General features: G+C 33.8%; 3 protein-coding genes across 3 annotated transcripts; 2 read left to right on the top strand and 1 right to left on the bottom strand.

The window, feature by feature from the left end:
* Positions 1-1,556: 1,556 nt before the first annotated feature.
* Positions 1,557-7,658, top strand: LOC107623466 (transmembrane emp24 domain-containing protein p24delta7). The gene is made up of 4 exons (XM_016325734.3): positions 1,557-2,018; positions 2,303-2,512; positions 4,002-4,078; positions 7,271-7,658. Exons 1-4 carry the CDS (start codon positions 1,812-1,814, stop codon positions 7,413-7,415), a joined length of 639 nt encoding a protein of 212 aa, XP_016181220.1. The 5' UTR covers positions 1,557-1,811; the 3' UTR covers positions 7,416-7,658.
* A 6,855-nt stretch (positions 7,659-14,513) lies between these two features.
* On the top strand, positions 14,514-16,456 carry LOC107621866 (mogroside I-E synthase). Its single transcript, XM_016323849.3, has 3 exons — positions 14,514-14,779; positions 15,155-15,579; positions 15,642-16,456. The coding sequence occupies exons 1-3, from the start codon at positions 14,557-14,559 to the stop codon at positions 16,377-16,379; spliced, it is 1,386 nt and encodes a 461-aa protein (XP_016179335.1). The 5' UTR covers positions 14,514-14,556; the 3' UTR covers positions 16,380-16,456.
* A 1,069-nt stretch (positions 16,457-17,525) lies between these two features.
* SPX4 (SPX domain-containing protein 4) lies at positions 17,526-19,699 on the bottom strand. The gene is made up of 3 exons (XM_016326554.3): positions 19,247-19,699; positions 18,380-18,551; positions 17,526-18,227 (listed from the first exon to the last, which is right to left on the bottom strand). The coding sequence occupies exons 1-3, from the start codon at positions 19,499-19,501 to the stop codon at positions 17,746-17,748; spliced, it is 909 nt and encodes a 302-aa protein (XP_016182040.2). The 5' UTR covers positions 19,502-19,699; the 3' UTR covers positions 17,526-17,745.
* Between the last annotated feature and the right edge of the window lie 41,249 nt (positions 19,700-60,948).

Raw genomic sequence — 60,948 nt, 5'->3', positions numbered from 1 at the left:
TATTTGAATTAAGAGATTTTAGGTTTTAATATTACAAAGAGAAAAATGTTTTTTTCTTTTTCTTTTACACATAACGAAGAATAGTTTAGAAATAAAACTTTGTACACCAATTTTTTTTTCAATTCCTATTAATATAATTGATAAATAAATATAGTAGATATATATTTTAAAGCCCATTATTTTAAAAATTTTCGACATTGGAACTATTTTTTTTAAAGAATTAAAAGTATGATTTACAATATTTGTAAGAAAAAATATAAGCAAATTTAGTATTATAAACTCTAATGATAACTGATAATTTTAAAATTTATGTTTTATTTAATAAAAAATATTAAGAGGTTAATATTTTTAATAAAAAATATGAAATTTGCTAATATTGACTCTGATATAAGACAAACTATAAAAAGAGTGACAAAGTGTTAATGGGCTTGTTTGGGTGAACTTTAAAAAAAAGATCTTTTTTCGAGTTATCTTTTTTTAAAAGATCTTATAGAGAAGTAAAAGTAATTTTATGTTTGGATATCTCATGTAAAAAGGTCTTTTTATCTATCAATTATGTTTGGGTATAATAATATAAAAGTACTTTTTTGTTTATTTATTACATGAAAAACATCTTTTTTTAAGGAAAAAAGATCTTTTAAAAAAAGATGTAAATTACAGCTTCTCAAAAAAGATCTTTTTTTTATTTTACTAGTGCTTTTACTTTTACTATTAGAAATTTGCCAAACACATTAAAAAATAAAAAAAGATCTTTTTTCATTAAAAAAAGATCTTTTTTTAACAAAATAATGACGCCCAATATCCTGTGATAATATCTAATATTTCTCACTCAACCGCTTTAATAAATATCGGGGTTCGAATTTTATTTTGTGTATATAATAATTTATTGGTCAGTAACAGACCTTTAAATAAAACTTAAATCTACGACGGATTAGTTATTAGCCTATCGGACTAGAGGATACCGTAGATTATATATATATATATATACATTTAGACAATGAATACTAGAGATAAGTAATTTTATTGATATAATAATTTTGATGTATTAATAATTTTAAATATTTTATATAATCATATAATTACATCTATTTTTTTAGATGATTATTTACGTAATTAATGTAAAAAATAATTGTTTTTACTGATATAGTATTACATAATTAAATATATAAAAATTATTTTATAATAATAATACATTAAAATTAAATTTTATAATAATATATAATTAAATATTTACGTAAATTAGTCTCTTTTTGTCCAAACTCTAACTAAGTCTAATTTTAATAAAAATGATATTTGTACTGATAAAATCAACTACTATATATTTATACATTAAATATATATAATTTAATTTATTTTTAATATATATTTTATATTAATAATTAATTTTAATAACTTATTTTAACGTATCCCTAATAGCAAAATAGAAGTTGAATTTTGAACTACCATTCAAATATTTACTATAAGATTTGTGGTAAACAATTCTAAACGATTTTATGTTGTTGAACTGTATTCAACATTAAATTAAATTATAACTAACTGAGATCAAGATCAAGCACGGAAAAGAGAATAAATAAATAATAAATTAATAAAATAAACTCAACTGCAGGAGAAGAATCCCCTCTTAGCTGGTAATACTGTCTGTAGTAGCAGTAGGCCAGAAATTATGAACCAAACCAAAGCTCCGTTCGTCTGAATTTCAGTTTCTCTCTCCGCTGTCGTTTTGGTTCTCCCTTTCTCCGTTCCCATACAAAACCCTAATTCGTCTTTCGGATCCCCAAGTTCAGACAAATTGGGAACACCACATTGCCGCAATGTCCGATTCCACTCCCCTCCTTGCATTCATCACACTCGCATTGATGTGTGGCATCACCAATTCGATGAGGTTCGAGCTTCGATCAGGTCAGACTAAGTGCATTGCCGAGGAGATTAAGAGCAACGCTATGACCGTAGGCAAGTACAGCGTCGTTAATCCCAGTGAAGGTTATCCAATTCCTGATACCTACAAGCTCGTAGTCAAAGTAAGTTCATGATTAAATCCACAAACCCTAGTTTTTTGTATATACCCCAAATTTGTGCTTTTTATCTTCTTTATTTGACTAAGTATTAACAAGTGGAAAAAAATTTATTCTTTAAAGTCCTCTTTGAATCTTAAAAGTGACAGCTATGCGCTAAGTGCCTTAATTGTTTATGATCTATTTCAAGTTAAGGTTTCTGAATTTACAATGTCTGAATTGTTGGGGGGTGATGGGATATTATCTCTTGTTTTGGGGATTGACTTGCTTTCTTAATGTGTGAATGTAAGGTGAGCTCGCCTAGTGGGAACAGTTATCACTATGGGGATCACGTGGAATCCGGTAATTTTGCGTTTAGTGCGTCTGAATCCGGTGACTATACGACTTGTTTTTGGATACCTGATAGCAAGGAAAGCCCAACTGTGACCATTGATTTTGAATGGAGAACTGGAGTTGCTGCCAAGGAATGGTCCAAGGTTGCAAAGAAAGGACAAGTTGAAGTAAGTCAAAGAAGTATTCATTCGTATGTGAACTGACTAGCCTTTTGTGATCGGTAATTTGTTATTGTTTTAGCATTGTTATAACTCAATCTATATCCAACATAAAAATTTGTTGATTCGCTATTACTTTGATCACCATTAGAGTTGACCTAAACTTCAGGAGAGACCATTTAAATGACCTTGCTCTAAATGGATTTATCGAACAATGGACATGCTGGTTATCGATAGATCCAAATGACTTTGTCTTTGTTTGAAATTGGAATCAGGTAGCCGAGTCTGCCTAATGAATCTGTTTGCTAGTCCTTTTGAAAATACATCCTTGATGATATTCCTTTCTGGTATAACTTCATATAGTGCCATCAACTCATTGGGTGTACCTTCTAACCGGTTCTTGAAACTGCTGGGTTATTAGCCAATCCAGAGATTATGTCCTCCCTTTCTGTGTTATACACCACTAAAAGGAGATTTGTGTTGGCTTTATTGGCTATTTCTTGTAATTAATGTGGGAACAATAAATGTTCATGGTTTCTGTTATTTTCTTTTTTATCTTATTGCCTTTGTTTAGCCATTTTTTGTAACAATATTAGACAAAGACAGTTTCAGACTATTATTTGTAAAGTAGTCAGTCAATGGAGCTTCTGAAAACCTATGGGGTGTTCGGATATGGTATTCAAAATAAGGAAGTCTTTTTTCTTCTAAACTTTTTAATAGAGCTTTGGATTTGAGTATACATTTTTAGAAGTACTTTTGTTTTGATAAGCTTCTAAAAAAGGGACTTAACTCTTTTTTCTTATAAATTTTTTAGTACAACTTTAATTTTCAGGGAAAAAAAAAGTTATTTTGCATTTGGATATAATTTTTGTGAAGTACTTGTAATTATTGAAAATCACTTTAGCTCTTGCTTTTGTTTAGAAGCAGGGTAATGGGTATTACTATAAAAGGATGGTGAAGGCGTGAAGTTGTTTTTATTATTACTATTAGTTGCTGTATGCATTTTTTTTTAAGTTGCATTCAAACACACTTAAAAGCTTTTAAAAGTGGTTGGTTCTGTTTTTGTTGTTTTTTTTAAATTAAAACAATGGCCTTGTCTTTCCATCAAAAAGAGCCAATCCAAACTGCCAACAAGGAACAGGCTAAACCTACATGAGAGAGAACGTACTTAATATCCCATATTTTATGTCATTATAGTGGTGAACCCTATTTTACTCTAGCTTATCCATTTTTGGTTTCTGGATTTGTTTTTTCTCCTAGTAGTTTGAGTATGGTGGCAGATTCCACAAGTTCGAACATTTGTAATATCATTATTCATCTTAGTTTTTCACTCCTAAAGTTCCATATTGGTACCTCCTAGATTGCGTGAATAAGACAAAAATAACTAGTGAACTGAGTTGAAATACTGTTCTAATTTTGTTCATCTTTTAAGAATTTATGATTAGAAGCTTTTCAATTTGTATGCAATGTGATGTGATGTTTCTTTCTAATCTTCCAGGTAATGGAATTTGAGTTGAAGAAGCTGTATGATACTGTCCAATCTATCCACGATGAGATGTTTTATCTACGTGAAAGGTAAACATCATCAATTCTGCCATAAGTCTTTCGTTTTGTGCATAATGGTTGTTTATGTAACCTTTTGATGGAAGAAAGTTTTGCTAAGTTCACTTAACTCATTCTTCCTCTTTTTATGGAAAAGATTTAAACATGTTTGTTACTAAATGGGTCAGAAGATATTGGAATCTTCTAGAGGGATCTCTATTTTTGTAACGTGCATATTGCTCCGAACTTTTGCACATGCACACTGAACTAAATGGTTAACTATTGATTTTCTTTGCTCCCATAGACCATGGTATGATGGAAATAATTCTGTTTTTTCTCCATGCACTTTTATAATCATGTGATGGCTTCAGAATAGATCAGAAATTTTCGAGAGATAAGATTTTCTTAGGAGGAGATTAAAATGGCTATGTTGGAAGAGAAGTGGCTGGGTATGGAAGTATTCACGGAAGTCATGGTTTCGGGGTGGTCAATACCGATGGTAAAACTATTTTGGACTTTTCCTCAACTTTTGACCTTCTCATCGCAAATACATGTTTTAAAAAGAGAGGCGAACATTTTATAACCTATAGGAGTGGCATGACAAGCTCTCAAATCGACTTCTTCTTGTTGAGTAGAGTTGATTGGAAATTTTGCATTAATTGTAAAATTATTCTTGGAGAGAATTTAATAACACAACATAAGATGCTCGTGATGGATTTTTGCGTTGAGCGAAAATTGAGGAAAATACATCATACGAAAAACCCAAGGACGAGGTGGTGACGGATGAAGGTGAGGAACAAAGAAGCTTCCTAAGACGGATAGGGAAAGAGGCAAAGTGGGAAGAGGATGGAAACGCAGAGGAAATTTGGAGGGAGATGTCAGAAGTTATTAGAAGAACAACAAAAAAAAAGTTTTGGTGAATTTAAAAGGATAGGACTAAAAGACAAGGAGTCCTGATGGTGGAATACGAGTGCACAAAAAAAGATAAAAGCAAAAAATGAATGCTTTAAAGAGACAAAAGTGGCTATAAGTGAAGCAAGAATAAGAGCATATGAAAGTCTCTACTAGTCCTTAGGCATGAAGGAAGAAGAGAAAGATATATATAGAATCGCAAAGAGCTGTACAAGAAGAACAAGAGACTTGGATCAGGTTTAGTGCATAAAGGATAAAGACGGAAAAGTTTTGACTCAAGATGAGAAGATCAATGAAAGGTGAAAGAGCTACTTCTACGAGTTATTTAATGAATGATAGAAGACTCTTTCGAGTCTTTGTCGGTTATGCACAAGGAAAGAATATTAAAATTTCAACTACTATCGAAAGATTTGAGACTTCAAGATAAAAGAGGCTGTAAAGCGGATGAAAAATGACAGGGCAGTAGGACTCGATAATATTCCGATTGAAGTTTGGAAGGGCCTTGAAGAGAAAGACATTAGTTGGTTAACCAAACTTTTTAATGAAATTTAAAGGTCAAAGAAGATGCTAGATGAGTAGAAAAAGAGTACTTTGGTATCTATCTACAAGAATAAGGGGGATATACAAAGTTGTAGAAACTATAGAGATATCAAGCTCATGACTCATACCATGAAGTTATGGGAAAGGGTGATAGAATGGAGGTTAAGATAAGAGACACAAATAACAGAGAACCAATTTGGTTTTATGCTAGATAGATCCACCACTGAAGCTACATACCTGTTAAGAAGGATGATGAAAAGGTATCGTGGTAATAAAAAGAATCTACATATGATGTTTATTGATTTGGAAAAAGCGTACGATAGGGTGCCAAAGGAGGTCTTTTGGAAGGTTTTTGGAAAGGAAGAGAGTAAGGATTGCATATATTCGTGCAATTAAAGACATGTATGATGGGACTACAACTAGTGTAAAGACTCAAGATGGTGTGACAGAAGAATTTTCTATTGGTATAAGATTACACCAGGGATTATCCTTAAATCCATACATTTTCACATTAGTCTTGAAACTACTCACAGAGCATATCTAAGAGCATGTGCCATGATGTATGTTTTTTGCCGATGATATTGTCCTTATGAGAGAGTCAAGGGAAGACTTAAATAAGAAGTTGGATTTATGGAAAGAAGCTGTGGAAGACCTAAATAAGCCGTAGCAAGACGGAATATATGAAATGTAAGTTCGGTTGCCGAAGGAAAAACTCTAATACAGAGGTGAAGATTGAAGAAAACATCCTACGAAAAGTTAAAAGTTTTAAGTATTTTGGGTGCATCATACAAGATAATGGAGAGATTGAATATGATGTAAATCATAGGATCCAAGTAGGTTGGTCAAAATGGCAGAATACGTCTGATTTCTATGTGACAAAAAAATGTCTTTAAAACTTAAAGATAAATTCTATTGCACTGCTATCAAACCGGTAATGTTTTATGGTACAGAGTGTTGGGCGGCCAAAGGAGAGCACGAACATAAGTTAAGTGTGGCAGAGATTAAGATGTTGAGATAGATGAATGGTCATATGCTATTGGAGAGAGAGAGTTGGACTAGCACCTATTGTGAAAAAAATGGTAGAATTTCGTCTCAGGTAGTTTGGACATGTGAGAAGAAAACTGACAGAGCACCCAATCAGGAGAGTGAATGAGATGAAAGATGGATAAGGGGTGAGAGACAGAGGAAGACCTAGAAAGACCATCCATGAGGTGGTTAAACGAGATCTACATGTAAACGGTCTCTCTGTAGACATGATACATGATAGACCCTAATGACGTCGTTTGATCCATGTAGTCGACCCCACCTAGTAGGACAAGGCTTTGTTGTCGTTGTTATTGTTGTTCCACCAACATTCTTCTTGTTTCCTACCTTATGAATGTCTTTTCCTTATATTTTACCTTGTAGTGGTTATAAGAGTGATGATAAGCACATGCCCGTAATTTTTTTTAAAAAATACAACAACAATAACAATAACAGCAAAGCCTTATCTCGCTAGGTGAAACCGGCTACATAGATTAGATGATGTCATTGCAATAACGTGTTTGGTCCACGTCATCAAATTTCGACAAGGCTTTTATTTTGGCTATCGAGTGCCTAACACCCCTCCTCTTTTATTAGGGCTTGGGACTAACTATGTAGCATTTAAGTTTTGGTGTCTATAGTTTTTTAAGTTAGGTTTAACATGTTCATGCACATTATTATTGTCATTATTCTAGAGGAAGGATTTTTAACTAAATTTTGATGACCTTTTCTACCACGTGCCTGAAATAGGGAGGAACAAATGCAAGAACTTAACAAAGAGACTAGCAGCAAGATGTTTACCTTCAGTTTCCTTTCAATTGTGGTTTGCTTGTCTGTGGCTAGTTTTCAACTATGGCACTTGAAGACATTCTTTGAGAGGAAGAAGTTCCTCTAAGTCCCCTCCCCTCCCCTCCCGTCCCCTCTCCCTCCCCCCTTTTTCTATTTTCTACCCACATGTATCCAAATGTATGATTAGTTTATTTTTGGCTTTTATAATTGATTGATATTAATATGCTGTTGCTGCCTATCATAAATCATGTTCAGCATATGTAACACCGAATTGGTATATTTTAGAAACAAATTTGATAGAATCTCGAGTTCCCTTGATTAATATAATTTGAACGGTTATTGTTTTCCATTGGATCTGAAAACTTGGTATTATGACTTAAATGGCAGTTGTTATTGTTTGTATCTTGTCATCTTATAAGTTAGCATTTGGTCATCGTCCTGTGATAGAAGAGATATAAGATTTTTTTTTTTCTCTAAGATAGCGAAATTTCATTAAAAGAGAAATGAAATTACAAGGGGGTCCATTTGGACAAGGATCACTTAAGTTGGGATACCCACAAACTAAAAAGAATAAGCCACCTCTGTGTCTAGAAAGCTATCCTCTTCTTCCTCGTTGAAACTCAGCGGAAAGATTCATGGCAGCCTCCAAGACTACCGCCGGCGGTGAGTCTTTGTTCCCAAAAATCTTCAAATTTATTGCATGGCATATCTTCCAGAAGCTCCTAATTCTGATTTTTCCCAAACTTGGGTTGCTTGTGGACAGTCAATTATCTCCCATTATTCCACATCTAGGGCATTCATTCACTATTGCCGCGATACGGGTGTGAAGTCGGCATCGCACTGAGAGACCTTCATGACAAGCCTTCCAGAGAAAAACCTTCACTTTGGGTGGGCATTGGAGTTCCCACACCGAATCCCAAAGCTTTTCCTCTCTGCACTGCTCTGAAAGTTGTTCTACCGGCGGGTGGATCATCTTGAAGGCAATTCTATACCTAGAAGCAACAGAATAGAGCCCATTGCGTTCCTCTGTTTGATCTTCATTTTCGTGTATCGCAGTCTTTAGTATAGTTGTGGCAATGTCTAGTCTGAACGTATTTCTGATAAGTTCCTCCCTCCCTTGGTGGTGGTTGTTGAATATTTGATTTACCCACATAATACCTGAGTTAGGGTCTTGTTATTGATAATTAGACACGGGTTTAAAATTTTGAACCCACGAGTCATCATAAATTCTGATCTGAGAGTCCCTTGACTCCCTTCCCACTCTCCATTGTATTCCTGCTTCTATGACTTTTCTACCTTCTATCAGACTTCATTGTATTCCTGCCCTTGTAGATTCTTCCAATTAGAGAATTTGGCTTCATAAGAATTCTCCAGCTCTGTTTAGCAAGCATTCTAAATTGAAAGCCTTGAGATTCTTAAAGCCAATGTCGCCACACTTTTTCTCCCTTCAAATAACCTCCCAGCTTATCCAATGAAGTTTTCTTTCTGATCCAAAAAATTCGTAATTTTAGTAACAATTTTATTTTTATTTTTTAAATTAAAAAATACTATTAAATAATAAAAATATTATTTTAATTTTAGCTAAAATTATATAGCTACAGTAACCATAGATATCAGAGTATGCACTTTATTATTATAATAAAGAATTGAACAACATACCTTCCTAAAGAATATGAAGGACGGACTTGCTGACAAATTCAAAGGACTCAACACCAAAGAATCCATTTAATAAGAGAGCTATAAACAAAGGGTGACCAAATATATTTCAGCTCCACATAATCAATGATGGCTGGTGGTGGAAGCAATAATATTTCTTTTGGTGGCGGTGGAGGGGTGCATCTTTGAACTAAGAAATTGCAAAAGCACAAATTATTACACAAAATTAGCACAACAAAATATATAATAGAAAAAAGAAGAACGGGTAAAATGTAATTTACCTATATATGATGTTTTCCCCATGTATAGTTTGTCACCCTAATAATATCTTAGAAGTTGTAATTTCACTCCTAAATTAAAGTTATCATAATAAATGCAAAAACGATTTTTATTAACTTTTCTTTTAAAATTCCTTTTACACTTAATGTGTTTTATTCACAAATGAAAATGTAAACAAAATAAAAGGGTAATGATATTTCTACACCTGACTTTTAATATTTATTTAAAAGACAAAAATATGAAATAAAAAGGTAAGTAAAAATTCAGTCTAATTTATAATGTAGAATAAGTAAAGTAAAACACCAATTGAGATGTACATTATCTCATTTCTAACTGTTAAATTATGTATACTCACATGTGTTGATGATCATGTTTCTTACTTCATTGCAATTTCTCCCTTGAATGCAACTCTACTAGTGTTTGACTTTGACCATTATTCACAAAGAGGAAAGTAGGTGATAAGGGCTCTTCGGAAAAGTTTAACCAACGAAGTAGCAATTGTAGATAGAGTTCGATTATTGGATAAAGTGTAACCCTTGATTAATATTAAATGAAAAAGTATAATATGATGAATTGTTTTAACAGGTAAAGTGTTATTTTTGTCTCAAGGGTTAGGTAAATAACTAAATATTAATGTTATAATGTTATCTTAATGTTTTTTCGTTCTATTTGTCTTCCAAATATTTCAAAAATACTGATTTCATAAAAAATTACTATTGGACTTAGTATATATATAAACTATATGTTACTTATGGCAAATTTTTATAATATTACCACTGTGACTAAATTTAAAAAAAATATATATATATACATCTACTGTATAAATTAAATTATCTATTTTTAAATAATCAAACATTAAACTCAAAATTATAAAAGATTTGGGATATTATGATCTGCATTCTCCATTATTCATCATATTCTTATATTTATACAAGATATAATGTTTCTCAAATATTGAAGGAAAGTAGGAATCAAATCATGCCAATGAGTAGGAATCATTGGTAAAAAAGTAGGAATCAAATCATGCGAGTCATATGTAAATAAAAATAAAATATTCATGTGAGAAGACCATCCAAATTTTAAATTTATGAAAGAGAAGTTTTTTGAGAAATAATAATAGCTCTCGCGATCGTTTTCTTAGATTTTGAGAGATAATATTATGCTGGTCGTTAACTAGTTGTATTGTTTATATGAAAATGGTATTTGATATAATCAATGTTGGTCAACGTGTGAACGATATTTGCAAGAAATCAATATTGTTGTTACGCTCCAACAAGCTCTATCGTCTTTATTTACCCTTTTCTTCTTAGGGTGCTTCGCATCTTGCTTTACACTGAAAAATAAAGTATATATTGTGGATGGCTATGCCTATATTATACTCAAATTAAATATTCAATAATACCATGCATGTTTCAAATTTTGAGTTGAACATGTTGAATCAAGAATTGATTTGCTATTTTATGATTAGAAACATAATTAACTATTCCCTGTTATAACTAACTATTATGATGAGCAATGTAGGAATCAATCATATTTTATCAAGGAAGTAAGTATAATGCATATTAATAAAGATTTCATTAAGAAAGAATCAAGTTATAATTGGAAGGATTTTGCACCATCATCAAACATTCAAAGTCCCAAAATCAGAATCAAATCAAGGGAAGCTGTTGCACTTCCTTCGTGTATGATGAAACAAAGAAGGAAAATTTTGTTCATATAGATCATGCAACGGCTAGCTTGTGTCATGGAGATTTGGTACCATACTATTTATGAAGAAGAACAAGTCCTATATTTGCAGAGTTTATCAAGGACGGAAGCAACCTTTTCGTGCAGATCATATTAAGAAAAAATAGATTTTAGTCGGTATGTTTTGAGTATGTTCTTCATTTCTTATATCTAGACTTGAGAGTTTATTGAAAGAAACAAAAGTTAAAGAGAGTGTTCACACAAAAAGCATATATTTTATCGTGTTTGAGAGTTGTATTCCAAAGTGTACTTAATTGGGCACATTTAGTTTCCCTTAACTAGGTTGGGTTAACACCTAGGTGTTGAACTAGGTTTGAGTTAGTTTAGGGTATTACAAAATTGAGTCTCTTAGAATTGGAAATCGTAATCCGTTTTGATTATAGTGAAAATTCTATCATTATTGTGGTAGAGACTGAACGTAGGTCATATTACATGTTGTGATTGAACTAGAATATACCGTGGTGTTATTTTTTTCTTTCCTAAAATCTGCAAGTTCCAGTTTCGTTTTGTCTCCTACCGCGAGACGAGACAAAAACAATAATAATCTCCTAAAACCTATTTTCAGCACAAATTATTCTTTAACTTAAAAAGTGGTTAATTACTTGATTCAACCTTTTTCTTAACTCACTTCAAAATTTACTAAAGGTACTTTTTACGTTTATCTTCTTTGCATATTAGTTAATTTTGCTGAAATATATATTATCAAAGTATTTATTTTAAGATTTGCGTATTAAATAAATTAATTTATTTACTATCAAAAATATTTTATTGGAGTTGCTTTTACTCTAAAACCACGATTTTTGCCACTTTGTATAAAAATTTAAAATTGAGTGAAACCAAATATTATTAGAGCGATAAATTTTAAATTAAGTTTTAAAATAGTCTCTGACCGCTTATATTAAAAAAAATCTCTCATATCCTAATTTTACTATAAACGTGCTTGAAATTAAAATATTATATCATATTAATTCTTCACTCTTTTTTGGTCTAATTACTCTTCATGTGGTGAGTGACATGACATATTTCTCCCACATTAGACTAGATAAATGACATCCTTTTAATTTTTGTATTAAATACTTGATAAAATAATGGACAATTCACTCAAATAAAATATTTGGATTTAAAAATTATAGAATACAACTTTGTGAAATCCAAGACGCAATTACAATTTTTATTACTCTATATACTAACAGCAGCGGATTAAGGATAGCAACCATAGTTTACGTTGTTTAGCATGCAAGCAGAAATCGCTATAGGCACCAGCAGTTTCTGAAGGAGTGTATTTGGTCATAAACCACTCTAGACAGTAGCGGTTTATGCGAGACATTGCATGGTTATAAACCGCTGAAGACAATCGCAGTTTACATAAATATGTGAAAGTTGCAATGCACTAGAGATAGGAAACTCTCTTTGCGATCCATATGTGAATTGTTTAAACATTTTATTGTATATATAAAAAGTTGAGTGTGTAAAACTTCATCTTTTGAGGCGATTGCTAATAATCTTATATGGTGTTTTATTTGTATTTCTTGCTTATGAATTGGAGTTTTGGCTTTATTTTGTTTGGTTAGGGAGAATGGCTTTGATTTGGTTTAGTGTGGACCGGAATATGATTTTAAAAAATCTCTTATATGTTTAGATGTTATTTTGTACTTATTTTGTTTTGTTAAGTTCTGCGTTTGTAATTGAATAACTCAACTAAAGATTAAAAAAAATTATAGACATTTTTGACAAAAAATACTACCCACAATTTTTTTCACAAAACGTCCAATGAATTTGCTTTTAACAACATAGCTTACATTCCTAAAAATAAGAAGATTCTTATTTTACTTACAATTTTTACTTCCTAATGTCAGTTTCTATTTTATTCTTAGGTTTTTTTTTCCATCCCAAAAAGTACTATTCCTTGTACTCTTATATTGTGAAATTTGAAATTTTTTTTTATATTTTGAATTCCAAGTTCTATTTTTAATGAAATAAAATATATTTCGCTTTTAAAAAATATTACAAAAAACATGGAACACAAAATTCATTATCAACGTAATGGTTCAATATTCTAACCATATAATATATTTGATTTAACCTCATTAATGCAATTGCACGAGTGCTACTGATTTTGTCTCATATAAAAAGTAAAGTAAGAGACAACATATAATATAATGATATAAAGGTTGCCTTCACCAGTCAATATATTATACAATTTTTCAAACTCTACTAAAAAAAATATATCATATTATATAAAAAAATAACATATAAATAAAGGTTTTAGATAAGTGATAGATATTTAATAAAAAGTTTTGTATAAATCTCACAGAAATCGTTACTGTTTTTTTTTAGAAACTGCTATTACCTATAGCGATTTCTGTATTATATTCCTCCTTTAGAAACTATTGTCTATAGCAGTTTCTGTTTATACGCGGCTATCAATAGCGGTTTATATATATTCCTAATTCGTTGTTGACAGTAACGATTTTGATAGAGTAGTAAAAGTTACAATTGCGTCTTCAATTTTATAAAGTCGTATTTTGATTAAAAAAAAAGGTCTCCAAAAATTTTATTTGAGTAAATTATCCTAAAATAATGTTATATTATATTATATTAGATAAATGAACTGAAATTGAATATTCAAAATGTTCTAATATTCTTTGACTGGATTTTTTTTTAAGTGTAGAAATTTTTGGACTTACTTTACGTTGAAGATATAAAAGTATTTAGGATACGTGGAATATGCTAAAGTGTAGAATTTAATTTGTTGGGACATTTAAGTTTCGTTAGGATATGACAAGATTCTAAGCTCATTATGTTTTTTGTTTGATATATCTGGTAAGGATTTCAATACATCACAGTTTTGTAGTGTGCACAAAAATCAATTTGGGTTGATTTAGTAGTTAACTCATTAATTAGTTCAAATAAATGTTGGAGTTCGAATTCGGTTTTAATGTGAAAAATTTTGTCCCTTTTTATACGTATTTGTTTCTAAAAAAATATATTATATCTCCCCACAATATCTTTTATATTCTTTTCTTCATTACTTACAATTTTGGAAAATTTAAGCTTGTGATTTTCCAAACTATGTGAATCATTGGAAGAAAAAAAAAAAGGCAAAGAAAATGAAAATATTAATCTTAGCTTATAAATGTTTAAATGGAATAACTTATATTTTTTTGTTAACAAAGAATTTAAGGTTAATACTGTTTACCCTACTATAATAATGTAACAAAAATTTTAGCCGTCGGGACTTATTTAAAATTATTGTAGTGAATTAAGATACGGCTATGAGTTTAGACTCTATCTGTATTAATGAAATAGAATATCTTAAATCGGATGATAACATAAATAATAAATTAGTATAGTTCTGTTTTACATTCTCAATCAATTAAAATTTACTTTTTCAGTGGAAGATGATGAATACATGTTTTATTGTATTATATACATGTACATATCCTCAATTTGCCGCCCATAATTTGTCCCTATTATTTGCCTTTGTCCTTTATAACTAACAAATGTCCACACACACACATATACATATAACAAACACAAGTAGTGTTTAATTCATTATCATAGAAATGGAGAACAATAATAATAGCAGAAAGGTGCATTGTCTAATTCTATCTTTACCAGCTCAAGGTCATATCAACCCCATGATTCAATTCTCCAAACTCTTGGAACACCAAGGAATCAAAGTCACCTTTGTTTCAACCGTTTATTACTGCAAGAACTTGCATCAAGTGCCTCCAACAATTTCACTTGAGACCATTTCTGATGGCTTTGACCACACTGGCCCTTCAGGTTCTGTATATACTATATACCATCGTTCAATTAAATTTATGTATTTAAAAAATAATTATTTTTACTTCAATAATATTACATAGATATTTGTGCAAAAATTTTAGACTAAAGTTCATAAAAAAATTCTATTTTGTAGATTGTATAAAAACAGTGTGTAAACAACTAGATTTATCAAATTTATGGGACAACATACTCAAAATCTGCATTTTTTTGTTCGTGTTTAATATTAAAAATACTATATGTATATAAAAAATTAATCATGTATTATAAGTAAATATATATATTTTATATATATAACTGAATTATTAACATTTTTAGTGTATAGGTCGATTAATTTATTCAATATTCGTATTTATACTTTTACAATACATACAGGTGCTAAGAACTACGGGGTTTATATGGATCACTTTTGGAGAGTTGGGCCAGAGAATCTAGCAAATCTTGTGGAGAATCTTGGTCGGAAAGGGTATCCAGTTGATTGCATAGTGTATGACGCATTCTTCCCATGGGCACTAGAAACTGCCAAGAGATTTGGGATTGTTGGTGCTGCTTTTCTCACTCAAAACATGGCGGTTAACACAACATACTATCATTTCCATTTGGGGAAGATTCAAGTTCCATTCACGGAGGAAGAGTTTTCTTTCCCAGGGTTGCCGAAACTTGATGTTGCTGACATGCCTTCTTTCTTCTTCACTTATCAGGAAAAGCCGTTTTTGCTTGATTTGTTGGTGGATCAGTTCTCCAACATTCACAAAGCTGATTGGATTCTTTGCAATACATTCTACGACCTTGGTAAAGAGGTAATTAACAGAAGATACTCATAGGTTTAGTATGTAATAATAAACTAACAAATTACTTTCAGGTAAATGATTGGACAAGGAAATTGTGGCCAAAATATAGGACTATAGGACCAAACATACCATCAATGTTCTTAAACAAGCAATATGAAAACGACCAAGATTATGGTGCTGCAGCATTCGAGAGCGAAGATTGCATGGAATGGCTAGACAACAAACCAAAAGGTTCTGTTGTTTATGTATCATTTGGGAGTTTGGTTATGGTTGGAGAGGATCAAATAGAAGAAGTAGCCTATGCTTTAAGGGAAAGTAATGCCTACTTCTTATGGGTGGTAAGGGCCTCTGAGCAAATTAAGCTTCCCAAAGACTTTGAAAATAAATCTGACAAGGGCTTAGTTGTAACTTGGTGCCCCCAACTAAAAGTCTTAGCTCATGAAGCTATTGCTTGTTTTGTGACACATTGTGGTTGGAACTCTACATTGGAAGCTTTGTGTTTAGGTGTTCCAATTGTTGCAATGCCACAATGGTCAGATCAAAACACAAATGCTAAGCTTATTGTAGATCTTTGGAAGATGGGAATTAGAGCTCCTATGGGTGAGAACAAGATTGTGAGACAAGAAGCACTAAGACTTTGTATAAGGGAAATAATTGACAGTGAACAAGGGAAAGAGATCAAGAATAATATGATTCAATGGAAGAATTTGGCTATAAGAGCAATTAGTGAAGGTGGAACTTCTTATGAAAGCATCAAAGAATTTGTGAATAGTTTACTTTGCCTAAATGCTACATGTCCTAAAGTATGAATTACATTGTGATTTGAACAAAAAACTCCTTTGAAATGTACAATTGCCTGTTAAAAGTTGTGTAGACTTTGCCATTTTACCGATTTGAGTTCCAAATGGTGGAAGAAATAATGGTGCAAATAAATCCAGCAGCAACAACTAAACGCATCTATTCGAAAATGATCTCTATAGAGATCAATGGTAGCCCCCTCTGCAAAACCATTAGTGTTACTTTGATGTATATGCCTACCAAGGAATAATCAGGAAGTAGTTTACTAGATCTAATATAAAATAAGACCTACACAATTTCTTATGATTTGCAAATTATGAAGCTACGGTAAAACAATCAACCTAGTTAATAAGGCTTTGTTGTTAGACTAGGAAAATGAAATGATTAGTGACGAACTATTCCGTTATTTGGAAATTCGCAGTAGATCTTGTATAACTTGCACAAATGAAAGGATATATAAGTTTAATTTTGACACATTATCAATACAAATAATTTCACACGGTCATCTAATTAAATTCATACGTCATGTGTTTAGATGATTTTTTAAATAATAGTTTTAAAAAATTATTGTTTTTATTAATGTGAAAATACACCATTGAATTTCTATATAAAACAAAATTAGATTCTGTATATTTTATACAGTAAAATTGTTAAGTGATGGTAAAAATATTCTCACTTTCACACACCCATTTTATAGAGGTACGTTTGAGAGTACACAGAAAGGAATGCCAGGTAGTGGGAGAGAACTTTATGAATTTTACTATTTAACCTCTCAAACAGCCTCCACTCGACCACTCCTCACCTTTCTCTCTACTTATTATTTATTAATAACCACTCCTTTTCATCACCTAAGAACAACCTACACTGAAGTTTCTCTTGGCCATTCATTGGAACTCCCTCTTTCATCAATCTCCACATCATAGCCTTATGTAGAATTAAGTAGAAAAAACCAAACATACTATAGAAGTTAAAACATCTTTGACACACATACAGAAAATGCATAGAAAATTTGTCACTGCCAACACTATTACATTATAACATCACATGTCAGCATTGTTTTGCTTGAGTAATCATATAAAGAGCATAAAAGATGATCCAGAGATGCAAAAGGAAGCTAACTGAAAACATACAGCTACAAAGCAAAACCATTACAATTGTTTATTACAACAGTGAGTTAAAAACTTCTGTTACTTTCAATTCAGCATTTGCTTTTTGTACATGTATCTTAGACGTAACATGCATATCTCATTTGTTATGTTAATTTATTGTATTTAAACAAAGAGGCAGAAGTCATATTTCATACAGTTTCAATGAACAAGCCTCAAACAACAATCCAAAGAAAAAATACAGGAAACAACCTCAAAAGAAAAAGTCATCTTACGAAGAGTCAGGATCTTTAACAGTGCTTTCCTCATTATGTAAGGTAGCTGGAGAATTCGTTGCAGAGTTTTCGGCTGTTACAGCACCAGTACTATCAGCATCTTGGTTGTTAAAGAGGGAAGAAAATGAAAATGGATTGCTCGTGGAGCTTTCTTTCTGAAGACCCTTTATTGCTTTCATAGCAGCAAGAGTGCTACGATATATGTACACTGTTTCCTCTCCAAGAGTAGAGGATGCATCTGGTAAGTCATTTGTTGTATTATCTTCAAGTGATTTAGACTGATTTTCTGGAGCAGGATTTGATTGAATTACTTCTTCTTGCAAGGGAAAGAGACGTTCAAGATTTTCTTCACATTCATGAACTAGCCTCGTGAGAGGTTCGGTTGTGAAAACAGGTTGACGAAGAACAAGTTGCGTAAAGGGAAGGCGCAGGACGCCACCAGTTCTTTTATCATACTTCTTCAAAATTTTTATTAGTCCTGTTGAAGTGGAAACATGTTAATGGTGTTGGAATCAATGATTACCTAACTAAAACTGCCTATGGCATATATTCAAAAAACTTCAAAATAAAATAGGAGAAGATAACCACCAAAGTAAATTTTCTTACATATTATTTAAGTAGATGATATACCTGCAAAGTTTAAGGAACTGTAGTTTTTGAGAAGCACCATCTCTCCATGGATGGTGACTAAGTCCTTCCTGATTCCCATCATTTCTTCACTGAACTCATCCTCATACTCGGAAGTGTACCTTTCACTCTGACTGCTTTTTTCTTTAAGTCTCTCAATTCTTTCTTTCAACTCCTATTCACAATTAGAAACAAAAATCAGGAAAGAAACAGAGCAGTTTATAGCAAAATATAGTATTATAATATTTAATGATACATAGATATTCTTGAGGATTTAACAATTTAACCAATTTCTTTAACATGAACTTTCAATCCAGCAATTAAACAGTTGGATTTAGTATAGAATTTGAGGATGAAGGTTGAACAATGAATCCCTAAAGTAGTACAACAACAACAATCACAACAACAATAACAACAAAACCTTATCCCACTAAGACGACGCCATTGAGCTTGAAGCCCTAAAGTAGTAAATCATATCACACAGATTATAGCTATTTACTGCATATTCTCCTTATACAATTACTTGGTACTCACTGTACTTTTTTTTCAGTGTAGCATTTGTAGATGGAACCCATGCTTCGAAGAGAAAATTATTGTTGCTTAATCAAGATTGCAGGGTCTAATTGTTACTTGGTTTTACTACACATATCAAATTACACTATCTACCTTCAGTGTTTGCAATAGTCACTGAATTCGATAAAGCTAAGACATGTTCTCAGAGCACTCAATTATTCAAACTTTAAACACAATTTGTTAACCAACAATTATAGATTAAGTTGCATAAACACATCCAAAACTAAGGGTTCTTGAATTTATCGTTCTAAACCTAACCAAAAAAAAAAAGAGAAATCAGAGGACAAAATTAAGAACCTGGAAGCGGATAACAAACTCCTCCTCCTTATCAACATAGAAATCATTGAACTTGTCAAGCTCCTCGTTGAGAATCGTGACGAACCAGGCTTCAAGGTGGGTGAAAGAAGAGGGATTGATGGGAGCGTTGTTGGTGTGGTTGGAAGAAGGAAGGTTCTTGAGAAGCTTCTTGAGAGGTTTGTAGCACAAGAATTTGTCCCTCCACTCAGGGAGTGTATCCTCCAAATGAGTCTTGAATTCCTTGCCGAACTTCATTGTTGAAACTCGAAGAACAAGAATGGATTTGGGGTTTGCATATTAATTAATTATTTGGGAGAGAGAGAGAGAGAGAGAGAGCGAGCGCAAAGTGGGAAGTGGAAGATTCCAAAATGGATGCAAGGTATAGGATAGAGGAATCTAGGTATTGGGAATATTTTCATATTAAATTGGGGGAATGTTGCGGTGGACCAGAGATCGGGTTTGAATAAAGCTCTACCTCCAAATAAAATAATAAAAAATATTAGGGGTAAGTAATTTTTGTGATTTGTAGTCATTAATAATGATTTTTATGGTGTGAAATTAGTGTGAAATTTCATTTAAGGGCTCACTTTTTTTTACTGATTACATACTAGCTAGAATTTAACAAAATTACTGACCCTCTAGACTTTTTTCCAAAATATTTATACAAATTTATTCAAGTGGTTATAATAATTTTTTAAATTACACGCTTATTTTCTTTCTCTTTTTTTATTTCTTTTTCCTTATCCTTCTCCTTTTCTTCGTATTTCTTCTTCTTTTAAATTTGTGTTGGTTCTTCCTTTTCTTTAAATTTACACACGCAATTTTTTTTGAGTAATACCCCAAATAGGTTCCCAAGAAATTTACCATCCGACAGTTTTGTCCCCCACAAAATTTAACTAAGATTTCGACCCTGAGGTTTTCAGATATCCACCAGATACGTCCCCAAAATCGTTTGATCTGGTTAAAGTGGTGACGTGTCAGGTTAACTGTGACATGTCACCTCCAGGACATTTTGGTCCCCATCCACGCTGGACAAAACGACGTCGTATTGGAACCAGGGGCAAAACGACGTCGTTTCGAGGAGGACAAATTCGTCCCCACTTAGACAGAGAATGCAAACGGCGCCATTTTCATGTGAGGGACCTATTTGCCTTATAATAGTATCTTAGGGGACCTATTTGACCTATAATTTGTGATGTTAAAAAAAGTTATATTTACTTCAACGAAAACCTTAAAAACACATTGACATTAGTATGTTCATTTATCAAAATGGTAACATAAACCTGAGAACCCAAACATGTTAACCATACAAATATTTGACTTCAATAGCAACACAAACCAAATCAAGTCAAAAGAAGGTTTATTTTCTTCAATATAAACTAAACAAAACCATTCTAAACAACATAAAGTCTTCTTCCTCCAACATAACAAAAGGTGGTAACATAACTAAGACAACAACTTTCACACTAATTCTTAGAAGCATCATTTCTTGAAAGACTAGTTCAACCCTGGTGTTGGAATGAATTTAAACAACTTAGATATTGGCCACTGGTTGCAGCTAATATTGTCTCAGCACTAACAATCCCCGAATTTTTGGCCCTAATTACTGTCTCCTTTGGACGTCTAAAAGAAAGCTGAGCTTGGAATAAACAGTATTGTTATCACCATGTTTCACACAAAATTTCAAGTTCAATATTGCTGAAACATGGTGATAACAATACTGTTTATTCCAAGCTCAGCTTTCTTTTAGACGTCCAAAGAAGACAGTAATTAGGGCCAAAAATTCAGGGAGTGTTAGTGCTGAGACAATATCAGTTGCAACCAGTGGCATAGTATCTAAGTTGTTGAAATTCATTCCAACACCATGGTTGAACCAGTCTTTTAAGAAATGATACTTCTAAGAATTAGTGTGAAGGTTATTGTCTTAGTTATGTTACCACCTTTTGTTATGTTGGAGGAAGAAGACTTTATGTTGTTTAGAATGGTTTCGTTTAGTTTATGTTGAAGAAAATAAACCTTCTTTTGACTTGATTTGATTTGTGTTGCTATTGAAGCCAAATATTTGTCTGGTTAACATGTTTGGGTTCTCAGGTTTATGTTACCATTTTGATAAATGAACAGACCAATGTCAATGTGTTTTTAAGGTTTGCGTTGAAGTAAATATAACTTCTTTTAACATCATGAATTATAGGTTAAATAGGTCCCCTAAGATACTATTATAAGGCAAATAGGTCCCCACATGAAAACGGCGCCGTTTGCATTCTCTGTCTAAGTGGGGACGAATTTGTCCTCCCCGAAACGACGTTGTTTTGCCCCTGGTTCCAATACGACGTCGTTTTGTCCAGCGTGGATGGAGACCAAAATGTCCTGGAGGTGACATGTCACAGTTAACCTGACACGTCACCACTTTAACCGGATCAAACGGTTTTGGGGACGTATCTGGTGGATATCTGAAAACCTCAGGGTCGAAATCTTAGTTAAATTTTGTGGGGGACAAAACTGTTGGATGGTAAATTTCTTGAAGACCTATTTGGGGTATTACTTTTTTTTTCTTTCCTTCTTCTTCTCTTTCTCTTTTTTCTCCTCCTCCTTCTTTTTCTTTATCGTCATCACCAAATGAAATTATCGAGTAATGGTTTCATTTGAAAATTTTTCTACAAATTCAATAGATTTCTTAATCGGAATAATTATTTCTTAAAAAATTTTATATCCTAGAAACCTTACTTTTGTTATAAATATGTTCATTTTCTTTTCAAATAGGACAAGATCATTTTCTTTTATAATATTAATAAATTTTTTTAAGTGCTGAATATGCTGGTTTATTCTTTTAGAGTATACAAGAATATCGTCTAAGTAGACTATGATAAAATTTACGTATGCATAAAAAATATTATTCATAATTTCTTAAAATTCACTTTGTACATTTTTTAATAATCCTTGAAACATCACATTCCATTCATAATTTATTTAATTATATCCTTGGTGTATTTTCTTAGTAATTAATTATATCTTCTATCCCTTTTATTAGAATTTGAATTTTTTGACTTTCTAATTGTTGTTCTATTTTCTTATATACAATTTCTTGGTTCATGACGTAGCCATTTGTTGTAGTAAATTTAGTTTCTAATTTTTTTGTTTTTGTATAAATTCAAATAGAATAGGTTGGTTTGGTATACAATAGGTAGTTACACTATCTACATCTATCGTAAAAAGGTATAATAGTAGAGTGAAGCAGTTTTCTAATATAACTTGTTGAGATATTCTTTTTACTAGAAAAAATGTAGTTGAAAAGCATACATTTTTCTTACAAATTTTTGCTTTAGAAATCTTATAGTTTATAGTCATTTTGTCATTTTCAGCTTTGACAATAGTTTCAGTTGTTTTTTCATAGTACTTGATAGGTATTAATCCTTTTTGGATACAATTTACATCTGCTCCTGAGTCTATCATAACCATAAACTCAAATTTCTCTGTTCCGATTATTATAACTATACCATTTTTGGTTAACTAATAATGATAATTCATTAATATAATTAATTGGATTATAATTTTTTCTTCTTCTTGATTCTATTTTTTCTTTTTCTTTTTGTAATCTTACTATGTTTTTGCCTTCTAATTTTAGTATTCTATAATCAAGAGATATATTTTTTTGTTTCAATTCAGAAATTTTGAATTTTAATATTTTTATCTATTCTTGTAAATTTTAAGGAAGTTTCTTCTTTAGGTGTTCTAAATCTATTATATATTTTCTAATTTCTACTGGTCTTATTTTTTTTTTGGATTTTTCTTCTTTTCTAATCAGATCATTTAATTGAAATAAGAATTCATCTTTTAAGAAAAAATTTCTTAATTTATCTATTATAGAAATTAAAGTGTTCTAGTTAAGGTATTGATTGACTTTTGAGTTCTCGTAATTACATTTAAAGATTTTACACAACTATCACAGTTACATATTCTTGGTCCTAGACACGAATCTTCCTCTATTTCAGAAGACTCTTAAGAAGAGGGTATATCTAATTGTTGTATAAAATTTTCTGAATCATCAGAAGAATATTCTTTTTTCGTTTCGCTTTCTGATTCACTATCAATTAATATAGCCGCTAAAGCTTTTCTTACTTCTTCATTACTAATTTTGTTTATTTTTTCTTTTGTTTTGCAGTTATTGGCATAATGACCTGATTTTTTACACTTCCAACAAATTATTTATTTCTTGTTACTTTTCTTTTGATTATTCCACTTTTGTTTTTTTCTGTAATTTTTTTTGGCTTATTTCCTGTTGTGTAAGGTTCTTTCGATTGATACCTATACCTATTTTTTTGTATTTCTTTTCTTAATGACTATTTTGATTGCTAGGTGCTTTTTCAGTTGTAATACCATATTGTTGGCAAAAATTTTCTAATTCTCGTTTATTGCTCATATTTTTTTCGCATTTTCTCTTGTAATCTAGTGCAATGCATATTTCTACTCTGATTTGTACTACTATATTATGTATTTGGCCAAAAGTTAGGCCTTCATATGGTATTTGAGTACCAAATAAAGATTGTAATTTTTATAAAATCTTTTTTAAAAAGAGTTTAGATAGGGTAGCTATGAATCTTTCTTTCCAAAAAGGGGCTGCTATATCATCTCGCATCATAATTTTAGAAATAAAAACATCTTTATACCATCGATAGTCAGACATTGTAGGGCGTCGTAAATTCATTAGTTGGGTTCCTATTCTATCTTTAAAAATATTTGAGTCTCCTAAAATTTTTTTTTTGAAATTGTAAAAATTAAGGTTGATGTGATATCTTGTGATTGGTCTTCTAATTTTATACTACTTAGGATTAATTCTCTTTCTAGATATAGACTCCTTATATTAATTGCCTCACATTTTTTTTTTTATAGAATTTTGTCTTTTTACCAGTTGTTTAGTAGCATGATTCATTTGCATCACTAAATTTCTGATGAAAATTTTTCAGTTTTTGAGGTTTGTTCTTATTTCTTGCATAATATCTTAGATTTGTTAAACACATTGGGTAATGTTTAGAAGAGTTTTTTTTATCTTACTTTCAAAAATTTGTTGAGACATTTTAACAATAATTTCTTCCATTTTTTCTATGGTAAGTTAAAGAGGTGATGATTTTTGAGGGATTTCTCTTTTATATTAAAATTTATTTGCTTGTTTGACATGTTAAAATATCCTTGTTTTTAACTCATTTAAAATTTGGGTAATTTTTCTATTTAAAAAAAGATGAATAATTTTTTGGTTTAAAAGAATATTCCAGTGGCTTTCGCTGCATTTATTCCACATATTTTGTAAAAAAAAAGAGTTATTGAATCATGCATTCATTGTTTGTTATGATTTTCTCTACAATATACAGCTCCATCATTTCTTGCATTTACAAACAACAAAATATCAAAAGTATTTTATGGAATAAAAAAGAAAAAAAAATAATTTAAACAGGATAAAAAATTTAAAAAAATGTAACAAAAAATGTAAAAGAAAAGAAAAGGAAATAAAAGCAAAGAACGTGGAATTCAAGAAAACTAAAAAAAAAAAAATTTAAACCAACAAAGGAATAAGAAAATAAAATACAATTTAAAAACTTTATTTTTTCGAAAAGAAGTTAAACAGAATAAAGAAGAACAGAAACGTGGATTGAAAGAGAAGAAAGAAAAGAAAATAAGAAAGGTAAAATAAGAAAAGGAAAATTAACGTAAAATAGAAAAGAAGAAAAATAAAGAAAAGGAAAAAAACGTGAAAAAAAAGAAAATAAAAAGAAAAGACAAAAAGAATGTGAAGAAAAATAAAGAAATTAAAAGTGAAACAAAAGAAAGTAAATAAGATCTAAGTTATGATTTAATCGGACGTATGTTGTCAATCTCAATTAATTCCTAGCAATAACGTCAAAAATTTGATAAGCGAAAATTAAAGCTCATGGATATCAGCAATTGTACCGAATCACTCAAGTAATACCACGGTGAGTGGATATCGTTTCCACGAGGATTAAAGGCAGATTAAATTCTTAATTAGATTAATAAAACCTGGTTTGAAGAGGACAAGATTATGTCTTGATGAGAGCTTGAGAATCTTGAATTCTTGAATGTTTATGGACAGAGAATTTGAATGTTGATTTGAGAGAAGACCATGATGGTGATAGTCAAGGGCTTTGGAGATGTTTATACTTTTAGACAGTGACGGATCCAGAAAATTTATGTTGGGGGGCAAAAATAATACACATTACTATTAAAAGATATATTAATTTAAATTTAAAAATATAAAAATACACATTAATTATTCAAATAAAAAAATAAAAAATTACATTAGCCGCTAACTTTCTTCGCTTCAAATCTTGAAGGTACTTCTTTTTTTGTTTTCATATTTTAAAAATGTTGAATAATTGTTTCATTATCAACTTGATTGAATGTCTCTCTTTCTATATATGTAACTAATGGAGTGATTTCAGATTCTAGTGGTAGCTTTCTTTTGAAATATTTTTTCATTATTATTTCTAAAATATATATATATATATATATATATTCTAAATTAGTAAGTTGATCAATTCACTTTAAAAATTTATATGCAATATAATTACATATAATAGAATAAAATAAAAGATAAATAAATAAATAATAAGAATCACTAAATTGAGAATAAAATAAAATATATAAATTCATGAAGAGAATAAAAAATAGATTAATACCTAAATTATAATTATTTGAATTAAAATTTGCAATTGAAAATATAAAAAAGATAAACAATGAAATTGAAAGATATATAGAGTCATAGAGAGCTATATAAAACAAAATAGAGAATTTAAAATTTACCTTTTGATGAAGCGAAGATGACCACTAGATAAAGAATAGAAAAAGAAGATTGAAAATATGAAACTAAGAAAAGGGTTTAAGAGAATAAATGAGTGACGGCTGGAATTTGAGAATAGAAGAAGACTAAATATAATTAGGTTAATTAATAGTCAAAATAATAGAAAGATAAAATGGGTTTGGGGCTTTTAATAATTGGGCTTAGTTTATTTGTAGTGGGGTCATTTAAAATTTAAAATGGGGAGATATATATATATATATATTTGTTTAAAATTATCAAATAAGAGTGGGGGCAAGTGCCCCCACCATGATGCTTGGGTCCGTCCCTGCTTTTAGAGAAATCAAACTTTGTTTACTTATCTTGAAGTTTGCAAGATCTTTCACGACAAATCTTTAGTGACTGATTTCCAATTCCTTGGTTCCTCGGTTTCTCGAGCATTAATTAGTTGTCAATTAATTAATCAAGAGATTAAGCACAAAAATTGATTTAGATTCAAATAAGATTTAAAAGTAGTCCTTAGGTCAAATTATATGTGATGTATTCAAGCTAGTCCTGTCCAGTTACATCTTAAAAAAAACACAATTTTCAAAAGTTATTCTAATACAAATTATATGTCACTTATTCAAAATTAGTGTGATTGAAAACTATGTATGTGTCGCACATTAATTGAATCACTATTCCTTGTAACACCCTTACTATCAGAATGTCACGCTTCTGGCTGCGACACTCTGATAGCAAGAAGTATTACGACGATTCATATACTTAATAATAAAATAGGAGCCATTGACTCGAAATCATATCGCTGATTTCTTTGAAAACTAGAAAAATACTTTATCTTGAAAACAAACAAGCATATATTTATATACAAGACTTCACACGTAAGCAGCTTATAAATATAATATACATATAAAATATCAACTCCTATCCCTCTTACAATATTAAAATAATAAGAGTGAGGGAAAAATCTATAATATATGTAAACAAACAGAAACAGCATATCTAAGTACTTAATTAAAACTCCGCAATCTTCTTCATCCGTCTTGGAAAGATAAAGCTGTAGGGGGTGAGAACATCGTCCTCGCTGGTTCTTAATAAAGGATTTTGAAGAATTGTTGTAAGAAAATATTTTAAATAAAACTATTTTCAATCGTAGTGAACGTCAGTTCATTATCCAAATTTAAAACTTATATTTTTCTTAAAATTTCACACAAAACAACACTCCATACATTTCACCGCTTACTAAGAAACCATTTTAAACAAACTTACCACTGATCCAACCAATTCCGTCCTCTGGCCCAAATTAAATCAAATCTCGGCCTCCGGCCCAACAAAATCCATCACCGCTATCATCAATCCACTACCAAATACTCAAAACAGACATCAATCACAAGCATAAACAAATAAAAGGCAAACACATTTAAAGAATAGTTACAACAAGTATCACAGTTATCAGTTAAACAGAATTCATCAGATAGGCAAACCAAAGCACTTAAGCACACCCAAATGAAGCAAATAAATGCAACATGATGCATGTCTGTCCTATTAGTCGTAAGCTCACGTGTAGGTTAAACTGCCAGAACCCGACACATCAAGTAGCTAACCTGGATATTGTCTCTAGGTTGCGTATCCCCAGGAGGAACACAAACGAAGGAGAGTGCCTTTTCATATCGAAGGAGTGTGCCTTTTCACATTCTCCTGAGAGAATTACGAAGGAGAGTGCCTTTTCAAATCGAAGGAGTGTGCCTTTCCACCTTACAAACAGAGAAAGATGTGGGAAAAAACAATATGAAGGAGAGTATTTTTCCACCTTCCTCACACCCATATCACGACAAGAGAGAGAATCCTTCATCCTCAACTTGCCAAATCCGTGAGCGGGACAAAACCACCGTCCTCACAACATCAACCATATTCACATTTCTATCTCAAACACGCAAGAGAGATAAGACTACTGTCCTTGTCAAACACATTTTAATAATATTTAAAATCATAATCAAACTCAATTTAAAATCACTTTATCCAAATTTCCCAAAAGACTTAAAAACATAATTCTCTTCTTGATAAATCGAATTCAAAAATAATACTTTTCTTAATAAATAAAGCTCCAAAACATACTTCATTTCTTTTCTTAATAATTCGAAATCAAATACTATGATTCTTAAACCAAAGTTTCTTCTAAATAACGCTTCAAACAAAATCTCAGAGTTTTATAAAAATTTCGGCAGCATCTCCTCTAAAACTTGGACTTTGTCACCCTTCTCTGGTCCCAACCAAACCCTTTCTCAAACTCATTTCAAATCATTTCCAATTCTTAAATTCATTTTCGACAACTCAAACAAAATCAACTCAAATCTTCTCAAATCATTCTATCATAATTTAGAAACCAAATTCAATAAACCAGTCCAATAATAACCAACTCAACAAACTAAATTGACAAATCAGAATAACCGGCATCCTCAATAATTCAATAAATCAATAAGATAAATAATTATATCCATCCAAAACAATTGAATCCAATTCTTAAGACTTATAAAAATCATAAAAATATATTTATTGCATTAATATCAACTTGTAACAATTCTTAAAAGTAAAATAAGTTTAAGAAAATCGCCCATACCTCAAATAGTCGAACCTATAAAATCAAACGTGTCTAAAAACCTTATTTCTCTTGTCCAGCAATAGTGACAGAGAGCTTCGGCGGCGACACTACCGCTTGTTGTCACACACAGCAGCGCAACTGTAACCTCCACTCTTCCGGTCGGCCTCAAATAGCAACGGCGGCGGCTCCTGATGGCTCTAGTGGTTGCAACGGCGGTGAAGGAAACCACCACACCTTCCCCTCTTCTCCATCACGTCCTCTCTCTCTATCTCATTTAAATAAAAATAGCAGGTTGGAATAGGGGATTAGCAACTGAATCAGAATACGCTCTTTTGTGCAAGAATACGCTGTTGTGAAAGTTAAAAGAACTCGATTCTTTGAAATAAGAACAATTATCTGGCTAATCCATGCACAGAGAAAGAAGAACGACGTTAAGCTGCTAGTGATAGAAATGGAATATCTACTATAAGAGGAAGCGCTCTTGGAGGAAGAACAAAAAGGGCTGGTGCAGAAAATGTCCTGTTAACTATTTCATCTGTTATCGTTCTTCTCACGGCAGCTCGACGGCGATGCTCCTCACGGCTATGGCTATGGAAGGTTCAGCGGCTCCCTCTGGCGACTTCTCTCGAATAAAAGTGACGCCAATGTGAAAGAGAGAAAGATACAAATACTTTAATCGGATTAGATTTTTTATCGGAGTTACGGATCTCAAGAATCGAACTCAGAAGCTCGGAGGTGCCATGGAATCCCTCTCTGGTTCGGTTAGAAAAGAGAATGAAAGGTGATGATGATGATTAATTTAAAAGAAGGGGTTAGGTGTCACTTTAAGGCCACGTGTCAATTTGTTAGGCTGTTGAGTCAGCAATTCAAATTATAAATATATTAAACGGATAATTATAAAAGTTGGGTATATTAAAACACAAGTAATAATATATAGAAATAATATATATGAGTTACTGATATAAATGACAAGTAACTTAAGAATAAAAGATATTTGATGAAACATTAGCAACTCTAAGCTCATAAAAAAATACCAATAATTACTTATATTGGCAAAATATCGAACTTGATAATAATATTAATTAAACTTTATTTTAATCAAAGCGGGTAATAATAATAATAATTTTATCCTTTCTCAAAATATCTCGTTATAATAAAAATTATGTAAAAATCCTAATTAATTTAAACTCTAGTTATCATAAAATCAATTACGTAAAATATCTTATTATAAAAAGAATTTTATAATAATTTTAATTAATCTAAACTCAAATTGTAATAATAATTATAAAATTTTAACTTTTCCTATTAAAATAATTTCTAATAAATAGTTTAAACTAATAAAATAAATCATAAATAATTTATTATTTAATTTTTTAGAAATCTGGGTGATAAACCCCATTTTTAGGGTTTATCTTGTATTGAATTTAGAGTATTTTGATGACCTTTTTTCGCATTTAACCTATGAATTAGCATGGTTTTGTTATCTCTCCCGTATTTGTGCTTAGGTGTAAAAACATGCTTTTTAGGCCTTATTTTGATGAATTTTGATTTCTCCTTGATTCCATAAGAGGCCTTGATGTGTTTGCTAGTAATTCCAGGATTGAAATGGGCCAGGCATGGATCAAAGGAAGCAAGGAAGGAAGCATGCAAGTGGAGAGAAGCACAAAAAAGCCAAAGAATTGATTACGGCCAAGCACGCGCACGCGCACAAGGCGCTCGCGCGCACATTGCAGAATCAGCCAGGGACGCGCACGCGTACCGTACGCGCACGCGTCGATGTCTGCACATGACTTCATTAAGAAAACACGTGCCTGGCGATTTTGAGGGGTTTCTGAACCCATTTTTGGCGTCAATTGCTGATAGAAAGGAAAAAAAGGATCAAGGCCTAAAGGGGAGACATAACAATTGGAGAAGAAGGAAGTGATAGCTTGAGTTTTAAGTAGTTTTAGAGAGAGAAGCTCTCACTTCTCTCTAGGATTAGGATTAGGTTTAGGTTAATATCTCTTCTTAGATCTAGGTTTAATTCATGCCTTAATTCAATTCTCCTTTGCCAATTCTTAATCTTCTCCTCTTCCTCTCCCTAGTTATGTACTTTAATTCTTGTAATTCTTCACTTTGTTTTGGATAGATTGTTGTTTCTTTTATTCCCTTTTAATAATGCAATTTGAGGTAATTCATGATAATTGTGATTTCCTTGATTGTTGTTGTTAATTCTTTACATTCAATTGCAGTTAGAATTCATTCTTGTTGTGATTGACTATACTTTTCTTTTGTGCCTTCCAAGTGTTTGATTAAATGCTTGGTTGGATTTTTGTATAGATTTTGTTCCTCTTGGCCTAGGTAGAGTGATTAGTGACTCTTGAGTTATCTAATTCCTTTGTTGATTGATAATTAGAGATTGCTAATTGATTTGAATGCCTCTAACGCTAGACTCTCCTTTGGGAGTTAATTAGGACTTGAGGAATCAAATTGATTCATCCACTTGACTTTCCTCCAAGGTTAGAGGTTAACTAAGTGGGAGCAATGAACAATTCTCATCACAATTGAGAAGGATAACTAGGATAGAATTTCTAGTTCTCATATCTTGCCAAGAGCTTTTATAGTAGTTAGTTTATTTTCATTGCCATTTACTTTTCATGCTTCTTATCCAAAACCCCAAAATAACTCATAACCAATAACAAGACACTTTATTGTAATTCCTAGGGAGGACGACCCGAGGTTTAAATACTTCGGTTTATAGATTTTAGGGGTTTGTACTTGTGACAAACAAATTTTTTTTGCATGAAAGGATTCTTGATTGGTTTGGAAACTATACTTAACAACGAGAATTCATTAGTGGAATTCTAAACCGTCAAGAGTTCGTTCATCAAAATGGTGCCGTTGCCGGAGATTTGCAATGGTGTTATGTTATTGGTTATTGTACATATGTGAATAGTGTAAATAGTTTGTCATTTGCTTGTTTACTAGATTTTGTTAGTTTTATTTTGTTTTTCCATAATGAATTCTCACTTTGGCTATGAGTTTGGCTCTAATTGTGTTGTAGGGAATGTGAACTTCAATGCCAACATGTACCAAGGATGGAACACTCCAAGATGGGAGGAGCCTCAAGGAATTGATCACTCCTATTGGCAACAACCTCCGGATACTTATAGGTATAATTTCCATCCTAATGCATGTCAACTCAATGGCTATGGTGACCCCTTTTGTGATAATCAACCACCATATGCCTATGAACCTTATCCTCAACATGATGCTCAACCATACTCACAAGCCTCTCCATACCAAGCACCTTCCTATGATCCATATCCACCACATGACCAATCACCTATATCACATCCTTGTGATCATTATGAGCACGAACCTTTAGAACCACCACAACCCTATCAAGATTACTACCATGAACCACCTCAATACTCACCATCTCCATACCCTTACCAAGAAGAACCACCTTCCTACCATGAACCCTCTCTCCAAAACGATGAACCTTCCTACCCACCCCAAGCCCCAATAGACGATCCTCTCACTTTGTTACTTCAAGGACAAGAAGCTATGAAGCAGGATACACTTGAGTTTGTGACCAATTTGACTAAGGTGGTGCACACTTTAGCCCACCAATGTTTGAATACTCAAGGTGCTTCCATAGCCACATGTGGAACCGCAAAAGAAGAGCAAAGCATGAAGGAGAGATTGGAAACTCCGGTGGGGGATGAGAAATGCCATTTTGTATTGGAGCAACTAGAGGAAGCTATAATCATTGAAGAAAAGGAAGAAGTGGTTGAAGATTTAGGAGATGTTGAAAGTCCAAGGGAATGTAGTCTCATGGAGCACTCTTCCAAAGAGCTTGATATTGAAGTTGAAGAAGGTGCGCAACCCCCAAGGCATATCATCGTTGGAGACTTGGAAGAAGTTTATCAAGAGATGGATTCAATCATGGATGAATTTCTCTCTACAATGGAATCCTCTCCCATTGGACATGGAGTTGAAAGTATAAAAGAGTGTGCACAACCTCCCATACCCTTGGTGAGCAATGAGAAAGAGAGCTACCAAGAGGAAAACGTTGGCATGGTGTATATCGAAATTGAAGAATATGAAGAGGTTGACCAAGAAATGGATTTATTCATCAATGAATTTCTATCCAAAATTGAACCACCTCCCATTAGGCAAGAAATCAAAGTTCTTGAAGACAACACCAAGCTATGTGATAAAAGGGGAAAGGTTGAAATCAAGGAAGCTCGCAAAGAGGTGGAAATACACAAAGAAGAGTACAAGGAAGTAGACCTTGCATTGTCTAAGCGTGGGGAGGTCTCCCTCCCTGAGTCACCATCCAACACAACATTCAAGTGGGTAAAATTCTTATCCATAAGCTTTACCTTCTCGCTTGAATATGGTTTGATTGAAATGGATGGACAACTTAGAGCTCTTTGCGGAATTAAAAGCAAGAATGAGTTGTGTAGTGGTTGCAAGTTAGGAATTAGGCTCATTAAGGTCAAAGCTTCAAGGTATAGGAACGATGATTGGAAGAATACCACTTTGCATGGGTCTCAAAGGAAGGCTTGGTATATTAAAGAGAATTCTATATGTCAACCACCCGGAAGGAAAAAGTATGAAGATCAAATTGAAGACGGGTGCGAAGATAAGATATGGGATCCCGGTTCGCTATGTGAAGACCAACTATGGGGACTCATATCTTGGGTAGAACTGTGCCCAAGCTTGACGAAAATGGTTGGAAATTCTGTCAACCAATTGAGAAGCAAAGATCCTTGGAGATTCAAGGACGAGTACAAACACAAGCCACCATGACAATAGGCTTCTCGAAATGTCCAACTTAAGGACTTAAACTAAAAGTGCTAGGTGGGAGACACCCCACCATGGTAAACTCTTTCCATTCTCTTTTAAATTTGCCTAATAAGTGATTTGAGTTACCATTGTAGGTAGATGTTTCACATAATTTGTTTATACAACTTAATTGTAGGGAGTACCTGAGCATAATTTTTCTGCTTGAAAAAAAAAAAAATGAAGAAGGGGGAGGACACGCACGCACACCGCGCGCGCACGCATCCCTGAGCGGACGCATCATCACCCATTTTCCAGAGAGTTGGGCCTCTCTTAGGCCGGCGTTGTGCCTCAAGCCCAATTCCTTCCACGCTGACGCGTACTACGTGCGTGCGCGTCTATACAGCTATAAGGAAACGCACGCGTACGCGCACCTGCCGCGTACGCGTCGATCCGCTGCTAGAACTTCTGAGCCAATATCCAGAGAGTTGCGCTGAATCTGGGCCAACTTTAAGCCCCCAGCTCAACTCAACTCACGCGAACGCACGCTGTACGCGTCCGCACCCCTCTCTGTTTCGCTGTCCACGCGCTGGCGTACCTCACGCCTCCGCACCCATCCAATAAGATCAAGCAGCTCACGCGAACGCGCACAGTGTGCGTGCGCGTCGATGCGTATTAGCATCACCAAGGCCAAAGGACCCGAGAATTGTGCCAACTCTGGGCCTCTTTTAAGCCTCCAGCCCAGCACATCCGCGCCGATGCGCGCCTTGCGCGCCCGCGCCCATCCCGATTTCTTCACATACGCGCCTGCGTGCATGGCGCTTCCGCACCGTTCTTCCATTCCCTCCACCCACGCGAACGCGTACAGTGCGCGCGCGTGTGGATTCGAATTCTCACTTACCCCAGAGACGCGAGCCCTAGCGCATTCGCGCACCACAACTCTCTCTTCCTCTAGCGTTCCATTCTCCCTCTCCCACCATTCTTCACCTTCCTCTTCTCCTGACCGGCTGTCCTCCGGCGAGCGCTCCGTTGCCGTCATCGCCGTCGCCGCCATCACTGCCTCGCCCTTCTCTCTTCATCACCCTCTCTCTTTCCCTCTTCTCCCTTACTCCTCTGACCCCCTCTCTGCCTCCGTGCCAACCACCACAAGCCGCCATCGCCGCCGGTGCAACCCAACAGCCGCGCTGCTCCGGCCAGTTCTTCCTCTCACTGCCTCACTTCATTTTTCTTCCCTCCTTTTCCTCGGTTCAATCTCTGCACCTAGGTTCCTCCTCTCCTCTGTTGAACCTTGTTTCGCTGCTTTTTGTTAATTTCGTTAGTGTAGTTAGAATTAAATTAGTTAGTTAGTTTAGTTTGATTTAGGTGGTTAGCGAATCTGGGCTGAGTAGTGGATTTAGGCATTGTTTGATTTTCTGTTGCTATATGAAACTGCTCTGTTCTGCTGCATTGCCCTGTGTTCATGTATTCTGTTAATGCTGCTCATTTGTGATGAATTGGTAAAGGAATTGTTGATTGCAGCAATTGCTTCTACCCTTTGTGCTGTTTGAATTGTTTTATTATTAAACCATTGACTGTCTGCTGCCTCTATATGAACTCACATATGGTTTTGTGTTCTTCATTGTTGTTGAATTCATATGGAGCCTGCTTCGACCGTTTAATTTTGGGGATTAGCCAATTTGCTGCTGAAATGCTGCCAGATTTTCATTAACCACAGTTTTTATATTGAACTTATTTGATGAATGTAACAGCCCTAGTTGATGAATTCTGTTCAATTAGTGCTCTGTTGCTTACATGGTTTTTGAAAACTCCTCAAGAACAAGTTCTTTGGTCATGTTTCCATATTCCTGCTTGTTATTCATGTTGATTTGCTTCTATGCATTGCATGGTTGAATAAGCTTTTCGATTGACCATTGCTTGTAGTTCTCTGGAAGTTATACATTACTAGTAATCCTTCACATTGATTGATGTTTTGTTTCATATTAGTTGCTTTCTAGCAATATCATATTTCATCATCAATGACTTGTTGCAATTCATGATTGTGAACGTGCTTACAGCATTGTTTTGTTCACTCATTTCAAATTGAGATAGTAATTACCATATCACTAATTTTCAAACTGCTTTCTCAGTCTAACTCGTTCAACCAACTAACTTCTTTTGGTTTTCCACCTAACTCTTTATGTCATTCTTTTGGATATGGTGCTTTCTGAACTCAATTAATGAATAGTGTGCAAGACATGGTTTGTATTCTTGGTTTGAAGTTCGATTTGAATTTTGTATTCTGTTGCTTGCATTCCAAGAAACCTTCTTCCTTTATTCACTTCATGAATATGCTTTGCTTTGAGCGCTTTGTATCTACTTGGCTATAGGCTTATGTTATATTATCTATGTTTTCAGAATGTCGGATAAAGGAAAAGCTATAGCCACTGCTTCCAAAAAAAGGAAGCGCTCCAAGACCTCTACACCCCCACCATCTGCTAACTATGCGAGGAATCCGCTGAATGAGGAGGAGAAAGAAAATCAGTTACTCCCGTCCACTGATCCAACCAAATTTCCAAATCTCTACTGCGAGCTACGCCTTTCCCGTTATGCAAAGAAAAATTTGAATATTGAGAAGAAGCTGAATCTTCCCAATGATGTGAGGCGTGCCATAAACGCCCGTATTTCTGAGCTGGGCTTGGATTTCATCGATAGGGACTTGGGACGGATTAACATCTCGTGGGTCAAGGAATTTTACTGCAATTTATTTCGACCAAGCTTGGATTCAGTATACTTGAGGGGTAGAGAGATTATGATCACTGAGGATGCCTTGAGGGATGCACTGCTCTGCAGAGTTGGTACTCCTGAGACTTGTGCCTACCAGCAGGCAGAGGTAGCTCTCCTCTCCATGACTTTCAACTATGAGGCGCTTAAGCGCGTGATTGCTACACCAGATGCTTCTTGGGTAATGGATTCGAGCAACACAAAGCCCAAGGACATGCTATTTGCATATCTGACTAGGGAGGCTAGGACTTGGCAACAAATATTTGCCCACTATGTCTTCCCTACCACTCACTTTTCAGAGATTCCGATGGATATGCTAGTCTTGATTGGGTGTGTCATGGAGGGGAAGGAAGTATATTTTTCCCGACTGATTAGGCATAGCATGTGGAGAGCTCATATTCGCGGCTTGTTACCGTTTCCTACACTGGTTGCTAGCTTAGCTGAGCTAGCTGATGTCCCGTGGGAGGACAATGACGTGACACCACCACCTCCAGATAACGACGACAAGGAAGTTACTATTCCCTGGGGTGTGTGGGTGTACGAGAGGCCCCCGACTAGCCGCCGTTCTCGAGCTAGAGCGGCAGTCGAGACAGCTATACCATCTTCTTCGACAGCAGCCCCACCTCCTTCAGCACCCGAGCCCACTTACCTACTGGTCCAGCATCTGTTTCAGTTCTTGGAGCGCGAGAGGCTCCATGTCAGACGCCGACTGGATCGGATGGATCAGGCACTCATCTCCCTTGGCGCTGAGTTACCTCCGCTTCCAGACTCTCCGACCTCCGATGAGCAGGATCATCAGGAGGAGGCTGCGGATGAGCCGCTTCAGCAGGATGCACCTCCAGCTGCGCCTGACACTACAGAGTTTCCACGGACCCATGAGGAGCCGGTTCCACAGCCTCAGACAGATTCAGCAGCTACTGTTGTACCTTCCACTGATCCTCCAGTTTAGCATCGAGGACGATGCTTGGTCTTAAGTGTGGGGAGGTCACCGGTAGCATCATTAGAGGACCGGTGAACATTTTGGCTACCTTCTGAGTTACCTTACTTTGCATAGCTCTTGTATATATTTAATGCATCTAGAGTTTATTTTGGATACTCTTGCCATTTTGGATACCTTTACTGCTTATTTTGGATTTTAGATATTTTGATGCTTTTGGATATCTTTAGATGTTTTAGATGATAGATTCCATATTTTAGTTGGATTTTTCTTTATACATTTTTGCATATCTTCTTTTGTATATCTTTCATTTTAGTTTGTGGTTGTGATTAGAAATAATGTTTTAAGTGAAAACTTAGTCACCCTTCTTACATAAGAAATCGGTTTAAGTGAAAATGAAAAAGGGTAAACTAAGGAAAATAATTTTTGAATTTTTCAATCACAACAATGCTTAGTCAAATATTGAGATTTTCCAAGAATTTTAATTATAGAACATAGGACACCAACCCAATTGATTGAAGAAAATTTTTGGTGAAACTTGCTTGAATTCATACTTTGTGAAGCATGTATTGAACTAAGAACACAAGCTTGTGAGACTTGAGCCTTATGGTGTGGTTACATTTTTATAACCACTTATTTTCCATTCTTGTGTGCAATTGTTCTCTTTCTATGATTGTGATCCTTGATTTGCTTGATTCTATATGTCCAATTATTTCTGATATTCATGCATTTGTATGATTGAGGCCATTATTTCATTAGCCCACTTACCCAAATAGCCTACCTTTTACTCTCCATTGTTAGCCAATTTTGAGCCTATGCTTAACCAACTTACTCTCCTTTTAGCACATTACAAGCCCAAGGCAGAAAACCAATGTAAGGTCCTTGTTTGGATCTTTGATTAGCCTAGGCTAGTGAGAGTGTCTATTACTCAAAGTTGGTGAGGCTTGAAAATATTGGATGGGATAAAAAAAAAAGGGTAGTACACTTCCATATTCAGGAATTGGGAACATACTCATGTATTGATTGAATGTATAAGACCTTATGCAATTGATGTCCTTGTACAAAGAAAAAAAAGGGAATATAGAAAATGAAAAGAGAAGAAAAATAATAAAAAGGAACATAATGCCCCAAGGTGAAGTTCAACAAAAGGGAATCAATGCATAAGTGTTATGAATCAAGAAATAAGATACATGAATATGTAAAAAAAAAAAAATTAAAGAATGGGTAGTTAGAATAGTTTGAATGTGTATAGATCATTACATAGGTTAGGTGGGAAAGTCTATGCTAATCAAAGATCTAAACTCTAGTCCACTTAACCATAAATGATCCTACCTTGACCCTAACCCCATTACAACCTAAATGAAAGACCTCATGATGAATGTATGCATGCATTGGATAGGTGTTGATTGTTAGAAGAAAATCAAATTTTGGAAAGCATGATTAGAAGAGAATTGAGTGAATTAACCCTTAAACACTTGAGTGAATAGAGCGGATACACATCCGGTGAGGGTTCAAAAGTTCAAGTACATGTGCTCACCCATATTATTTATATTCTTGCAAGTTTGAACTCTTTTTTATAATTCAATACAATTGTGGATTGGACTTAACTCCTATTGCCTTAGCTATTGTGCCTATACATGTCTCTTGGGAATTGATTTGTTTGAACTAAGCATTTGCACTCACTTTAGGTAGTTGCATTTAGATAGGACTCATATAGTTTAGTTGCATTTAATAAATGTCATACCCCTTAGTTCCTTCTTATCTTAGCATGAGGACATGCTAAGGTTTAAGTGTGGGGAGGTTGATAAACCCCATTTATAGGGTTTATCTTGTATTGAATTTAGAGTATTTTGATGACCTTTTTTCGCATTTAACCTATGAATTAGCATGGTTTTGTTATCTCTCCCGTATTTGTGCTTAGGTGTAAAAACATGCTTTTTAGGCCTTATTTTGATGAATTTTGATTTCTCCTTGATTCCATAAGAGGCCTTGATGTGTTTGCTAGTAATTCCAGGATTGAAATGGGCCAGGCATGGATCAAAGGAAGCAAGGAAGGAAGCATGCAAGTGGAGAGAAGCACAAAAAAGCCAAAGAATTGATTACGGCCAAGCAAGCGCACGCGCACAAGGCGCTCGCGCGCACATTGCGGAATCAGCCAGGGACGCGCACGCGTACCGTGCGCGCACGCGTCGATGTCTGCACATGACTTCATTAAGGCAACATGTGCCTGGCGATTTTGAGGGGTTTCTGAACCCATTTTTGGCGCCAATTGCTGATAGAAAGGAAAAAAAGGATCAAGGCCTAAAGGGGAGACATAACAATTGGAGAAGAAGGAAGTGATAGCTTGAGTTTTAAGTAGTTTTAGAGAGAGAAGCTCTCACTTCTCTCTAGGATTAGGATTAGGTTTAGGTTAATATCTCTTCTTAGATCTAGGTTTAATTCATGCCTTAATTCAATTCTCCTTTGCCAATTCTTAATCTTCTCCTCTTCCTCTCCCTAGTTATGTACTTTAATTCTTGTAATTCTTCACTTTGTTTTGGATAGATTGTTGTTTCTTTTATTCCCTTTTAATAATGCAATTTGAGGTAATTCATGATAATTGTGATTTCCTTGATTGTTGTTGTTAATTCTTTACATTCAATTGCAGTTAGAATTCATTCTTGTTGTGATTGACTATACTTTTCTTTTGTGCCTTCCAAGTGTTTGATTAAATGCTTGGTTGGATTTTTGTATAGATTTTGTTCCTCTTGGCCTAGGTAGAGTGATTAGTGACTCTTGAGTTATCTAATTCCTTTGTTGATTGATAATTAGAGATTGCTAATTGATTTGAATGCCTCTAAAGCTAGTCTCTCCTTTAGGAGTTAATTAGGACTTGAGGAATCAAATTGATTCATCCACTTGACTTTCCTCCAAGGTTAGAGGTTAACTAAGTGGGAGCAATGAACAATTCTCATCACAATTGAGAAGGATAACTAGGATAGGATTTCTAGTTCTCATATCTTGCCAAGAGCTTTTATAGTAGTTAGTTTATTTTCATTGCCATTTACTTTTCATGCTTCTTATCCAAAACCCCAAAATAACTCATAACCAATAACAAGACACTTTATTGTAATTCCTAGGGAGGACGACCTGAGGTTTAAATACTTCGGTTTATAGATTTTAGGGGTTTGTACTTGTGACAAACAAATTTTTTTGCATGAAAGGATTCTTGATTGGTTTGGAAACTATACTTAACAACGAGAATTCATTAGTGGAATTCTAAACCGTCAAGAGTTCGGTCATCACTGGGGTCTTACATTCCTGGCCGAATTAAAAAAAGTCATGTGAAAGAGTTTTCAAACTATAATTTAAATATAAAATTTTTCAATTATAATAAAAGAATTCAAAAGAGATTAGCATACCTTTCGATACCACTAATCCGAATGAAGAACTAATAACTCAATCATGAAATAGATCAATGCAAATCTTTAAAATAAAATAAACTTAGATTAATAACCTATAGAAAATATAAACAGAACTCCTAACCATTTGACAAAGGTTTAGTTACCCATGTAAAAGTAAGAAAATAAGGAGAAGAAATTGAACGGAGGACTAGATGTCTGGATTTGGGTCTGAAGTTCCTCCTCCAGGATGTCCTTTTCTGTGAATTAGGTTCACTTATTTATATTCTAAATTCTAGAATTCAAATTCAAACCATCCTAATCTTATCTTTCGGAGAAAAAGATAAGATAACTACTTACTGACTTTAATTTCAAATTTAAAACAATAATTCAAATTTAAATCTAACAATTGAATCTCTTATGTTTCTAGAAAGAATCAATAACTAATCTTCTAGAGTCTTTAATATTTTGGATGTAATTAAGACTTCTAATAATATGAATAATTAAGCTTGGGCCTTAATTATTGAATCCAAAAGTTGCAATTGCTCTGAAGCAGGCCTTGTTTTAGAGAAAATTGGGCAAGAGGCCCAAAAAATCCATCTCCCAGTGATGATACACACCGGGCGTGTGTTTTGGCATGCAGGAGAATTCCCGGCAGAGGAATGGAAGAAGCCAAGCCTGCTGGGCGTGAAGGGAGGCCATCGGGCGTGAGGTGCGAGCTGGGAAGGCCGCCAAGCGTGAAATCGGGCCGCCAGGCATAGGTTTTGTCCGCCGAGCGTCCATATGTGTACGCTGAGCGTGCATGTTGAAGGGGCACTACAAGAAAAACACCCATTCAAATACACTTGAAAAGTGTAGCCAAAAATGAAAAAAAAAATGATGCCTTAGAAAAAGGCTACACTTTTTAGGCTTCGGAGACGTTTTTATGGGCGATGTCTATACTAGTGTTGCCTATTCTTAAAGGCTACGCTTTTCTGTATCAAAGACTACGCTTCTCTGTATCAAAGGCTACGCTTCTGGCCTTTGAGAATAGGGTGCGCTTTTTAAGTGATGCTGTTCAAGACCAAAGACTACGCTTTTCAACACTAATGGTTACCATAATTCAAAAGAATAGATTACACTTTTCAGGACTACTGCATCACTTTATAAATGTAACAAATAGTATACCTATAGCTACTCTATATAAGTGTAGCCTTTTGTCCCTCATTTTTTTTAAATTTCTATATATATATAAACAGAAATTTCTTATAATTTTTTTTATCTAAAATCTAATATTTGAGAATATAATTATATATATAATACTGTATTTTTAATTAAATTAGTTAATTATTATAAAATAAAAATAAATACATATATAATAATACCATACAATAATCTTTAAATAATAAAAATTATCCTGAAATAAAATATAATTATATAATGAACAAAAAATATTGGGATGATCATAATTTTGAGTATTCATACATCTCAAACTAGAATAAGTATACTCATATAATGTACTTAGAGTTTACTACTAATAAACTAGGAAAAACCAAAATATTATATCATGTAAATATATTTTCTAATAAAAGACATCATCATTATCAACCATACACAGGGACGGACCGAGTAGCAACAATGAGGGGGCACTTGCCCCCACGGTGTTTTTAATTTTTTTTTAAAAAAATGTAGTTATATATAATATGCCCCCACTTCAAATTTTAAATGATCCCATTACAAATAAATTAAACTCAATTAGCTAAAGTTTCAAATTCACTTTTTTATACTCTATCATGTTGATTATTATTTAACCTAATCAAATTTAATTCTTGTGTTGTCACTAGCTCTTTTATTCCCTTAAACCATCGTATTTTTATATTTTCAAATTTTTTTCTATTTCTTGTCTAATGGTCATCTTCTCTTCATCAAAAAATAAATTTTAAATTTTTTATAGCTCTTCATGACTCTCTGTATCTTCCAATTTTATTGTTTCTCTTTTTGATATTTTCAATTACAAATTTTAATTCAAATAGTTATAGTTTAGGTATTAATCTAATATTTTATTTTCTTTGTGACTTTATATATTTTATTTTACTCTTAATTTATTCATTTTTATTACTTATTTTTTATCTTTTATTTTATTATATGTACCTATGTTGCGTATAAAATCTTAAAATGAATTGATTAATTTACTAATTTAGAATATATTTTTTATTTTTAGAAATAGTAATAGAAAAATATTTTAATTACAATATATAATTAAACATATGCATAAAATTTTTTATCTAATATTATATCAAAATTAAATTAAAAAATATATAACAAATTTAATTATTTTAAAAGAAAGAAAGAAAGAATTGTGAATTATGTTTCTGTTATTTTATATAAACATAATTTTCATATACAAATTTAATTTTTCTAGTATTTATATATAAGAGCTAGTTTCAAATTATAAATACTTGTGTATCTGTGTATAATTAGGCTCTATTGGGCCAATTAATTCAGTCTTTTATTATTAAATGTGTATAAAAAATTAGTTAGAATAATAAGGTATCTATAATTTAATTAAAATATTTTAAGAGTTCAAATTTTAGAAATAAAAAAATATTTTTTTATAAATTATATATAATGAATAGTATTTTAAGAATGAAAGTGTTCACTAACTCTTTTTAATTTTTATATCTCCATATAATTAATAATATTTAACAAAATTTATTTTAGTATATATATTTTTGCCCCCACTCTTAAAATTTTTTGGGTCTGTCACTGACCATACATCTTTCAATTTTGAACACTATCTTTGCCAATAAACTATCATGATAAATATCTCAATCTTCATTCACATCTCCAGAATTATCCTGCGTAATTATATAGAAAAATAATTATTATTTGAAAAAAGTGCAACAAAAAAATTAATTAACATATTAATCTTCTCACTACAAGAAAATCACTCATTCAACTATAGTTGAAAAGTCAAATTGCAACTTCAAAAATAACAAAACAAACAAAGTGAATTTACACATGAATTAATAGCTTGCCACAATCATAATATGAAAAGAATAATAAAAAGTGTGTATTATACCTTATCATGACGCTATTATTTTTGTTTTGACAAAGTCTTCTTGGAAGCTTCAACCAAAAGTTTCAACCTGTTCGTTGCCAGGTAAAATTTTAAGAGATTAGACCATATGCAAACTTATCATGACACTATTATTTTTGTTTTGACAAAGTCTTCTTGGAAGCTTCAACCAAAAGTTTCAACTTGTTCGTTGCCAGGTAAAATTTCAAGAGATTAGACCATATGCAAATATAAGAGATATAACATATTATACATATACTTAATATATTATACATATAAAAAATAGAGCAAAATAAATCCTAATATATTATTATTTAATTTTATATGTTTTTTAAAAATCGGCTAGTGATTTAGTACACTTCAGAAAAACAGTAAGCAGTGACCAATTTAAAAAAATCATATAAAATCCATCTTCGGTTGGATTCTCCTAAATTTTTTTGTGTGGTTGAACTAGACTTACCCATATTTTACCCAGTTCAAGTCCCAGAGTATTTTCACTTTTCTAGAAAAATTATGCCTCTCGAAATATAGTTTTGTTTCAAAGAAAGGGTGCCGTCACAGTAGTAAACAACCCTGCTTTCAGAAGGCACGACTTTCTCTACACAACTCGAATTGTCCTGAAATTTGGACATAAAATACTAGACATCCTAATATTTCACCTCTTTTTAGTTTCACCTCCAAAGAGTTTCAGAGGATTGAGATATGTGGTTTTGAATTTGATGTTCTAGAATTTGGACAGCATTGTTTCTGCAAAAAATGACCATTTTCTAAATATCATATCTTCCAAACCACACATTGGAAAATTCCAAAATTTTAGGAGAACATTCTAGAAATCTCAAGGTTTCATAAAAAAATAATTTAACTCATTTTGAGTGGCTAGATTGCTCCCAGTATTGTTCACAAAGTACTGCCCGAAACTGCATAATTCTGCAACATGTAACCTCAGATTTTGAGAGGTCAAAAATTGATTCCTAGCTTTTCAGTCACTCTAACCTTGTATTCTAACTTTCTTTTACCTATTGTGATGGATTTGGATTCTCTAAAGTTTGAATTTCACTTTAGAGAGTAAAGTGTGATCTCTTACTATTTATTTTATAGGTGGGACCAAGAATAAATATGAGAGAGAAACCATTCAAGGGTAGAAAATCACACTTTACCCTATAAAGTACAAATTTAAAATTTAGAGGATCCAAATTCATTGTGACTTGTTAGAAAGATTAAATTAGCCCCACATGCTCAGGATTAAAAAATCACTATTTTTGGTCACTTTTCACATTTAAGCATACTCATATGAAATCAACAATTTCTGCATTACTCAACATAGTAATCCAGCCAAAAATCACTCAAACAATTCATATATATTATCATCAATTTACTGCATCATATACAACAAATAGTCCAGCATCATCTCAAGTAATCATTAGCATGTATCATCAATTAATTCAATCATAAAACTTGGCTTTTAGCCTTTCAACAAATTCTGCACTCTAACAAACAGAATTTTCGGTATCATCATCATTAAATAAATCAAACACAGCATCATTCAATTAGTCACAACCTCAATTCTAACATCCTAATTTTTACCTCTTTTTGTCAATTTTCAACAAAATTCTGACAATACTTTAATCAAATTTACATAATCCACCATTGCAACAGAGACTTTGTTAATAATAATAAAGAACAACATCTAGAAGATTATAACATGTCAATAGAGATTTAGATCAAGCAAATGGATCAATATTCAAATCAATCTTAAACTTTAACATCATTAAAAGTTTCCAGGTATTTTGAATGCATATCACTTACTTATAAAGGCAGTGACAAAGACTGGGCGAGCAGAGAGCAGAGCAGCATTGGCGGTGTTTCCAATTCCAAATGGAGACTTGATCTGAATCATTGGTGGTTACCATTCATGGAATGCATCAGATGCAACTGGATCTTAATGCTCAATCTGCAGCAAATCAACAATTCATCATCATAATAAATAACTTCAAACAAATTCACTACCAAATCGAGAATCAAATAAACATGCTAATTGTGTACATTCCAAAAATAATGTAAAAGCCATGTCACACCCCTAATTATTGCCTGCATTCATATTACATTATATATATTACTTTTGCAACTCAATCAAACTTAGTTCATTAATAGAGAACTATGATTGGAATCTTAAATTGGAATGAGCAAAATAAAAAATAGACATATCAAAGCTGCATTCTCTGGCAATTATTAGAACCAATTGACCAACTCTAACTATGCCAACAATGGCCTCAACTATTAAAATTTGAAGGACTTTAAGCAGTGAATAGCTTTGGTTGTAGCTCTCTTCATTTTCCTTCAAATAAAATATCATTCAATTGAGTAAGTCATTTTCTAGAAATACTAATTGCAAGTCTTCATTGTCTCTATAAACTTAAACTAGAACTGCAGCCTTGTACACAAACATCCCAAATATGACCGGCACAAGTTGAAATAAACGATATATATTAATGCAAATGAGAATGTGTTTTGTCTAGTAATGTGCACTTCAAATATTTTATAGCATAAGTTTCAAATTTTACCTGAAAATCAAAGAAATCATTGGTAAAATAGTGATGGGATAGAACCGAAATACCATAGATTGCTGCTGGAATCACAAACCTTGGAAATGAAAGGGACATGCTACAACCCTTTATCAACAACTCCAATGAATCTTGTAGGTCCTCGCTTCTTATACCAATCCTTTTTCATGAGAACTTGTTCATCAAAATAAGGGATGATAAAAATAGGCCCCTTAGTAATTATGAAATTGTAAACAAGTTTGAGTTTTACTTCTTAGGCTTCTTTTTTCTGAATATCTGAGCAACAGATTCAGTAGAGAGGTTATCTACATGTTGATACAATAGTCAAAGGTACAAAAAACTCCATTACAGATTATATCAGTTTAATTAAATACCATAACAATTATTGAAAAAATAAGCTGTTATTTTCTTCTCATCCACATAGAGAATCACCTACTTGAAAAGAAATCACATTCACTATAGAAAATTAAATAAATGCAAATCAAACTTGAAAATGACTCCAATCTCATAACTCACAGCAGCATCCACATCATAAAGCAACAATAAAAATGATTGAGAGATTCAAAGTTACAATAAATCCTGCCACAAAGTATACTAGTAAAAAGGTTTCCTTTTAGTCACAGTTTAATATACCCTTCCCAATTCCCAAAGACGCCCTTCCTATAAGAAATATACTAGCAAATTCAAAGTTAAAAAGTTACTCAATAATCCCTGAAGACAACTCTAAAATTGGAACCAAAACTCCAACTTTGTTTGGCACTAAGGAATCAACTTGCTTTACTTGTAATCAAGCATTTCTTATAGCTGTCTTGTGCAAAAAAGTTAAATTAAAATAAGGTAGGTACATAGCTTAAACCAGTTGCTACAATGCAACTAAAAGAAAGAGTAATGCTAAACCTCGAACAGGGCTGTTGGATTGCAGATTTGATGGCAACCACCATTGATTCCACGAAGTACTCGAACAGTTGGGTACGAGTTCACTTGCGCCACAGACGCTGACAACCGGCCCCCAAATTAAAAACCCTAAACCTCTTAAATTTCAGAACCATAATATTTAATACATACCTTCTCGACGATGGTGAGCACAGAGAGGACGATGCTGAGCGCGCCGAGACGATGACGGTGAGCACGCAGCGACGGTCAATGCAGAAGGGCGAAGTGACGGTGACTGGTGAAGTGGTGAGTGGTGAGTGAGGGTGAGCGACGATGGTGAGTCACGACAGTGAGTGGCGAAGGTGAGTAGGGCGCGAGAAGATGAGCTGAGTGGCGAAACCTTTCTGATGGCGAAGGGTGATGAGCGCACAAACAAAGTGTATGTGTTTTGGTGAAAGGAAAAAACAAAAAAATTCACAAAACGCATGTATTTGGCACTCTTGACATTAGGAGACGCTTCTAAAGTGCACCCAAAACATAACAAATGGGTTACTTTTTAAAAATGTTCTCTTTGGAGTAAAAAGTGTACCTATAGCTATTCAGATACGACTACGCTTTATAAGTGATATTTAAAATATCTAAGGAGACACTTTTAAAGTGATGCCTCAATAGTGTTTCTTATTCTCTTATAAAAGGGCATCATGCGAAAAAGCGTAGCCTACTACACTTTTTAAATGTAGCTTAAAAAAGGTGTGGCTGAATGGGTGTTTTTCTTGTAGTGGTGGAGGGGCGTTATTTTTTTGTGTCAACAAGATGATGGTAGTGTGCGGCTCAAACTAAATTTCCACTATAGACATATGCATATCATTTTGAAACTTTGAATGTTAGCTTTCTAACGCAATTGGAACTACTTCATTTAGACTTCTATAACTCAAGTTATAACCGTTGGAATGTGAAGAGATCAAGGCTGAGAACTTGTATGCTGGGCCTGGTGGACATGTATGCCGGGCATATGTGTTTTGGACTCCAGTTTCCTTCCCTTTGGGCATACTTTTGTTCCTTAGGCTACGTTTTTTCTGTACTTGTATTTTTCTTATGAAAAAGCTTTAATTCTTACTTGGTTTTAAGCCAAAAACTCCTGAAAATATAAAAACACTATTCCAACTCCAAATATTTGATTATTTATGAAATTCTATTAGAAAACATAAGAAATTTGATTAAAACTTAAAAAATAGAAAAGAACTAAAAAATAAGATGACGTGTCATCAGCACACACCTGTGCGCATGCACAGGTTTGGTGGCGTGCCTAATTTAAAAAGGCACATGACTCGCGATTTTGGGACTTTTTTGGCCCATTTCATATCATTAAAAGTCATTTTGAAAGCAAATATTGAAGGGGCATCAACACACACTCATACACTAATCATTTTTACAATTTTTCCTTAGGTTTTAGTGAAATTCTAGAGAAAGTAGAATTCCTAGAGTTTACTCAATTTTCTTGTTAGTTTTAGGTTTTAATTTTGTTTAATTATAGTTTTGATACTTAATTTTGTATTCTTGCATCCTAATTCTCTTAGAATTTAGTGGTAGTTATCTTGTTTGTTTTGCTAGTTTATGAACCTATGAATTTTAGATTTCCATTAATGAAGTTGATGTTTTAAATTTTATACATGCTTGTTTAAGTTGTTGATATTAATTTCTTGCCTTAGTTAGCTATAGTTTTTATTAATTTTTGTAATTGATCATGTTTTGCCTTTTTGCACACGAAGTGTTTGATAAAATATTTACTTTGATTATGGAGTAGATTTCTATCTCTTGGCTTGGGGTTGAGGAATTAGGTAACCTTGAATCATTAATGTCCAATATTGAGTGATAATTTAGAGTTGTTAGTTGATTTTGTTTCCACTAACGCTATCCTTTCACTAAGCCTAATTAGTGAGTTAGTTAGGATTTGTGGATTAAGATCAATTATACCTATTTGACTTTTTTCAATGTTTAGGAGTTAACTAAGTAGGATTAACTCTTCACAATTGTCTTGTCTGTAGTTAATGACAAGGATAGGAACTCTTGACTCTCAACCCTAGCCAAGATCCCTTTAAGCATTTGACTTTCAATTCCTTAAATCATTTCTAGTTTGAATTAGTTGTCTTTTAGTATAATTATTAGTTTAGTTGTTGCTTTTTATTCATGCTTGCTTAGCTTATCATTTACTTGTTCATTGATTCTAGTTTCTTGCAATTTAATTGTTACCTACTCCTTAGTTTCTTATCTCTTTCATTTTCGTAATTGCACTTTAAAACCCCCCAAATTCATAGCCAATGATATGCACACCTGACTGCAATTCCATGGGAGAACGACCCAAAAATTAAAACTCTCGGTATTTGATTTAAATTGTGACAATATATTAAACTTTGATAGGGTTATTTGCCGATTTAAGACTATATTAATGACAAATCTTGTGTTTTAAACATGCAAATTTCTAAACCGGTATTTAGCCTCCATCACATATCCAAACCTAATAACTAACACACATGTGACCCAGTGCCACACTTGGCTGGCTTAATGATGCGCTTCTTCCTCTGGGTGACTGGTACATATGGATCTGGTGCCTGAACCGTAGGTGCTAAAACCTGCTCTGGCTTACCAGTCGGCATTTCATTCAGATCCATGTTAAGGTCCACTATACCTCCCTCAAGCTGTGCCCTATAATCACCACCTAGGCTGGCAAATTTGCGCAATCTCAGCAAAAAATCACTGCCAGCACCAAACACCTGCTCCATCTAGTTCGAGCTACCAAAATCCGAAAATAGCATGGAAGCCTTAACCACTCCACCTCCACCCCCACCCCCACCAACAATACCAAAACCCTCAACCCCTCCACCACCACCCTACCCTCCAAATCCCCTAAATCCTCCACCTTTAGAACCTCCAGAACCACTAGCTCCTCCACCCCCTCCCCAATCCCTACCCAAGGCCACCTCTGCCCCTCCCCAACCAGAGCCACCACCATTCCAACCCCAACCGGACCCACCTCTACCGTGTCCCCAACCTCCTCGATGACTCTGACCTCCCCATCATCATCATCATCCATGTCCTATTCCTCATCCAACTCCCTGCCATAAGCTGGTTATATTGGGTGCCAACACCCTCATGAATAGCCCTACGTCGATTGTTTGGAATGTTTGCTCCATATTGTCTAACTGGCACAGCAATATGAACCCGAACAGGAGAATCTGCAGGAATCCTAGCTTGGCGAAGATCAACTAGGTCCCGATCATGTGAAAGGAATCTAAGGGATATCCTATACTACCACTCAAGATACTCAAAAGAAGGTCGAGGATCTAGCACCAATTGAAATGCAAGCACGCTCTGATGTCTCTGGTCCCGATACTCATACCATGAGACAAATACTTTAGGGAACCATCGGGTCGGTCCTCGACCATCCTTCGACAACAGAAAGCCAATGTTGATGGCTGGATCAGGGGATGTGCTAAACTCTCCCAAGCTGAGATAGAACTCTGTTAACTTGATACCACTCAATTGACGCAAAGTAAATCAATGCAGTAGTCTACTTCCATAATAGTGTGTGCTCAGGCCTGAGGATATCAGGATGGACTACTTGGATAACCTCAAGAGCATTGTATGACATCCAAATAAACTGCAACATGACAATGAATCAGATTCAAGTATTATGGCATAAACATAAACAAGGAACCAGTATAATCAAAAGCGAGTAATGGTAGCTTATGCTTACATCATCTACACTCAACCTATCTAGTCTATATCGAGTAGCGATGATTCGAAGACCTTTCTCGTCTGATGATGGCAGGTACCTATCCCACTTGAAAGATTCATAATGATAAGCATTAAACTTAGAAAAAATGTATATGAACTAGTGCACTATAAACCTCATTCATGAAATGTACTCATCTCGATGCAAGCAGCCAGAGAATGGTGTCAAACCCTCTGGTCTAAATGTGGGAAAACGTCAAAATATCTAAGATTGCAGCAATTCTAGTGACCCAGCTAGGTTCTTAACATCCCGGTTAGCAACTCTGCAGAGACACTTATACAACCAGGACAAAGTGACCGAACCCCAGCTATATATATTTGCTAAGTCCGTCGAGGTCCGCAACATAGGAAAGCCACCGTAAATGAACTCTAGCACTAGATTTGTCCCCGAAAAGCATCGTGGATAACAACATCATAATGTAACCACGCACATAAACCTGTATTGTGGCCTCTGCGCTCTTATGCATTAGCCGGCATGACTCTGAACTTGTTCTGTAACCAGAAAAGCGACACGGTGAACTCATCAATACAATTGTCAGGTGGAAGTTTACCAAACAACTCTTCGAACCACACCCGCGCAAGCTTCCTCCCTCCACTAATTGAAAATCCATCAACAGGGAGCCCGAACTAATATGCGACATCCTGTAAAGTTACCGTGCAATCCCCAAAAGGCATGTGAAATGCGTGAGTCTCGGGACGCCATCGATCCACAAATGCACTAATCAGTGGCTCATTAAGATTAAACTAATAATCATTCAGTCTTGCAATATGTAGTAATCCGTCACTATTTAGGTACGACATTATACGGTCATGCATTATCATCTTCTATTGCCTACGAATGCTCCTAACACATCGAGTTGGCTGATAAAACAAGAATATACAGTTGCAAACTCAACAACGCATAATAACAACAAAAACATATATTAAAAGTGAAATCCACCCTTAACCCTACAACAACCACAACATTCCTAAGCATTTTAAGCCTAAAATGTTAACAAATAACTAATTTACAAACTATATAGATTACATTAAGATAATTACATCAACTATACAGATTATAAACAAGTTTGACAACTGACTTCTTCGTCGTTAAATCCCGCAACGTGAGTAATGCCGTTCAATCGGTATATGTCTCCCTCGTTCTCTGCCATCTTTCATGGAAACTGCTAATTCCCCTGCCCTGCTTGGCCCCGCCGCGAACTTACCCCTCCGTCGCCCACCGACGCTTCCACCACCACAATTTGTAGTTGTCGTCGCCACCCTCCGCCTCTGACTGCGCCGTGCACTGGTATCTACTTGGCCGTGCCTTGCTTCGCCATTGACCCCAAGAATTCTTCCTCCTCCCCCGTAGACCGTCTTCTTTTCTAATTTTTTTTGTCGTAAAATCACCAAATTTTAGAAATGAAAAAGTTCTTATTTTTTAATAATATTTACAAAAAATTACATCTCAATATGATCTTTAAAATATTTTTTGAGAATGCATATTTAACCTCTTGTTATTTTTGTTTTGTTTTTAAATTTTTTTTAATAACTTATTTGTCATTCATATTTTTCAAGACATTTTTATGGGTGAAATGAATTACTTTTGAGTATTATTTTAATAATTTACTTCTATTATTATTATTATTATTATTATTATTGTTATTATTATTATTATTTGAAGGTTTGTTTGTTCCCTGGATCTTAAAAAAAGAGGGGGTTATAACACACCATCAATCATCACATCATACGTGTCTTAGTGCACTTAGATATTGACATCGAAAACATGATTAGACAGGCACCATTATTACAAGAAAAAGATAAATCAGTGTCCTACAGTTTAAAACTGCACTACAAAAGATATCATTAAATTGCACCATAAATGGACACTCCCCGGCCCTAAATGTCATTGTCACTTTATTAATTATAAGTATCTTGCTAATAAATATATTAATTGAGTTATATAGAAAATATTTTATTAGAAGCTATTGAAAAAATATTTTTTTTTTATATATTTTCAATTTTTTTCGATAGTTTGTTAAAGCTCTCCACCATAAAATAAAAAAAGAGTTCAAAAATTCGATTATATAAAATATTAGGGGTGTTTGCGGTGCGTTTTGATTCGATTTTTAAAAAAAAAGTCATCCAAACTAATTGTTTAATTAAACTGTGATTTAGTTTGGTTCAATTTTTTAATCAAAACCATCCAAATCAAATCAAACTAATTAAAATCGGTTTGGTTTGATTTGGTTTGTTCGGTTTTTTCAATCAATTAAAAAAAAAATTTGTCGTACCATTTCACAAAATCATAACGTTGAAATCATAGAATACAAATACACAATAATTAACAAAAGTCTTGATCCAATGAAATTCAACGACAAAAAATTAAAATAGGACAATTAAAAAAATTTAAAAATTCAATAGTCAACCTAATAAAAATAAATTTTTAGCACCATTGAGACCCTCCTCCTCGTCAATATTAAATAAAGAATATAACACCTTTCTTCAATCCATGAGTCCACTGAAAAATTTCACGAGCAAGTTTCAGCATGACACCTACACATAAACTAGAATCTCAGTCCCCTTCTTTATAAAAACAATACTATATATTTAGTGGCAAATGATAAAATTAGAAAAAATATTAAAGATCTCATATGTTATATACTAAAAGTTGATTCTTCACAGATTTTTGTAAAATTTCAGAAACAAAGCACTAAATAAAACAATGAATGACAGTTAAATAATATTCCAATAAAGTGATCTTCTTATAAAAGTACTGGTATTTTATCATTAATCTTCTCATTGTCCTACTCCTGTACATTGATTTTAAATCATTATGATAGCAGGAAGTGATATCTTAATGTTTTATAGTTATAGATTAAAGAACTATATATTTCACTGTTTAAAGTGACTAATGTGTTAACAATTTAACAAATCACAAACGCATATAAGAAAATAAATTCTTTATTTATTAAAATTTGTGTGTTGGTATCGCTTTTTTTCTTTTTCTACGCTAATTATTTTTTATATGCAATTAAATTTGTGTAATACGCCGAAATGAGACTTTTGGATGTGTAATTCACATATATAGGCTTTATAACAGTGTCCACAAAAATCATTAATAAAATTTTAAAAGAAATCATTACTGACGATTTCAGTAAAAAGAGAGAAGGTGGAAGAATAATCAAGAACCGTTGAATCATTGCTGCTGAGATCAGTTTAAAAAATTGAAGCAACCAATTTCATGGAGTTGCACCACGTGACAAGAGAGAAAGAGAGGTGCATGCGGAAGAGAAATAGAAATGCTGAGGGCCCACTTGAGAGAGAGGCCAGCAACCGTTGGATTGGTGATCAACGGCTAGGATCCTCATTGAAATCGGTAGTACCGATTTATTGGTGCAACTACGTGGCACGCATGCAAGCCTCCCTTTGTGGTCCGTGACTCCAAGCACTCTCTCACCTTATGCCTCCACTCATCATTAAGAAGCACCAAACCCATTTTAGAATCTCTCTTCTTCTTCTATGCTTCTTTCACATAACCATTTGTTACCCCATTTGAAGCTTTGTGCATTTTTTGTTTCTGTAGGTTTTTTTTTTTTAAAATGGTGAAAAAAAAATTTAATGAATAAATATATTGTAAAATATTTTGATTATTCTGTACATGTAAGTATTTTTTATAGTAAAATGTTAATATTAATTATAAATAACTTAATTTGTTTATATAAGTGTTATTATAGTCTAAATGTTAGTTAAAATAATAATTCTTAGTATATTAAGTTAATATGAATATGCTAATTAGTCTAGATGAATATGTGGGTGTCGTATTTTTAAGATTTTAGTAGATATGTGTTATTTATTTATTTATTTATTTATTATTATTATTATTATTATTATTATTATTATTATTATTATTATTGAAACTGTTATATTTTTACTGATAATGTTATTAACTTTTAATAATTATTATGATTGTTGTTATTATAATTATTTTTGTAATCTTTATGGTTAATAATGTTGATATTGTTGTCATTATTAATTTGTTGTTGCTGGACATTGTTATTCTTATTTATGATTATTAAAATCAGCAAGTGTTATAAGGGGTATGATGATTGGATTTTGTTGATATAGAATTTCTCAATTGAATTCTCGTTGTAAGTATAGTTCTAGACCAACAAAGAGTCCAATCATCAAAATGATGCTATTGTCGGGGAGTTGCAATGGTGTTATGTTATTGGTTATTGTATATATGTGAATATTGTAAATAGGTTTACCTTTTGCTTCTTTGTTAGTTTTTGCTAGTTTTAGGATTTAATTTTTTTGCTTCTTATTTGATTTTGTTTTCATTTTCTCTTGCTGTCATGAATTCTCACTTTGGCTATGAGTTTGGTTCTAACTATGTTGTAGGAAATGAGGGCTACAATGAAGATGTGTATCAAAAATGGGATAACCAAAGGTGGGAGGAGCCATATGCATATGATCAATCCTCATGGCAACAACCTCCACCAATGCACTATGAAGAAGAGCCATTCTATGATGCATATCAATCCAATGGCTATGGTGAATCCCCTTGTGACTTTCAAGAACAACCATCATATGCCTATGAGTCATATCCCCAACATAACCCTCAACCATACTCACAAACCCCTTCTTACCAACCATCTTCATATGACCCTAATCCATATCCATCCTACCAACAATCATATGAGCCATATGAACCACACATAGAGCCACCACTACTCCAACATCAACATTTTCAAGAGCCGCCCCCTCCATATTATTACCAAGATGAACCACCTCCAATACATGAAAACTTTCAACCACAAGATGAACTCTACTTTCCACCACAACCTCCTATGGAAGAATACTCATGTCCTTCAATCCAAGAGTCATATGATCCTACTCGTGATATCCAAGAGGAACAAGAGTCAAGGGATCGTCTCAAGGAATCATTGGATCAATTTCAAGCAACCATGGAGTGTGTTGTGCAACAAATGGAAAGAATGGAAAATATTGAACCACCACAACTCCACCTAAAAGAACCACCTTCCGACTATAATACCTTCCCCTCAAACAATGAACCCTCTCTTCCACCATCACCTCCCGATGAAGCCTTTATGCTAGAATTAAGGGATCTTGAATCTCTTATCTTAAGGCAACACGAGGAGGATGAAAAGAAATTTGAGGAGTTAAGAGCAAAAATGACTATCATGGTAGAAGCCATTGGCAACATAGTCTCATCCCGCCTAAGCCTATGCGATCAAAGCACTTCCATTGTGGAATGTGGAGAAGCAATGAAGGAGCTTAGTGAGGGAGTGAACTTGAAGCTCCAAGGTGAAGAAGAGGAGTTAAAGCAAGAAATGCAACAAGAGGAGGAGGTAGAGATTATTGAAGAAGAGGAAGAAGTGGTTGAAGACTTAGGAGATGCGAAACCACCTTGGGAGTCTAGGATTGGAGAAAACCCCTCCAAGATGATTGAATTTGATACTAAGGAGGAATGTGCACAACCTCCAAGGCATATCCCTTATGAAGAATTAGATGGGATAGAGCAAGAATTGAGTCCCCTTGGTGATGAAGATCAAGCATCAAGTCTTAGTGGTGAAGAATCCTTTGAGCATGAAGAACCTTCTCCTGTTGGGTTTGAAAGCGTTGTGGAGGTAAATTTTTCTCACCCTCCCAATTATGACTTGAGTAAGGGAAAAGGCTTAGATAATATTGTTGAACAAAGGATCACATTTGAGAAAACTTGTGAAGAGGTGGAGATCCTTAGGAAAAGGAGGATGGGAATTGAATACGCTTTGTCAAGATCCTTGGAATCACCTTTTCCTAGGTTGCCATCTACACCTTCATTTAAATGGGTGAAACTCATTTCTATTAGCTTTATTATCCCACTTGAATATGGTTTGCTTGAAACGGATGGCCAACTTAGGATGCTTTGTGGGATGAAGCGTAAGAAAAAGATGTTTCGTGGTTGGCGTTGTAAATCAAGGCTCATTATGGTTGATGCATCAAACATGAGATATAAAGGTTGGAGTAGTGCTCACCTAGATGGGTCTAGAAGGATTGTTGGTCACTTTATAGAGAATTCACCTTGTTCACCACCCGGATGGGCTAATAATGAGAGTCAACTTCAAGACGGGTGTGAAAACAAAGTGTGGGACCCCAGATTACAAGGAGAAAATCAATTTTGGGAGCCCCAAACTTGTGAAGAACTCCATCAACACTTGGTGCAAATGATAAGAAATCTCGAGCCACAATGGAGAACCAAGCATTGGTGGATGTTCCAAGATGGCTTCAAGCACAAGCCACCTTGAGAGGAGTTCCCCATAAGTCCAACTTAAGGACAATAAACAAAAGTGCTAGGTGGGAGACACCCAACCATGGTAATATCCTTCCATTTTCCTCTTTGTAAATATTGGTAATTTAGGTTTAATTTCATGTTTTGATTACTTAGTTGAGTTTATTTGGGACCCTAGTAGGTCAAATAAGGTTTTATGATGTTTTGGTAGCTGTTTGGAGGTTTGGAATGCTTGGTTTGGTGCAAAAATATAGAAAAATTTTGAAAAACAGAGCACCACCCACGCGCACGTGCACTCCACGCGTACGCGTAAATCAAGCAATTTCGGCCATCCACGCAGACACGCCATGTACGCGTACGCGTGGATTGAATTTTTCCACTTCCTATACATTCACCCGAGAGTTGTGCCTGAAGTGTGCCAACTTTGTGCCACAGGGCACGCGCACGCGTACCTTGCGTGTACTCGTCGACTCTCTGCTTTGCCATACACGCGTATGCGTCAGCCGCACGTACGCGTCGCTTCCATTTTCATCAATCCACGCTTACGCGCACATGACGCGCACGCGTGGATTGCCCTGTTTCACTCACCTTCTTTTCTTCTCTTCTTTCCATTTCTTTCCTTATTCCCTCTTCTCTTCTTTTCTTTCCACCCTTCAAACATCATCTAACACTACCAAATATCATGTAACACCATTTCTTTTAGTTATTTTAATTTTCATTTAACTTTTGTTTTCCATTATAAGTGTTGGATTACTAATCTTGTTTACTATTTACTGCTGCTGCTTATTGATAGGATGTTAGTTTAACATCATTGTTGTTAATTGTACTTGTTGGATTTCTTTGTTGGGGTTGTATTTGGTTACTTAGTTTGGAATTTTTCATGCTTAACACTTTTGAATACCAAGTACTTGTTACGTTGCCTTCATACATCTTAACTCTTTGAATTGCATGTTTTGGCCACCATGCATTCATCATCTATTAGGCAATTGTACATTATCAATGCATTTTTTTAGGATGCTTGCTCTAATTGATCACCACCTATTTCATGCATTGAGTTTGTGAAATTGTGAAACTGGATCGAAAGCTTACCTAGCGACATATTTTTGAGCTTTTCAAGCTTTGTGGACCATGCTTGCTATGTGAAATGATTTTTGACTTCTATATCCTTTTTCCTAAGTTCCATAGAATCCATGTGTTTCACCTCTATGTCACTTAGGTGTTGCAACAACTTCAATATGTGTCATTGTTTGATGTGTGAGCTCTTTATACCATTTTGTTCACCAAGTTTACTTACACATCAATCAATGTCCATTCATCATCCAATTTCACAATTACTTGACTTTTGGCTTGAATGCTTTTATGCTTCTTCACTACTTGTTTGGTTTCCCTAACCTACAAGTCTTTTAAAGTATCTCAAGCACACTAGAATGAGTGAAGTGTATGCTTTCTTTTGTGTAAATGTGACAGCTTTTTATACTAGCGTGTGTGTGTGTTCTAAACCGCGCGCAATTTTAGAACCCACACACCTATTTTTCATTAATGTCACACTAATTCACTCGCTCAATTCTAGTGATTCACCTCATTCCAACAATTCACGCTTCCTTGCTTTTGTATTTTCTCATCTTACGGTGTTTTTTTTTTGTTTTTCATGATCGATGCACCATAAGCCAAAATGGAAGCAGAAGGAAGAACACGCAGCTACCGGTTGACCTACCAACTAAAGGTGGCAACTCGGAAAGTCGCCGTACCCCCTTGCTCATTTTTTTTAGTGCACCGAGGACGGTGCAAACTTTTAAGTGTGGGGAGGTCGTCTGACCACTCGGCATTTTTGGGTAACAAGTTTCTAATCCCAACACTTTTGCATTTCATTTTAGGATTCTTAGTTGCACTTTCTTATTTTGCATATGTATATAATAAGCTTAGTCAAAATCATGATATTTTCCAAGGATTTTATCTATAAGACACCCCAATTGATTGAAAAAAAAAATTTAGAACTTGCTTGAATTATATACTTTGTGAAACATGACTTTTGAGCTAAGAACACAAGCATGTGAGATTTGAGCCTAATTGTGTGGTTACATCATATATAACCACTTATTTTCATTCTTGTGTGCATTATTCTCTTCCTATGATTGTAATCTTTGATTTGTTTGATTCTTTATGTCCATTACTTTGTGTATACATACATTTATATGATTGAGGCCATTGTTCAAATAGCTCACTTACCCAAATAGCCTACCTTTTATCTTCCATTGTTAGCCAATTTTGAGCCTATGCTTAACCCATTTGTTCTTAATTGTAGCACATTACAAGCCTAAGTGAAAAACAATAAATGTTCTTAATTTGGATCTTTGATTAGCTTAGGCTAGTGAGAGTGTTCATTACTTGATTTTGGAAAAGTTGGGTACATTGGGTAGAGATAAAAGTGTGTTTATGTTTTTGTTGAAAAATCTTGGAAACTGGGTACATACTCATGTTTTAATCATATGTAAACCATATGCATTGATGTTCTTGTATATATATATATATTAGTTTGAAAAGAAAAAAAATTAATGAAAAAAAATTAATAATAATAAAAAGAAAAAAATATAGAAAAAAAAAGAAAGAAAAAGAATTACAATAAAAAGGGGACAAAAATGCCCCAAAGCAAGGTTCAATAAAAGTCAATGCATATGGGTGGTGATCAAAAAGAGAATGCATGAGTGTGTGAAAAAGTGAAGAATGGATAGCTAGGTTTGTTTAGAATTGTATAGGTTGTCATAGGTTAGGTGGGAAGTTTAAGTTAATCAAAGATTCAAGTCTCAAGCCCACTTGACCATATGCGTCCTCCTACCTTGACCCTAATCCCATTACAACCTATGGGAAGTCCTCATGATACTTGTATGCATGCATGAAATAATTGTTGATTGTTAGATGAAAAACAAATCTTGAAAAACATGATTAGGGGAGAATTGAGTGAATCAACCCCATACACTTGAGTGACTAGAGCAGATACACATCCGGTGAGGGTTCGATTGCTCAATTACATGTTTCCACCCATGATCATCTCCTTTCTTGCAAGTTTGTAAAATCTTTTTAACAATTCAATTCAATTGTAGGTTTGATTTGACTGCTATGGCTTTAGCCCTTGTACTTAAATATATTTTCTTGGAAGTTGAGGAAACAAGATGAAATCAAGGAATTAAACATGAATCTAAGATGAAATTAACCTAAGAACCCTAATTCTAGAGAGAAGAGGGAGCTTCTCTCTCTAGAAACTAACCTACATGATGCTAAGTTACAAAAAATTACTCTCCCCTTGCCCAAGCTTGAATTTTGTATGAAATAGCATTAGAAATGAGTTGGGTTGGGCCCAAAGTGTTTCAGAAATCGCTGGGGGCAATTTCACTTTAGTGGGCCACGAGCAGCATCGGCGTGCACGCGTACATGGCACGTGCGCGCCCCTATACATGAAGCAACATATAGCAAATTTTATATTATTTTGAAGCCCCAGATGTTAGCTTTCCAACGCAACTGGAACTGCCTCATTTGGACCTCTGTAGCTCAAGTTATGGTCGATTGAGTACGAAGAGGTCGGGCTTGACAGCTTTACGGTTCCTTCATTTCTTCATGAGTTCTCCCACTTTGCATGCTTTTCTCCTCACTTCTTCCATCCAATACTTGCCTTATGAACCTGAAATCACTCAACAAATACATCAAGGCATCGAATGGAATTAAAGTGAATTAAATTTAGCTATTTTAAGGCCTAAAAATCATGTTTTCACACTTAAGCACAAATTTAGGCAGAATTACAAAACCATGCTATTTCATTGAATAAATGTGAGAAAATTTGATAAAACCACCCAAATTAAGCACAAGATAAACCACAAAATTGGAATTTATCAGGGTAC

This window comes from Arachis ipaensis, chromosome B10 (genome assembly GCF_059453495.1).
Source record: "Arachis ipaensis isolate K30076 ecotype BB chromosome B10, ASM5945349v1, whole genome shotgun sequence".
Taxonomy (NCBI): Eukaryota; Viridiplantae; Streptophyta; class Magnoliopsida; order Fabales; family Fabaceae; genus Arachis; species Arachis ipaensis.
The sequence above is the reverse complement of the archived record's forward strand: the minus strand, read 5'-3'. Positions and strand labels throughout refer to the sequence as shown.

Bases quoted from the DNA above. Each gene is read 5' to 3' on its own strand.
- LOC107623466 (XM_016325734.3), top strand. From the start codon at position 1,812: ATGTCCGATTCCACTCCCCTCCTTGCATTCATCACACTCGCATTGATG. The intron at 2,019-2,302 runs GTAAGTTCATGA...TGTGAATGTAAG, and splicing joins CCTACAAGCTCGTAGTCAAA to GTGAGCTCGCCTAGTGGGAA. The intron at 2,513-4,001 runs GTAAGTCAAAGA...CTAATCTTCCAG, and splicing joins CAAAGAAAGGACAAGTTGAA to GTAATGGAATTTGAGTTGAA.
- SPX4 (XM_016326554.3), bottom strand. From the start codon at position 19,501: ATGAAGTTCGGCAAGGAATTCAAGACTCATTTGGAGGATACACTCCCT. The intron at 18,552-19,246 runs GTTCTTAATTTT...AATTGTGAATAG, and splicing joins AGTTTGTTATCCGCTTCCAG to GAGTTGAAAGAAAGAATTGA. The intron at 18,228-18,379 runs GTATATCATCTA...CCACTTCAACAG, and splicing joins CAGTTCCTTAAACTTTGCAG to GACTAATAAAAATTTTGAAG.
- LOC107621866 (XM_016323849.3), top strand. From the start codon at position 14,557: ATGGAGAACAATAATAATAGCAGAAAGGTGCATTGTCTAATTCTATCT. The intron at 14,780-15,154 runs GTTCTGTATATA...CAATACATACAG, and splicing joins TGACCACACTGGCCCTTCAG to GTGCTAAGAACTACGGGGTT. The intron at 15,580-15,641 runs GTAATTAACAGA...AATTACTTTCAG, and splicing joins TCTACGACCTTGGTAAAGAG to GTAAATGATTGGACAAGGAA.